This window comes from Varroa jacobsoni, unplaced genomic scaffold (assembly GCF_002532875.2).
Source record: "Varroa jacobsoni isolate VJ856 unplaced genomic scaffold, vjacob_1.0 contig00490, whole genome shotgun sequence".
Taxonomy (NCBI): domain Eukaryota; kingdom Metazoa; phylum Arthropoda; class Arachnida; order Mesostigmata; family Varroidae; genus Varroa; species Varroa jacobsoni.
Window position 1 is genome coordinate 86,425 of NW_019214474.1, and position 62,225 is coordinate 148,649.

The window sequence follows — 62,225 nt, forward strand, 5'->3', positions numbered from 1 at the left end:
GCAAATACCCTGCGCTATAGGCCCAGTTGCGAAACTCTCCTCAAAATCTAACGATGCGAAACCGCCTTCGATTGGCCTGTTTAGTTCAGGTCATTGAAGATGCTGTGACTATAGGCTGACTTTGCAGCCAAATCATATAACTCCACCGGTATAGAGATAGAGCTATACGATAAGCCGCAAGAGCCATGGCTGACGTAGCTGTTTGAATTATTCAGCGGAATAAATGTTCCTAATACATGAGAAACGCGTGCGTATTATTTTCGTCGAAGTTTTTCTATAAAGTTTTAAGTTCACAAACATAGAAGTCCTGCATTCAGAAAGATTCATTTAGTTAGTTCGTGGAGCGCCGCAGTACTTTTCGTACGCACATATATACACACATATATATAACACTAAGACCTATACACTTATGATGCGTTCTTCCTGCAGTTCGGATAATAAACCTTCAAAGGTTATAGCTGTGCTGCTCTGTCTCTACACTCCGATATTCATTATAATTGGTCTCAGCTGAAATTGAATTACTAGTACCGACATCATGTGTTCGGTGATGTGTTTCCTCGGTCACACGAGATCCCTGAGTCTAAAAGAAGCCAGGTGAAGCTAGGAACTGACAGATCTACTTGTCGAAATCGAACGCTGTAGCCTTCAACGGCATGAAGAGCGTTGATTAGAAAAATTACCCTTTAACTTTGGCTAAACTAGCATGCGAGGGCCGGGTCAACGTCAGGTCCTATACTGCGATGTAAAATGGGATGCGCTTCGTGTGGCCTATTTCATGCACAATATGGTCACATTCGTATCATATTTATTAGTGTGTGTTACCCGTGTAGCGGTTGGGTTGCAGTTCGACTGTGAAGTTGCTGGAATGATTAACGACCTTTCGAGAAAGTGCGGTAAAGGCGCCATTCTCTACTGATTCAAAGAATATCCTCGTGCTTGGTATGGCAGATTCTACAGCAAACTACGTTTACACGTTTCTCTGTGCCCAGCTCTTTGATTTTATACAGCACCATTTGAAAAAACCTGACAGTCGCCAGTTAGTACCCGCAAATTTGCGTGAAGACCTACATTTTGAGATACATTCTAGGTCTACATCACATAGCAAAAAATCTACTGGCTAATGGCCTCTTTTGCACCCCGCTACTGCTCGAACGTATGAGTTTACGTTTTTGATTCATCGACTTCAAAGCCTTCTCTGAGCATCATCAAAAATGGAAATAGACGTTTGCTGAGGTCAATATGAAAGCGATAAAAGGTCACGTATGGAAGGACTTAAGTTGAAGCGTCACGTTGCCACTTATTTTGCTATTCATTAAAATTTCCTCAAAAAAATGTTGTGCAGTCGCGAGCTTACATAAGCCCAGTTGAGAATGTGTTTGTAATGGATGTTGAAAATGAGGCATTGAGATTTATATATTATATTATTTCTGCCAGAGAGCCTACCGCATTGAAACAAGCTTCGCCATAATCTGTATATATGTTGGTTGTGAATATGAATCTTTTTTAAATTTGAAATGGTTTTACAACATCAACCTGGCGAGTGAACAATCGTTGTAATCCAGTGGCATATTGCGCAGAAGACAACGATCATACTTTGTTGTCTTATATAGTTTAATCGACTACCAGTAAAAATAAATAAATGGCAATCGTAAGTAGATATTTAGAGATTATTTTGCAAAAAGGGTATTTCAAACCTTTTTTCCCCGGCTAGTTCCTTAATTAATTGATGATAAATTCCTGCCACCTGAAAAACGGAAGTCCTTGTTTTCTCGCGCTAATCATCTAAGCAATAAAAATATTCACCTCATAACCTGCTTTTTTTTATGAAAGAGTCCTTTTTTCCTAGTTGTGTCCATCTCGTAAAATCTAACGAAGTTGCATGGTCGAAAAACAAAAAAATAAACTAAAGAGAGCTCTCTTTGGACTAAGTTATTAATATGAAATAGCGATATTAATACGATGCACGAAAAGGGGACATTTCAGAGTTAAAAATGCTTGTTTTTGCGGTTGTTCTTAAAGAAAAATTTAAATACTAGATATACATGACACAAAAGTTTAAATCATTTTATTAAAAAAGCAATCTTCTTTATAGATAGTGAAAAACTTAATAGGCCAGTGAAGAAAAACATATTTAAATGGCCAGGTCATTAGGCTATGTCAACTGGTATTCTCTACTGTGTGATACCGAATCTTAAAGCACAAACAGAAAATATTTCTCATATTCTCCAATTGTACCTGCTCTTTCAGGCCAAACATAACCTTAGCAATTTCGTTGTATGAACAAACATTTTAGATTTTGCACACAAAAAGAATCTGTACTGTTCAGACTTACCCGATATGCGCTACGATTCTGGTTTAAAAGTTCTGCCCAATAACATATGGCTACTATTGGTGTGATAAAAATTCCTGTAGAAGTAGTTATTCGCAAAAATTCTGTCTCTACGAATATAATCTTAATGTAAGTGTCAACCAATATTTCGAAATCCAGCAATGATATTCTAGTCTAACCATTTTCAATAAATATTTAGCTCAATCAAATATCCTTGGGGTAATTCGCTTTGAGTATTTGACCCATTAACTTTCGCATTAGACTTCACATTCAATTACGCAATATTGCGCAAACACTTAAGTTTAAACCCTTTATTTATCTATCGATTTGATTATTGTACAGTTTTTAGTATTTATTTTAACTCGCGTCCTTTTTACCGTCACTGGCGATGGCAATTGCTTTACCTACGAGCATTTTTTTTGTTGGTCGTTACCTGTGGTAGTAATAGTATTAGTAATAATCGTCGTTGTAAGAGTACGAACCGTGGTAATCTACTACCTGCCCCCAATACCGTCTGCATCAATCGCCTCTACCGCAAGGGCTCTTCCGCGCACAACGGTCAGTTTCGCCACCGCCGCTCATCGAAGTAGCGTGCAGCCGGCGGAGAACTGCGCTAAGCGACAGTTTCTACTGAGCGCGAAACGTTGTCGACCGGCTTCAACAAACGCCATGGGACTGGCGTTGTGAACAGCTCATCCAATGCGTGCCTCATAGCTGAGCTCGCTGCTGATACAGAAACAGAAAAAAAAAAGGGAAAAGATCGTTTCCCATCGCTACGCATACAAATGCCCTGCCCGACAAAACAATGTTTGTTTTTGAAGGAGAGGTGCACATTAGTAACAGAACGATCACAGTTCTGTTTTAGCAGGCTCGTTTGACTCGCGCTATCTTTGACCAGCTTACCCCGAACTGCCCTCTCTTACCGTGTAAAAGTTGCCAACAACCGTGCTCCCCTAACAACGCAAGAGAAAATAGAGAGCATAACTTTCGCCAATAAATTAGAGTAGTTTAAGGTGTCAATCTAACCTACTTTACTGAGGTGACTTCGTGCGCGAACAGTGCATTTAAGTAAATATTCGTCATTCTCTGTGTGCTACCATAAGTGCTACACGTGTTTGTAGTTTTTCCAGTTATTGGTATTGGTAAGTTTGTACGGATTTCAGATCGTTGCTTTGTTCATCTGACCATTACAACAGCAGAACAGACCGGATTTTTCTACTTCTGATTTGTTGGAATCAGTGTCTTGACGCCAGGTAAGAAGCGTCTATTTTTTTCGTCAGAAAGCATTAAAAGCTATGGAATGTCCATGTTTTTAGATGTGTGTGTGTGCGTAAAGGCGAAATTACCAGGTCCGTTCATTCTCTGTGTAATTCCTACTTGCTCCTAAGAGAGTGGGCAAGGTCACGTACAAATAGAACAGGATCGTCGTTGAGAAATTTGCCGCGATCACTAAATTTACGTCGACCTGTCAATGCAAGACCGGCCACTGGTGGCCAACAACTGTACAGGGAGGCCTAATGCTTCTGAGTACAAACTGGCACAGCAAACATGTAACATGGTTGTACGGCAAAGAAAGCCAGTTTAGTGGTCGGCCAGTGATAACTTCGAGAGACGAACAGATTTCACTCGCAAAGAACACCTACACAGCTTGCAGTTGTTGACGGAATTTCAAACGAAAGATATGTTGGCAATTATTATCTTGCCTCGTTGTATGTATCCACTAGCCCGATGTCAACATTAGCTAAGGGCATACGCTTCATTACCAAGGTGATTCTTTTAATGTTACTGTTCTGTGCAGATTTTGTTTGATGGTCTTAAACGTATGAAAACTTCATAATGTTTGATTTCCAAGAAGGCCTATACACATCTGCTTCTCTCTACTGATTACCTATCATAACTAAATAAAAGTCAATCTCCTAGTGAAGCTATGGTGAGGTCGTAATTAGTCAGAACACTGAAACTACGGACCGCGTAAATCTCACATCAGTGCTAAACGGAAAGTGACTTACTCGTCCGGTATATTTTACTTTTGATATTAAATTATTAAGCAGCGAAAAGTTCTTCTAAAGGAAAAACCTCAAATGAAGTGTTTGGCTTTTTCGCATCGTATCTTAAATAACCTAGCAAACAGTTCTCTACGTTATCCAAGCCCCAAACTTACTCTGCTCACTTTACCAACTAAGGGGTTACCGCTTAATTTCTAGAGGGCAGCTGGACGTATGACAACATAATGAAGACCCTGCATCTAGTGCTATCAATCATTGTTGAAGAGTGTAATCAACAAACATTTGCCGGTTATCGGACTTATTCTATTTCAATAGTTTCTATTGAAATAAGCTTTAATAGAAGTATCGTTGTCTTCTACCTTTATTGGATTCACATACAGTTTCACGAACAAAGGTCACAAAATAAGATAGAATGGAGGGAGGCTAATGCGTATAACTAGGATGAAAATGTTAAGCATGAGGTATGCAGAACACTAATCGAACAATATTGTAGTAAGTATTCTTCTCAACACATTTTGACAAAGTGTCTACATTGATCATAAAGTATGTTTATAGATTCAAGGTCTATACAAGCGTTCTCTTCTCACTGATGGTACAGTGTCTCGTCACGGCTAACGCGGGGAAACCTTTTCCATTTGTACCGGGGATGTCGTATAGGTATAGTACACTGTTCTAGTGTGGTGTCCTTGTACTAGAACGGTAACTAAAAACAAAAAGATATTTATTTTACAAATATTTTAATTGACTAGCAGTTCTTTTTATACATTTTTTGTTGTTGCCGAGCGCTAGCTGTGACCTTTCCTTCCATCGATAAAAACATACACATGACGTCTATCACTCAGTATAACTATATGCAACAGAGCAAAAGCGAAAAGGCTATTGTTCAACAACAAAGATACTTCATATTCACGTATGGTAAATCTAAAACGATATGCTGATACTATCTATTTCACTAGAATCTGCAATACAATAGATGGATAGTAAAAATTGACGTTAATGCGTTCCTCTGTCCTTCTGTTGAAGATATCATCACTGCCCCCACCGATCACGTCTAGAAGAAGCCAGCTACGCGGAAGGGTTCTGTGTATTACACGGAAATAATTATTGTTCACGCTACCATCCGCTTCTCAGACTAAACCCACAGAAAACATACATAAGCGATGCTGAAATACTCACGGCCTTTCAGGCTGACACATATCATCTTCGAACGGGACAGGAAAGCAACTGCTAGTTCCTGGAGATCAGGAATCCCCCAGAGATGGGGCTACGGTGAACTGTATTAGAGGATCTGAAAAGTTTCATAATAAGGCGAACATAAGAAGTAACAAATACTTTCTATAAACGCATCGCTATATAGCTGCAGACATCCGGTTCAACAATTTGACACAGAAAAGAACGGAGATCGACTGAATGATGTGGGAGCCAGTTAGGTTTTACCGCATCAAGCAGTTTTTGCTTAGGTCAAAAGGTAAACGGTTTCTGAATGATCACGTCATTAACTTGTAATATACGCCGAATTCAATATATAGTTTAAATGAATAGGAGAATTGAGCTTATTATTATTATATTCACTTCATTTAAACTTAACTTTATGTCTTCAATATAAAAGCCATGGGGTAAATGCTTACGGGACTCGAACCGAAGCCTCTCAGCTTCGTAGCCGGACATTAAACCGTCCCAGAAACCGTGCAAATAGAATTTTTGGTTGACCTCTTCTGATATATATATATATATATATCAAATGGGGGTTAAGTTTAATTAGCCTACAGTGTCGAGACGTTCCACGGGTAAAATAAACTTAAGATATCTGTCACTAAACGCTTTCAAATAAAAGTGATAACTTCGTTGTCGTCACGTTTGCGTTCTCGTTTTTGTTATGTCATATTTATGTACATATATTGAAACCGGCTACATTCGAATAACCCATACAGTGAGGTGGGTATATATGGGCTGTGCCACGAACGGGGTAGTCGTAGCTAAGCCTCTCATTAGAGATGATGTTTAAGGTTTTGCCGATGACACATAGCTGTTACACCATTTATAGGAACAATAAACAGAGGTATTACTTCATGTCATTACACTGGTCAGCATCACAGGATTCAACAGAATTTTAAGGATCTAGGGGAGATGGTATGGACATCAACGGTCCAGCTGCTCGAATGCCAAAAAGAACAATTGTTAAAAATCTTTGTTGTTCCGTTTAATTGACTTCTTTCTCATCATTAAGGCTAATCTGCCAGAAGAATTATTCAGGTACTATCTTATTTTCACTATATTATACTATAGTGATTTCGAAGACGATACGTCTATCTGATAGCTGATCGCGTAAGATTATCGCTGTAAAACTTCATAATTGTATGCGTCAAATTCAACAGTTTATCCTGTGTAGTACTCGACAGCATAATATATGCTTCATGTTTGGTGTGGTCACTGAAGGATGGCCTGCGCCAACACTTAATATAGGGTGTACGCTCAGGCCCAATTTAATCTTTCGAACACCTTAGGAATCTTTCTGTTTCAATAGGCAAACACGTTGCTACTACACTATCACAGGGACATCAATCGATAACCTAGTCACACTTCAGTTTTACAACTTCGATAGCAAAATAATTCGCTTCTCAGCACACACAAAGATACTGCACATTTTACGCGAATGAAGAAAAGTACTAATTAGGTGTTTTAAATGAGAAATAAATCGTAAGTATTTCCCATAGATACAAGAAATCGTTCGAAAGACATACAAATTACCAGTTAAAAACTTCAAGGATCTATCACAGAATGATCGACATAATGGAATTTCTATTGCATTCAATATCCTGCACTACATCTAGTAAGAAGTTTACGAACAATTGTTTATCTCGTGGTATACTACAAATAATATTAAGGGATATTTTGAGTTTTGTCGAACAAGCTACTTCGTCCTGGGTATCCATAACATTGTGAGTATGCTGCTTTCTGCTGTTGACCTTTTATTTAGGTACTTTGAAGTTGTAATAAGAAACAGTTGTCTAATTATCCAATCTTTCGAACATGCCTCCCCGTGAAACTACTGGAAACCTGACTAGAGAAAAATCGTAATGGGCATACGCATTCCGTTTGAGGACGTAGTTTATCCTTAATGTTGGCTAATTCTAATGAACGCTCTAATATGCTACCGTTAAGTGCACGTTACTCTACGTTTCAGATCCAGAAACAACGACTCTGTTCTGTGTCCATTTAATAGCCAGACTTCGAAACAGAGATTGGTCCTATGTTAGAAGCGCAAACTTGCGCTAAACCACACTATGAATGGAAATTTCTGGACGATTTGATATATTCTTCCAAGAAATTAAGTACCGGGCTACGGAATTGAAAGCATATATAAAATAACTGTAAAATTTGTGCGCATTCGAAGCGTATGCTAAAGTCCGGTTCACAACCGCGGATCATTGGCCCGTGCATATGAAGCAGACTACGAGAAATTGCAAGTTAACGCTTCATTAGAATCGAATTCTTATTGATAAAACAAAATACACTGCATGAGTATTTTAATAGAGTTTTTACTGACAAACAAAAAGTGAATTTCTGTAATAAACTGCCAGATTAAACAATAAGTCTGAGGTGTCCAAAACAAGAATTTAAAGTAAAGAAATTCACTAATTTTTCCCACTCATTTCTGAGATTGTCGTTACTTTTTGGCCCGAGTCGAGAGACTAGTCACGTTGACAGTGCGTCTTCATCCTCAATTGGAGCGATTGATCCTTCGCATTTTAATTAAAGAATTTGCATATCTCTGTTTGCTTTCTTAGAAAAAAGTATCAACTACCAATACAATAATTACCTGCAACATCGTATCATAGTAATCCGCTTGAAGCAGAAACTTCCCCTAAGCTGCGCACTTGTTTGCTTCTTCCATTCCAAACCATTCTAGATGGGGAATGCTGGTAAAAAAGCAAACTCCGGGCGCATTTTGTCCGGTAAGTCCATCCTTACTTCGGGTTCGAACCCAATGACCACCTATCGCATCCTCCGAGCACTACCTGGCCGGCCTCAAGGCATTCAAACTACGGCGCCGCTGATCGGATGGTGCTCTTTACCGAGCTGCATCTAGGCGCCAGTTTGGGCGGGCGCGAAGGCCTCGGACTCTAGGCTACCCCGCCATTGCAGCTGCTCTCGAGTCCGAATGTACACACAGCAGCAGACATCATCGCCTGCTCAGTTATAGCTACAGAGACGCGGTAGCAGCTGCCTTGTTCTTGGGAAGGGTGATTTAGTTCACCAGCAAATATCTACACAACTATAGCGGTACGATAGAGGCAGATACAGTGCTAGTGAGTCAAAGCAAACAACGAGTGGGTCTGCAAGAAAGACAAGCGCAGCGCCAGCCGCGGCACACAGTGAGCGCCGCGTAGCTCCGGGTGCCTGTCATAGGCCTCCTCCCTATCGGAAAACAAGCACAGCAATGTTTCGGAGTCGAGCAAATAGTATGCTTTTCGAAGGTTCTGAGAAACACTAGTGAACTTGATCTTTCATTTGGTCGCCGTCTGATCCTGTCAACTTTCGTTTGTGATGTTATGACTGCGAGAACTGTTCAAAGTTCCCGATCGACCCTGGCGTAGAATAAACGCGCTAAGCGGTGAAATCTCTCAGGGATGTTGAATCGTTTTGTACGGACCGAACAATGTGGGTATCCTTAGTGATCATTTCGGCGAATTGGATGGCAGTTGCACAAGAGTAGTCAGAGACGCTAAAGACGCCGCTACGGTCGTGTCACGATGTGTATCTGTGGAATTTACAATAGAAGTCAATTGCAGCTGCTATTGATGTGAAATCTACCGGTAATATAGGAATATATTCTGTAGGATTGAATCACTGTGGCGGATATTGATATGCGCTAGTGTTTTCCGCTATCATTTTGCGTCGCACCGCTATAAGAAACAAAAGTAGAGTGGACCGAATTTAATAAGCGAGCAGATCGTATGCTCTGCTCACACATCTACTGCGCAAACATTACTGGCTCTTTGTACGAACCACCGTCTATACTGAAAGCTGCAAATACGTAACGGACGACTACCAGCGCTACTTCTACTCTTAATAAAGATAACTTCGTAAAGAATAGCAGCCAATAGCTAAGCTAGGACTTCGATGGGCATACATGAATATCGGGAGTACCGGCAGTTTGTCACCTAAACCTGCCACTGTCCCAGATGACCGTTGTCGCTGGTGAGGTTCTAAACAAAACTGGATCAATCTAAGTACCATTTACTGCTGGTGATATGATGACAGGCCGTTGTTTTTCTTAGTTCAAATCTGCTAAGTTCCTCATGCACACCAAATGACATTAGCTTGGTTTGAGTGTAGCGTGAGAACTGTATAGGGAATACAGTTGTACCCTTAGCTGTTTACAACAGAGCGCGCAAACTGACAACCAAAATATCGGCGACCTATCATAGAGCCGCACGCGAACCCACCGACGCAGTGAAGCAGGAATGAAACATTGTCCATCCGCTAGAAAACTTGCAACATACACATATATCAACGTGAGCAATTGCATTTTCGACTCTTATTAGGTTAACTAACTAGTAAATAGCATTAAGTCTACAAATGATGTGACACCGAGCAGGGTAACACAGCATCTTGAAATGCGGGCGGGAAGTCGATCGATCCGTACGATCGAATCCCGCAAGAACAGAAAAGATCGGTTCTCGTTATGAAAAAAGGTGCACATAGCGCCTGTTTTATAATCACGATCTGCTAAAGGATTCTCTTTTCTTTTTAACATGAACAGGCACGGAATATTCTGGGCAGTGGTGCTTTTCTATTAACCGAAGTTACCACAAGAAACAGAACACAAGAAGGTAACGCGTCTGCCTCCGAACCTTAGTTAAAACACACGTGAGTCGCATGTCATATACTGGGAATAGACGTAATGCTAGTCCTACTGAAAGGCAAGATGTCTGATGTAATCTGAGGGTCCGATTCGAACGCATAAAGGGCAGACTTCGTCCACGAGACCAGTCGTCCGTTATTGTGATGCTATTAGTAAAAGCAGGCTAAATCAGGCATGCTAGTTACTTTATGAGATGCTCTACTTTATTGGGGTGTATTATAGAACATATCGGAAACATAACACTATTAATAACGCTAGTCTTTTGTTCCGTTTCACATACATAGGCACATATATTTCGTTACATAACTTGAGGGATTTTTGATAAACCAAACGAGAAGCCTTCTCATTGTTGCCACCACTGCTTCAAACAGTGACGTTTATCGCTAAACGTTGGCGTTTCGCTAAATGTATCTAACACTGTTTCTGGTTAAGTGGAATAAATACTATGTGTTCAAGGCAGAGCCAATATGGTGTAGGCGTTATACAAATGAATCGTGAAGCTCAAAAGTGTTCCAAGAGTTCAAAAAACTTTTTAAAAAAACGTTAGCTGCCGAGAGACCCCATTTCAAACAGTCAAAAAATGTTTGGAACACCTAGTATAATGCTACTTTAAGTATTCATGTCTTGTCCTTACGCTTTCGCTATGTGTCCATCTAGAAAAGGTAAATAGGACAAAAACCATTCATATTTGGCGCCTCTATATGTTATAATCGCCTGGGTGAAACACTGTCCTTTATTGTGCCGTTTGTCCAAAATATCCAAGTTCCTTATGTTGGGAAGAAGATTGCTTTAGATGGATAGCTTTGTTACTTGTGGTCATGCGGTCCTTTGCGCTTCATCGACTGCGTTTATCGGACAGCTGAACACACAAGCACCAGTCTTTCTGCCTACACACATTCACTGTGACCAGGCGTAGAATAATCTATTAAACAAAAACGGCCAAAACGCTAAATAGGCTTATTATCCAGTTGTATTATACTATATAAGAGGTGTAATATTTAGATTCAATAAGAAACAATGAATTTTTTTCAGAGATAGCTATGCATGGGGCCAACAAGTCTATTTACTATCTTAGAGAGCATATTGAAAGCGTAAAGATTACAGTGTATATATACGAAATTTGTTTACATATTGTAGCGCCGCCGTACTATATATTTTTTATAGTTGTGGTTTTATTTGGAATCTCTAAATCTCATTATTAGGGTTGACTTTTCTGAGGCCACAGACGGCGGGCAGAATTCGTCGGTTAAACCTTATATTTAAATAAACTCATTCCACAATACATTCGTCAGTGATTTCCAAAACGGACCATATTTTCATACTAAAAAACAATTTGAAAGTCGAAACAAAGCGAGCTTAATACCGGTTACCTCTAGATAAACTAGCAAATGACTTTTTCAGCACCTCTATGTAATTTGTAGCCATTCAACTTTATGATGTACTCTGCGGTGATGATGCGGCTTTGGCCATAAACCACTCTATCTTATGTGAAGGTCAGTCTCTATTTCCCCTATTAGCAGTATACTAATGATGAATTTTTCATTGTCACCATTACTCTACCCAGGGCCATCAACCCAAGCCATTACGTATAACGAAAAAGCTTTTGAATACAAGTTTCCGATACCAAATCTTTAGCGTATTCGAAAGCTTGCTAGACCTCTAATATTGATTAGCTTCAAATCGACTGCCCGTTATTTAAAATACTTGTGGCAATGTCTTATGGCGTCGGTTTGCCCGCCCACGTCCGCTAGGGTCATTGTTATTCTCCAGAGGACAATTAGAGGCCCTTGTTACAGTTTGAAATTCAGAGTAAATCACGGTCTTGAGTCTTGGATAAAGTTGAAATTGATAGGCAAAAAAAAGATGAGAGTATCGTTGACAGAGTCAAATGATGGATGAAATTGTTCTCGTTGGCGGTGGAATAATGACCAGTATTGAGTTAAGTTGCGAATCATTTCAATGAAACAGGCGCCTGCAATACATGTGCTTTTTTCTCGCTCAGTTTCAAAGGAAGCTGGGTGCCCATATCAAAGATATGACAAATAACTAACTACTAGATGAAGTAGTTAAAGAAAGTGAAGAATTAAACTACATAGAGATATACTAATTTCAAGCTGCACACATGTTGAATCGGTCGTTAACTCCGCCAGATAATTTTTTTACAAATAGCTGATAAACAACAATATTATAAGCGATATTTCATATGGCCATCACCTACTACTTACATCATCTAGCGATACCACCCACACAAATAGCAGATCGCAGACTATTGGTCTCTGGTCAACGATTTGCTATGATCAGCTTTTCTCGCAATGGAGGAAAAGGCAATCTTTAAGATGGTGACTTCGTATGATCGCGTCGTGGTCCATTAAATATTCCTAGAACAGTACGTCCGTTTTAAGCCTTCATCGAGAGCTTCAGCTTGTTATCCGGTTGTGTTCCTGCTTTAAGTATAGCGATTACTTCTTTTGCCTTGTGTTTCAATGAGAGAAATCTGGATCGGTCTTGTAGGTAAAGTAGCCATTTTAGGGCGTCTGCTTCTATTTTACAAAGATTTCAGTACGAGCCGCTGTACCATATTTTTATAGGGGTAAGAGGCACAACAACGACAATTTAATTACAACGTCCTTTCTATTGGATTTTAATGTCAGCTGACATTCCGTAAATGTGTTTAGGTGGACAGGCATTACACAGGGGACAACTGTGCTGAGACGATAGATACCTTAAGCCAAGATGCATTTTCTGATTACTGACCAACGTCAAGTTTAGGTTAACAATATATTCGTATTGGAGTGTAGACCTTGTGTTAAAGGAAAGTGTTCGTGGAAGGTACGAAAAAGTAACAAAATAAATACAAAGAAAAAAATGGGAACAACGAAAAATCAACTGAAAAAATAGAAGCAGTTCACACGATCGCTACCGTTCATAAATTTATCGCTAAATATGTTGATAAAAAAAAGTGATGTGAAAATAAACAAACGTTCATCAAAAATGCCGACGCTTACCATTAGAAGCAAGCCAGCTAAATGTGCGAATTTGTTTTACGAAATTTTATGTCAGAGTAAAAATACGTTAAATATATTTTTGTTAATGGACGAAGTTGATTTAAATCATTTTCTCCAAAGAAAAAAGAAATTCATTGGATTTTAGTACCAAGATACTCCGCGCGGACAACATTCACATAATCATTGAATATTTTTCACTATCTGCTGAATGCGAGTTCACGCTTAATTTTCTTAAAAGCAAAAGTACAGGAAATCGACCGCGGATGTTTACATACGGAAAGTCTATATGATTTGGTGTAAATAGAGCGGTTCTTTTTTATCCTAATGTGATCAAGTAAAGAGAACGAACTAGAATACCGAGCATTCCTTCGTGGCATTTGCGCGCCATAAATAGAAAGACTAGCAAGGAAAGTAATGTTTCTGCTTCGTAATCGCTCAACGCTGGTAAGCCTCGTATTAATTCAAGGTATTTTTGACTCTTTTAATATTTGTAGCTGTGTTTGTTTCAAGTTTTTAGAAAAAAATGGCGTTAAGAATGGAGGCATATCTTACATCGCTGTGCAACTTGGACGCTATTGCGGTCGCGTCACTCAAATTTGACATAATGACAACAAAGTCCAATAGAAGCTAATAATTGGCTTTGCGTGGGTATTTCGAGCGATACAATCTACATTGTTTTTTTGCCCTACATTCTCGAACTAACGCTAGTGGCACCGTCTGCACAAACGAATATTAGTTATTAGTGAAAAGTTCGCGCACGATGGAATATTAGACGAGTGCAAATGCGGGTGTAATTATTATTAAATAAGTTTACTTTTTATCTTTTGATAATGTCATTACCAAAGTACTTTGCTTTTAGTAATATCATTTTCACATTTTTGCTTCATTAACCAGAAATGTAATTCTTCTTTTTCATATCTATCGAAGCAACCGTAACTAAAAATAATAATTAGAAATTTACTTTTGGTGAATGAAACTTCCTTTGTTGATCAACCGAATTACGGGTATTACCCTTACGATATGGCTTTTAGCTGATAATGCAGCAAATGTTAAAAAAAGCACACGAAATATCATCTACTGTGCGAAATGTTATTGGCTTCTACCATGGCGATGCCCTGTATTAAGAGCCAAAACCATAAGAAAACATACTACTTCGGTAATTTGAATTTCAACTTATAATTTTGCCATAGGCAAATACTAATGCCCATCTACCAAACACATACAAAAGTTAGTCTTGGCCATCCAGATGAAAATGCAAAAGATCGTATCGGAAATTAACGTATTATCGTAACGGAAATTTGACGTAAAACTAGTAACAGATAGGCACCCATATGTAAACATAATGCAGACATTTAGATAAATATAATAAAGATTCGAAGCAGAGATTATCTACATAAATACATGTAATCTTCGTTCATTGATATGTCTACGAGACCTGTGCGTAATTCAACGTGACGATAGGCGATGTTTAGCATAGCTGATGCTACAGCCCATTGTCGTACTGATCAATATAATCCTGCGATGCAGATGCTCTCAGCTGAAGTGCGGAGCAAAACGAGCATTGTAGCTTATAAGAGTCGACTTTCTTCTAGAAGTTGTAAATATTAGAATAATTAGTACTATTATTCGCAGCCAAGGATATGAGAAGAAAAAAGGCAGTGATATTTATCAATCACACAGTACTGAGCGATACAGTTGTTCATCAAAGGCCAGATATCAGTCGGAAGAATTAATCAGAAATACAGATTTTTTTTGCTTGCTTGCCCATCGAAAATGCAAACTTCTGAAGCACTTATCAACAATCTGATAAAGACGATCAGCTGGTTTCATTTGAAGTTGGTAGACTGAAACACATTGAACGCGTGTGCAACATACGTTAGAGCGACATGTTGTCTTTTTTGAAAGCGTTTGTACTGCACCAGCAATCGGCCATATTGTCTCTTCATCTATCATTACCACTAATCCAGCAAGCGTTAATATATGACGCAGATTTGACTGCGTATGAGTCGTGTGAATTTGTGATATATGTATATACGTATAATTAAAGTATAAAGATCTGTGTCGATAATGTTTTAAATTATATTTCCTGTATAAAAGGACTTCTAAGGAAAATGTTAGGTGGTTGTAGCAGGAATATTTGTTTAATTTGCTAGCTCGTAAAGCCACCATAAGAGAGTTAACAAATCGGAAAAAAAACGAGACAAGCAGTGAAACGTCATTTGTGAACTGTCGTCTAGAACTAGGAGAACCACTGGAAAATCTTGCATTGAACGTCATACTCGATATAGTTAATGGGTGCGGAATCGCAGCTTTGTCGTTAATTGCCACATTAAACATTGGAGTTTTTTTTTATTCATATATGTAACCGGTCGTATCATTAGATGGTAGGATTACCACACACATTCTAAATGCAAAGAAGCCTCCGTTTAGGTCTGCAGATTATCTTGAATACAATTGCTCGACAGTTGTACATCAAAGAAGTCTCGAACCTGCATCTGCAGCTGGATTCGAGCTTAACGTTTTATGTATGCTACTGTTTAGTTATGCTTCCGGCGGGTAGTCGTCAAATTTTGGTCGTCGTCAAAATATTTCAAATACTTCAAAGGTGCGAAGTCGCTCGAGTCATAAATGCGATTTCATCGCCATTGACATTCTGCTCAACACTCGTAGACGTTAGGATTTTCTGGTCGAAAAATTTATTCTGATAAGTATTCATACACAGGCTATAAACAAAAGTATCTTGATGGGGTGAGAATCTTCGTTCTACATCTGCACTATATAAACATATATATACTTTTTTGAAGTTACGCTACGTCGAAATCGTTGTTGTAATGATATGGCATTCTAGCTCGATTATCCCTAGGTTTGTTAGCATTTACATCTATCCGCCACTAATGATGCTCAAAAATACGTACATATGCGCGTGCATGAATTTGATTGGGCTCTCTACTTCAATAGGTACGCTCCACTTTAAATTGCAATGGTTCGTTAATCTCAGTGGGAACAAAACACACATAGCCTCATCTAGAATATCTGCTATAGAATATAACACAAAACGAACGAAGCTACACCTTAATTTGTAATATTATCATTTCAGATGCATGTTTGGTTCGCCGTGATCGTTGTCAGTGCTGTTTAATTCGATTCGCTTTTATGTGGCGGCATTGTTGAAATCAACAGATCTTGTTTTTTGTAGATATGACATATAGTCGAAGGCTGTGCATTTATCTTTGGTAGCGGCGACACTCAGTCAGTCACACTTTACCCGCTCATTTATGAAAATCAATTTTGGATGGATGTTAGCTGCTTAAGGATAATTCTGCTATTCTGGTACATACAGTCCATCTACAATCCATTACGAAGCTATTTTTAAGATGTGACAATGATAGGAATCATGAAACCCTAGCCTTTTCGAACAAGAAAGCCGATGACTTTCAAGCCATGTTTCGTTAAAAAATTAACGAATCCAATACCAGAAAAACCGAGCAAGTTGGATGCGATAACTATTCCTTTATTCACGTTTTTGCTGGAAGTTGAAGCAACAGTCTTATTCTCTTTAAGGCAGACTGAAGTAGTGATTTGACAAATTCGTAAACGAAAGACAAGGAATACTCTAAGCGTAAGGGACGATAAAGTTGGTAGAATACGTAATGCGATGGATATTAATTGAGGTTAACAGCTTTCAAACCAATTAACTTCAATAAAAGCTAATTTTTTTCAGATCTTAGCAGAATCGACGCTAGGTTATTACTTCCTCAATAAAATTTCCTGATGTCCAAACACGATTTTACAGAACCATTGTTTTCATTTGCCCGAGTAATGTCGCAGATGTTTGCACGTACAGTTCGTTTCATTGAAACTGCTTTAGAAGTGCGTATTGTTTACTTTAAAAAGACACCGTCCGTTGACGTTTGCGCGGGAACTCTATTTCAGGTTAGTAGTGATCTCAAGAAGTGTCAACCTTTCGACGTAAGTTTTTTTCACACGTAGCTTAGCACGACAGTGAATAATCCATAAATTCAGTAGAACGAGACGCAATTCACCTGACACTATCGCAGTTATCTTCAGCAATTATATTAAATTACCTAAGCATAAGTAACCCGCCGCCTTCAAATACGTTTTATCCTTGGCAATACGTAGTACACAACCCGATACGGTTAAGTCGAAAGCGGCTTCGCCACTGCTCTGTTATGCCCGAAAGCACTTATTTTTGGTATCGTCAGTCACTCCATATAACGTTTAAATATAATTGACTTTATTTATTCACACAAGTTGTGTGCTATGTGTCGTTGGTGTAATATGAAGCAGCATATCTATATAAAAGAGAATGTAAAACCCTAAAAGTCACCCCGTTTCTCTAGCAAGGAGACGTTGATTTAAAACTGTAATCCTATTTTAAGAATTTTTCAGATCTACACAGATTAAAAATGCGGCTCGCGTTACTAGATATTTTTTTAGGGCCAGGTTTTGAAAGGCCGAGTTGTTTGCGACAATTGGGCATTTTTTCGCATCCTATATCTTATTTTGCTTCTGATTTTGGTCTCTTTTCGGACAAAATGTAATTCTTAGATGTGTGGGTACCTCATACATTTAAAAGCTGATTTCATACTGCGTACGAGAACTTTATGTGAAGTTGTGGTAGACGACTAATAAACTTCTGTTTGTTTAATCTAGCAATGAGTGATTAAAAGGCATTATGTTCTCTAGCCATGCTCACAGCCTTTTTCAGCCAGAAAAGCATTTTCCCTTTAGCTTTGTTGAATGATTCACTTCCACACGCGAAGGTATCAGTACTTCATATAGCTCTATCTTTGACCCCAACTCCATTTGATGATGCTATACAAAACAACCACGTAAGTGTCTTCAAGCGGTTTTTTCCCGAAAATTGACGATTTGTAGTAAACTCATTTGGGTCACACAATTGAACAGTCTGTCACAGCTTGACTGCTTTAATACCAGCTTGTTGTTTTTATGAACGAAATAATCGCTTCTACACTAACTTGTATGAAAAGGAGAAGATGGATATTGACAGGCTATAGCTTGGAAGAGCTATTACGTGTCAGTGACTCGTCCCACGAGACGACCACTCGTTTACGGCTTGTCGACATCACTGCTGCTACTTCGAAGTAAGGGTTAACTAAGCACTACTCCCTATGCAGCAGCCTGACGAATGAACACATTACTCGATTAAAAATGTTGCTTATAGTCTTGTCAACTGCAATATACCTACGACTATCCTCACGTTTGCTGTCACTTATCCTCGTCATAAGATCAGTATTATTGTCTCTTTCCAGCTCTAATTTGGATAATTTTTTAAGTAACTTAGTTACATTTAAATGCTCAGTTATATATACAATTAGCGACCGATTTTCGCTATACCGTCATGTCTATAGACCCTGATGCCCTGTCAGCAGCGCGTTGAGAAATGGGAAATTTCACTGATGCCATTCGGCTACTCTGGACGTCGCTTCGTGCACGGTTGTTTAAAAGAGAGTCGAAGACGTAACGTTTGAAGAGTAAACATTTGGCTGAAAAACAGCAAGCGAGTCTGGAAGATAACGAGAGTCGCAACAAAGGAGATAGATTTCGGGTGTACTGGCTTTCCGGTTTCGGGCAATAACAATGTAATAATATACGAAGACAATTACATGAGTGAACAGCCTGTACAACACAATCACTTGATACAAACACTTGATCTGGTACAGTAACTGCTTCCTCTCGACAAATTTCGATCTTTTAGTGAAAATTTTCTCTTGCGTTGACAAGGCATCCGTCGTGTACGGAAAGCATAGAGGATGTGCTTATATAAAATACGTGCCAGTGAATCTTGTGTCCGACACACGCACCTACCTACGTACACCGAGACACTACAAAAAGAATATTGCGCAGTAAACTGATGGTGCATTACCTGTTGCCGCACTCCGAACCCGGTTATGTGTATGTTGGCCTATGCTTTAACCATTGGGTTGGCGAACTGCGAGGACGCCCGCTTGTCCCTTGGGCGTTCACAAATACGTAACCTAATAAAAAAAAGCACAGGACATTTGTGTAAATCATACACTCTCAAGGTTTTAGCTCGCATGCTAATTATGTAGAAACTACGTTCATCATTCAACTATGCTTTTCATACTTAACAAAAAGTAATTCCAATTTATTTTGGAAGTGATAAACCGTTACCGTGATATAAGCTGCTCTTTGTAGAGGTTCCATTGCTGCTTAGTAAACAGTGCTTTCGAAATTTTTTGGTGCGCACTGATTGAACGATCACGTGAGAGGCGGGTGGCTTCGGTCTCGCAAAAGACAGAAATGCCTAGGTCGTAAATCATTTAGAATCTGTAGTGTTTAGCAATTTTTTCCCGAAGTTATTTAATTCATTTTTTTGGTTTTTGGATTAAGTGTTCCGGAAAGCTGTAGAGTATGGTTAATTAAACAATTTTGATTTCTTTGGCTCGAATTCTACAGGTCTCATTTTAAGTGTATATACTTATACTACTATGGCAATACGATATTTGTACCGTTACGTATGTTGCATACGTACCATCATAAAGGATATGACCAAAAATAAATGTGGAAAATACTTTTCAGCATGAAAAACACTTTAGCAGGCTCTGCGGCGTTTTCGCTATGATATTTAGTAAATAATACGCATACGTTGAAATTAACCAAACTCTAAACTACAAGTGATGTCCTCCATAGTAAAATTGCTCCCTTCAACGATTACAGTGTTTCTTGTATGCATTTAGAACTAATGGATATTTTGCAATTTCGACCGTTCGCACCTGTTTACAATGCAACATAAACTTGGTTCGAGTCTGTTTAAGTTGTATTTGATCGACTTCCGCGGTAGAAACTTGAGTTTCTGGTCCAATAGATACCTTAGCTCAGTAACAGTGAGGTTGCCAGAGTTAACAGGATATGTTTGCTCGTTATCTTATATTTAGAGTATTCATAACGGCCAAGGTCGACCTGGAATACCGATCGATTGTAACAGATCTTCAGACCTATGCGACGACGTAAGCGCATTGTATGAACTTGCCCTTAACCATCTAACGACTAAGGTGCCTGTGTCGAATATGCGCGGAATTATTATTACTATCATACGTTTAGAAATATATACAATATCAAACGAACCATTATCATTTTATGAAATTTTAAAAGTTGTCGTAGCTTATCACTGTACTACTTAAAAAGGTAACATTAGCACTTAGCACTACGCAAGTTGCTTAGTGAATTCGAGTACAGTAGAGCGGACGTTTATCTACAGGAGACTTGGTTGTTCCAATCATCGGGCACTATCACTTGCATAGAATTAAGGCCGATTGGCGAGTTATTTGCGCCTAAACATAAGTAAGACGTGGTGCACACCTGTCATAGGACATCAAAATTTCGCATATCTAATACCGTAAATTATAGCTGTAGTATTGTACAAGAATATTTGTCAATTCCTTCCTAATGTTATTGTTTTTCTGTTACTTTCAGAGCGACCAGAAACCGTCAAAAAAATCGTAGACCGTATACCGTTCCCGAGCTCGTTCTTAAACTAAAGCCATTTTTTGGGTGAGATTGCAGTGATCGATTGATTCAAGGGCTCTTCATGCTTAGTTCAATCGATTGATAGCTATGTATAAGCATTTAGTTTGTCCGCAGCTAAAACCTTACAAATCTTTGTAGCTGGTATTAGAAAGCAGTAAACCAAGCATCGAAATCAGATGAGTTGCTTGTGCGGGGGAGAAGAAATGCAGTAGCAGTTTTTTTTTTTTGAGAGTTATATTGCAGTGTCCCATTGTTTCTTCTGCAGATCAGTTCCACGAAACCAGGGCTCCGTTCCGCGGTGATTATGGTGAAGTCTCGAGATATTTCGGTATCGTTGACGAAGGGTGATATCTCACCGGAACCTCAACCACATCTTCAGGATAGTGACGACAATGGACAAGAACAGCAAAGGCCTTCCATGCACGAGTCTACCATAGAACAAGGTACACTGGCTCTTTGATGAACAGCCGTCAGTTGTCCATTAATGTTTCCTAGATATCGAGTTATTTAATCAATAACGTCCCGTGAGAATTATAACATTGTTTTCTCAAAGCTATAATAACTGTATTTAGCTTTGATATCATAAAGCCAACCATTTGTATGATGCTTGCGTTTATTTCAGTATATCTATTCTTAAGATCTATCTAGTGTAGCTATGATTAAAACAAATAACAACCAATAATGGTAATTTAAGAAACCCAATTTTCGACCCTATCCCGTAGACTCTTCACATATTTATTCCGTTTAACCCATGTCAACAAGCTATTATCTTATTGGGCTTGACCCACGCAAGCTGACACGACTACCTTACTTTCTATACAAGGACTACTAAAAAGTGTACATAGCCGCTACGTTCCATTAGGTACGCAACGACAACTATACAAATTTCTGGTCTCTAGCCCACCTTACGATACAGATCATCAGCTATGCACATAGAAATGTTTATACTAACATAATCTTAATTAAGTACTACCTAATAGCGGAATAACGACAAATAAATAAAAACAATAACAATAATAAATTAAACGTGAACAATTTGTGCGTGCCATAGGATTTGCATTTTAACATACATGTTTTCTGTATATATAGCCAGGATAGATATATTTTCTAGAATTCTAGTAATTAGAAACCTTTCGTGTTTCCAGTGATAGATGCGTGTCATATCCCATATCCCCAATATCTTGGCCTCAGATGTCAGCTAACGGAACCAAGTCATGCATCTTTCCAATTTCTCAGTGTCATATTGCGTACAGATTTGAAACTTCGGTAACGCTGTATGGCTAACTTATATTGCGACAAAGCCTGTCTAGTGTCATGCTTCAGTTTGGCAATAAATGAATCCAAAGGCGACCCCTTAACCTGCGCGCATTTTGGACACTGACAACAGAGCGAGGTTCCAGCAATACAAGGCATTCACCCATGTAGCAAAGAAAATAGCATTTTTATGTAAGTACCATGATAGGAAGCTGCAAAATAAAGAGAGGCTGCAGCCTCAGCAGAAACTTACCTATGCCCTACGCTGCTTTAGTTCTGCAACTCCAAAACAAATAGGGCCCATGCGCATTACGTGTCTGTGTGTGACTCACAGTATTAATTTTTGCCCTCGTCCGTTCCTTGTCTGTTTCATTGCCTACTGCGTGCGCTGCTTATTGTTCGTTAGCATCGTATCGGGCCAACGGACTAGGTAAATATCAACTTATTTGATACGATTCTGAAAATTTTACGGTAATGGACAACATTACAATAATTGGTGACTGGTCTCGCCGTAGTAGACGCGGCATTCCACCTGGCTTTTGGACAGTACGTCTCGAAACATTACAGCAGGAAACAGATAGATAACATACCTGTACCTCTGTGATTGGCGTATACCTCTATGATTGGCGTACCAGCAGTTGTTAGATCTGTCGACGGTTTTGATTCGAACGTTCGTGCGTCGAGCTCTTCGTGCGTTTGACGCACAGTGGTTCTACACGTACATCTATCTTACCCACTTATTATGCTTAAGTGTGCCTTTTGCTTGAATAGCTATTTGTCAGTTAATGCTTGCTAACCATTTCTAAATGACAACCTCAGCTTTTTATACACATTAAAACCTTTTCTACGCAATAACCCATGATGGTTATGTACTTGTATATATATATATATATATATATATATATATATATATATATATAAGGCCCGAAACTGTGTGATCAAGCAAATAAATCAGATGAATGTTTATTTGCGTAACGATATGTATACGTCGCTACTCCAACACCGAAGGAACGCAAGATAATTTCTACATTCATGACAATATACGACCTGACGGAATCTAGTATCCGAATAGATTGTCAGCCTATGTGACTGCTCACTTGATAGGATCAGCGATGGCGGATAGCTATTTTAATTATTTAGATTTATTATTTAGTAATTAGACATACATTTTCAATTTTTGTTGGGATCTATTGATAGTGAGAAGGAGATGAATACTTTGGTGCCAGCAAGGTGGTATCCAATCAGTTATGCGCGTTTAGTTATGGACTATGTTGAATAGATCGAAGTCGTTTATCAGCATGCACAAAAACACTATTAGTTGAGTTTACTCTATGTTATGTCTGTTCTTGGGAAGTCTCGTTGTTAAATGCTTTCCCTATCCACAAGGACACATTACGCATCAATAAGACAACAAATAGATCTGACCTCAACCACACTCGTCGCTAAGTCAATTGCACACGTGCCCGAGTTCGCGTAATTTATACCATAGTTATTGTTAGACTGGAAGCTTTTCTCAGCTTGACATGGGATCGGGATGTTCTTCAGCGTTACCCAATGCCTCCTTATTTTTGCCCATTCGATTGCTCCTCACCCAACAAAGACCATTAGATAATCGAACAATGGCGTTTTACAAATTCGCAGTTGAAAAAGATAACTTATACACCGGATATCATTGTACAGTCGGGATAGCCTGTGTCAGTGTTTTATTTTAAAGAGAACATTTTAGTAAACGTCAAAGGAAAGCCCATGGTCCAACCCTTATGCATTATTAAGATCACCGCTTATGGCTGCGGTGCGAGTCAACCACAAGCAGCAGCCCAGACAGTCGAGCGATCGTACGAAACACTGTAATTACTCCCACAGAAGAAGCTCCAATCTCAGTAAGACAATCATGTGCTCGCGCGTACCTCATATAGTTAAAAGACATGGTCTTAGTCGGTGTCCTATTGTGATCCAAATAGATTGTAAAATTCAAATTGGAATTTGTAATAATACGTTCGTATAGTTAAGTAACTTTATTTTTTAACTCATAAAAGCCTCACAATATTCGCATCAACGCAATGTCAACGAAAGCATCAAGTTATGACCTATGGAACATCTTGAGTCGAAGGTCAATGTTACCATCGACGTTTCATATCCGGACAGATCCCCTGCTTTGCCTCAGACCGCAGTTCTGTCAGTGACCAACGAAGCTATATTAGAACGCCCGTTTTGCTCCACCAGTAATAGTAACTGGATGACGAAGGTTTGTCATCATTGAAAACCACGACTCATTGTTTTGGATTGATCTCTCCTCATATTCATGTTATGATACGTGTCATTGTATCAGTACGACGATGAAGGTCGTTGCTGAATTGTTTATCGATCAAATTTAGTACGGCAGAGATAATTACATTTAGAGACAAAAACGCAATTTTCCTAAAAAGCTCTCAACTTAAAAGATGTAAAACATTGAACATTCGGTCAAAATTACCTTGAGTCTACAATGATTGCCATTCGTTCTGCCAAATTCGCTAGAGTTTGCCTAGCTCTTTTTTTTGTTTAGTTTGTCTAGGGCAATTGAATAAACACAACATATTGAACAGTACCGCTGAAGGCAACCAGCTCTCCATACCGAGAGATCAACATGGCATACGTTGTAATCAATACTAGACGCACTGGGGGCAGTTAATGTTGGGATACCGTCAGATGAAGCAATAAGGGCAGTTCAATTGCTATATTGAACTGATTAGTGATAGGAAGATGGCCGATCAAAATTTTCTATAACTTAAAAGCGTCATCATTTAATTATACGGCGCACGTAATCGTTTAGCTTCTGGTGCAAGGATTCCTATTGAATTGAAATGCATTAAACTTATCGTTAGTACGGCATCAGAAGACGCACAACAATGATATTAAACTAGTTAAAACTATGTCGTATCATAGAAGGTACAATGCATTGCAAACCCCCAGATGATGTAAGCGTAGGTGTAGCGGATAGAAATTGGTAGCAGTACATTCGAGTAGCTTTTTTTAGGGTTTTTCGTACTCTCGCTACTAAATACGCTTTGTATACGCTTGTGCATTACTTAGAAGCTCATATTCATTCTTAGAGAATAGATCTTCTATGTGGACTATTCTTGAAACGAGGCCCCTCTTTGCACAGAACGAACCGAGAGACAAGGCCGGATTTCCGTAATTGCAAATCATTGATTCTTCTTCTCCCGCTAACGATTTTAGCCACAATTGATAGACGAGCTGTTTTCAAATTATGCTCTCGCGCAGGCAGACATAGACTAATACATAGTCGTATATTCATGACACGATGTGACGTTTGGCAAACTGTACTTCGTTCGTGACTAAGCAGCCATGTTTGCACCGACCAAACAACGTTAATTTGAGAAGAAATCGAACATGAGTGTTTACACAAACCTCCTAAGCCAATGTTGCAAACACTGTAATTCAATAATAATGGCGTTTACGTATGTAAAAAAATGCAAACTAACATTAAAGAAAAAAACAAAAGTTAGAGTGCGCTTGAAGCGCTGGACCTTTTGTAGCAAGTATAGTGACAACATTGTTCGTGTTTGCAAAAAATTTTCGTGAGCGACTGTTATGCATCAAGGACCTTTTTTCTTACTAAATTTTATCTTACCCAATAAGAAATTTAGTTGACAAGATCTAACCGTAGCAAACCGCGCGTCACATGTATGACCAATTTGATTCATGTAGATGTTGATTTTCACAGTGCTCGACTGATCGACTAGACTGAGGTGGTGCCAACAACGATTTCCGTCGAGATTTCAAACTGCTTCAAAAATATACCCGTCGAATTCGTGAACAGTACGTATCATCAAAGAAGGGTAGTGTTTGTAATGCGGACTTACAAACCTTATACCTGAGGACCCTCTCAAAGCGTCCGAAATGTATTGTGGAGTAGATGACTCTTCACGCGAGGCCCTGTTCCTACCCGGCCTAAAACGCAAAGGTAAACAACAGCTGCAACAACCGCAACCGTATTCGCAGCCGGAGATGGCGATGCCCGAATGCGAAAACGAGCAAATAGACCAGTACTACGTTGTGTCCAGTACTAACGTTGGGACTAGCTCGCTACTATACCCGGGTGGTACGTCTTGTATTCCTTCAACTTTTGATAACAGTTGCCTTCATAATCGGCCCTGGACACCAACAACCCTAAAGCACGACGAGAACGGTGATGACTCAGTCGCAGAAGGCCACAAGGGTAGGAGGCCATGGATGGTGCACTTCAAAGGCGGAAGACATTTCACAGCCGTGTGTGGTGCGTGTGGGTTTCTTGTTGCTAGTTAAAAAATGCTTCGCCTTTTTAGGGTAATGGGCCGAGAATGCGACGCTCGGTTACTAGTCTGACCATGCTTTGATAAAAGAACACTGCTGCTGTATTGTCTTCCTCGCACACAATTTGAGAGACCACATTGCGAGATGAACTAATTAATAGGGTGATCACAACAAGTCGTTGTGTGACTAGGAAGCCTACGCTGGCAGTTATTAACAGGTACCCGCCAATAGGCCACTATCAAATTGTTCCAGTTGCACAGCGAGGATGAGATCGCCTGTTATCTGTGCTGCAGGTGAGCAGCCAGCCTCATTGCCCATCGTTAGTCGACTTCTACCTTTTGACGGGAAGGACCACAGAACTGCTGATGCTATACTCACCCTTTTTGGCACATCCCTGTTAAAGACGCACGATTTTGTCTCTTTTTTCGAAACGAGTTGCTGATTGAGTGTTCTATCTTTGCAATGGATGGGTGCTTGATTAGATTAGCTTGCTAATTTATAATCTAAGAGTGTTAACGCGTGTGAAATATAGATTGGTTCGTCGGATCGACCGCGAGAGTCCCAGTATGCATCAGCTAAAAATGTATCATGTGGTAATCTTTTATTTATTTATTGTGGAGGTGATATTACTTTAATATCTCGTTATTATGGTAGCATGATGTTTGCTTTCGAGTAACTACTTTAATGTTGCCGATGCTACGTAACAAGTAAGAATTTGTTCTTAGTAGCCATTGAAATCTCCGCAAGTTGCTATTTTGGAACTATCCGCTGTTCTGAACCTTTGTTAAGGCATTGGGTCTGTGTTTGACTGCGGCTTGGATTTACCTGATGTCGTAACCGATTCGCTAAGTCAAGATTAAAAGTTTCTATCGCACAGCCTTAACTTTCAATATATTTAATTTTCCATTTCCTACGCGAATATCGTATACAATCCCTATGTTCAAATCGTTGATTCAACACCTGTTCTAATCACACTCAGTCCGAAATTCCGCGATCTTTCCCTAAGCAAACATTAGTGACCTAATTGGACCGATCTCTGTTGTGGAGCTGGAAATTAAACTTTACACAGGTTAACACCTGTTCAGCGTTATAACATGACGTTGCTCGAATCTGTTCCTGACGTCTGCGGTGATGGTATGTCAGTGGTAAATTGGTGTGGCCGGTCAGTCATTGTTTTAACGTTATACATTGTTTTAGACGCAGCGGTACCTATAAGACACGACTGTGAAAGCTTCTGTAGTCTGCGAGCTGCTGGTCTCAAGTTGCTTTTAGATGATAATATGATCTAACAGGTATGTGTATTTCTTTGTCTTTGCTACTTTTGCAATGAAAATTGCGTCCATTTGTTCGGGCCTATGTGTGCCTGTGTGCAGTCTGTTAGTTGATGTCTAGTTAGAGCACGCGTCTCCGTTACCAAACTGGTCGTCTATGGATGACAAAGAGCGACACAGTAGATAAGAGCATTCTTTAAGATGCAAGTCCATTTTCAAGGGAAGAGCTGCGAGCTTTTGGTGTGAAGAGACGATGTGTTATCTCGCGAGAAACACGCTTCTGGAAGGCGATTGCTACCGACGAACCCGTAAGGGTAATAGTATTCATGATGAATGTTTACTGTCTTCTAATTTCCTATCCAGCAATCTTTGTCCCGAACGCAGATAACGGACGCATGCTAGTAGAGTGCTTTCAACTCTGTGTCTGTGATATTGTAGCATTAGTAAATTTCTTGTCGGAGTGTAATGTTGAAACTGTGGCTGCACGGTACAGAGAAAAATGACAGTGTGGCTAATAGCGGCGCCGTTTCTGTTCAGCGTTTGCTGCGGCACTACCCTGCTTATTTACTGTGTTAAGATCAACCGCTTGCTTGACGGTAGGATATGTAACTGACAATGTTTTGTGAATTAAGTTTAGTTAAATTGTTGTCATTAAGAGCAGGAAAGGTTGATAAGTAGACTTAGCAGATAGGAAGCATGGTATGTTAATATCAAATCTGATCGTAAAATGTAGGCCCGGCTGAGTACGCAATACAACTTCAAAATCGTGTCGCGGATAGGTTATCTTTCCTAAAGATTTACTGCGCGTTTGTCATTGGCCCAAAAATTAATACGAGCCCACGCTTTTAAAGTATTTACGGTTAGTAGAAAACGTCAGGAGATTAAGATTCAATTCATATGTAAAGATTAGCCATCATGGTAGAAACAGGTAAACTCGACTAGGGTAGATTCTGGCCATTTTACCAATTTGCTTTGTTAGATTCACCTCGTGTTCGGTTTTATAGGAAGCTTACGGCGTAATGTAATGGCTACTGCTTTTACTAGTGTGTATGAGTTACGCATGATAAATAGATGTAAACATGAATAGATGCAGCTTTTAAGACGACTGTAAATGTAAGATGTCCAATAGAAATATAGGATACGTTTTGTCCGTACTATTCCCGTTTGCTTAACTATTTTGTGCCAGCTTACAAGTTGCCGCACGTTTTCAAGTTCCAACAATCGGCGTGAAACGCGACACTAGGTTGCATTATAACCTAGCACCTATGTCCAACATATTTATGCTCTCTGCGAAATACTTTAGTTGACTTAATTCATGTTGATAAGCGAGATTTAGCGTCTACTATTTACGCCTCCGTGGACTCCATATCATCAGGTACTGGATACGTACGACGCAAATGAAAATATCCAATGTTAAGCAGACAGCTGAACGATGGCCGGCTAAAGATGAGCGATACACGCCTCATTTGAATCTGACGAACTAATGGAGCACTTCTTGTATATTGCTTTGTGTTTCGTGTGTCCTCCTTACGCAACGAATACGCAAGTTCTCTCGAATTTATTTAAGTTGAACGTGACAAGTCACATCATGATAGTTTAATTTGAACGACAACGGAGGCTGCTGAATTTCGTCTGGCCATTCCCTTTTCTCGACTGTTACTGATAGTTTGGAGCAACAACGAATGTGAGCCAGTTGAAGGTATCTCATGATCTTCCATTAAGAGACGACTAAGGAAGAAGATCTGTTTTAGAATCTTCTGTCACCTGTCTTACATATGTTAACTGCTAATAGGATGATTTTTCATTACTTTGTTCATAACGTGTAATTATGTTAAGCTGGGAAGTAACGAGTACGAAACAGGATAACCAAGTCGACTTTTCAGATCCGGAACTTCTAATTAAGGTATCGTTTCGTTCGAAAAGCATGCTTCATCAAAACCACATTAATGAAGATTGTCAAAACATTGCACGTGGCATTGAGAGCTTCTGATTAACGAACACACAAGTTACAGGGGCATCGATAAAAATGAAGAGAGTACGATTGTATAGTCATGAACCATACAGAAATCACCAGTGTAATAGCATCTTTGAGCACGCGTCTAGTCGACACATGAGCTAAATGCACAGTTGTCCACATTTAACCGAAAAAGTAAATCGCTGCTATACGTTCTGATAACATTTAGCAAACAACAAAAGAAGAAATAGCCATGCATATGTTGAATGACGCTAAAGTTATAGTCTAATGCAATAGCGCCCATCCCAACTGGCTGGCCATTGCGTTACGCCGGTAATATCGGCCTGTTTCGTGTTAACTATTTTCAGATGATTCAAAGACTACCGGTTCCCTGCCGGTCACAGGAATCACTGAAAAGCAGCAAGTACGACACCTGAGGAGCGCTAGCTCTTCGGACGCGTCGGATTTTAGCAATGGATCAGAATTTATCCCGCCCAAAGTACCCAACCCCTTCTACTTCCGGGTACATTTAACGGCGGCCGACAAGATAAAGGTAAAAGGTTTAATGAGAATCCTTTAACATGAACGTGAACTCATATATTTTGTATACTACATCTTGGTTCGCAGTACAGGTGAGGGTTGTTTGAGAACGGCACTTAGATGGTGCAAAGCATTCATCTATGCCAAAATAGGATGTAGGCAGACAAATAAATCTGGTTTAATTTTTCCGGCTTGCTTAAAGGCAGCTCAGATCGCAGCATATACGTACGCGTCTTGATTTTTAGCTGTTATCACTCAGACGTTGGCTGACGAGGGATGATGCATTCGAGTTTCGGCTTATTCTTTTTTTACTGCGGAGCTAGTTTCGGGCCCCTAGAAAGGGAACAAACGCTACCATTGTACCCCAGAAATTAACCAGAGTAGCAAAGCAGCTCCTTTCGACACCAGGTTACCAATATACGCAGAGTCGAGCTGCTTTCAATAATTCTAGTTAGCTCATGTTTTTAATTAAGATAAAATATAGCAATATGGCAGCGGTTCCAAGTTTTGCGCATGCCGTAAATATTTCGCGGGATGCGAAAGTATTTTAAATTATGAAGAAATAATTGATACTCTAGATAAAAGTATACCTGAAAGTTAGGTAACATTTTATTTGGACAAGCTTTTTCCGACATTTTAACAGGGTTACACATTCTGTGAAAACCATACGTGGAAGCGCATGTAATTATCACTCATAGTTATTATCTCAAACTTTCAATGAAACTAATTTTTAAGTGTTTTAGGCTTCACAGTAAAAATAAGCTAAACCATACTAAACTACAAGGTCTGAATTGAATTCAGCAAAAATTGAAACACATTTAAATAGAATATAATTCTATTTATGGCGTGTTTGATATCAAAAACAACGCGGAGCAATAGTCAGCATTTCGGCAGTACTCACACTGCCTTAGCGAAGTGATGAGATTTGCTGAAGGAACTGGTTCATGAAATTAGGCCGCTAACTTTATGGGCCAGACATTATTTTACGTATAAATATAAATAGCGAAAAAAGGCCACCAAGTAGCAAACGCTTATAAACTCCTCCATTAGATAACAAGACGGAAGATCAATTTCAGTGGGTTTATGACATTTGAGTAGTTGCATCATGATCTGCTAATTCAATTCTGCGTTTACATTACAGACTGTAACTATGTGTCATCTAGGATGTTTAGCGTCAGAAGGCTAAGGGGAAAAGTCATAAAGGGTGGAAAAGCCAATGACATTAGAAGTTCTATGACCCGGTAGACATCTAGTATGTGTATGAAAACGTGCGCTTTACAGTGCTTGTGGTCTATTTCTTGTTTGTATGTATTTGTTGACCTGCAATGTTGGGGCGATCGATTTCTAAATTATCTGCTCGTCTGCAGGGCTGATAAGTTAAATTCAGATTCGACTAAGCTTGCTTTTTCTTCCACCCGAAATCACGAATATCCACCCTTGCTCAGACGCATCTAAGTCATTCGGCCTTGAGTCGCTCTTTGTTTCTTCGTTTCATTATACATAACCCTGCATTGATCTTAATAAATAATATATCGAGAAGTATTTTTAAATCCGTTAGAAGTCGGATAGGTAAACTAAGGTTTCTCGACGTTGTCTCTAATTTTTCTTTCTCTGGCTTTAGGTGGCGTTTATGACGGTGCTGATATTCCCACTCAGAGTGCTCCTTGTGTTGTTCTTCCTTTTCCTTACTTGGCTGGGCTGCTTCGTGGGACTGTTGGGATACTCGGAACAGGAACTCGAGTCCAAGCCCATTCAAGGCTGGCGTAGGCAAGTGTTGTAGAACTGTCACTATGGCTAGATTAATCAGAGTCGATGAGCATACCATACTTATTCCTGAATCTTACATAAAACATATATCCATCTCACGAGTTATTTTTGATAGCTGGGATATTTGTTATTTACAAGGTAATATTTTTAAAGTAGAGTTCAAATCACTTCATTTTTGCTAAAAGACCATAAAGCTTCAATGTTTTACTTTATCACATAAATACAGAAAGATGACTTGCGAAAAGATGCAATTAACATAATTTCGTATTGTTAAAAATATTCTTATTTATGTCATGTATTGCTAACAAGGTTAAACTTGTACTATGATTTTTAGCGCAATAGGTAATTAGGCATTTTTCAAAGATATTATTAGTCGTAGTCAAGCACGTGTCGTTGAAACAGGGAGTGAAATAACGAATCATAACTATACGTCGCATTTTTATTTCGAATAGTAAGTGCTTAACTTTAGATTAGATCTAGTGTACAGTGTAGATCTTTCCTGCATAATATTATTATCTGTATTTTATATCAACCATTTATTTGTTGGTTCGTTTGGTATAGCCAAATTTCGTAACCAATTCTGTTAATTTAGCTTTTCGTAGTACCTTTGTACGTAGAACTAAAATCGACTTTGCCGGTAGAACTCGAACGCGTGACAGATTTATGATCTGCTGTTTTTCCCAAAATTCTATAGAAGCCTGCCGAAGCCCCAGTTCCCTTGTTTTTCGTTTTCTGTTTCTTATACTGTTTCGCCTCAAAATTTGTCCACTTATTTTCTTTTCATTGATACTGCACTGCCAATGAGTACACCCTATAGCATTTTAGAGTAAACAATGTATCAGTACGACTATTTTATCTGTGCCATGAATACATTTCGCATGGGTTTTGCTATCATATAATAAAAATACTGCATTTTGATGCATTTCGCTACATAATTTTAATGTGAAGATTTTCCCTATCCTTATTTGTGCATCCTAGTTTGGCAATTAAATTAAGCGTACCATTAAAAGCCTTATTGATCACCTATATAATATTTCTTTTCGTTTAAGTTTTTTCGAGCCTAAAATTAAGCCTGTCCATATGCTTATTTCTTCTCTCGTCGCCCTCCTCGGTTTGTCACCTTCGGAATGCTGTTGCGGACTATCCTTGGCCTACTTATCCCGTTGATCCAACCGGTGGCACCATCCCGATAACTGCGTTTTACAACGGAAATACTCTCACCCCCGCCACTACCCCTCGTGACTGACCATATTCGCCGGATCACTTTTCGCAATTCGCAATGGGCAACGCCCGCAATCGTCATTGCGCACTGAAAATTAAACATGATAATGTTCCACACGCAAAAAACACACATCGATACGCATAACGTTTCACTTATATCACATGTCTACAATGCCCTTTTTAATTGCCCCAATTCTATTATTTCTTTGCAAATACTTCTCTATTTACGTCGATACCGAAATCTACTTTTTCTACTATTTCATCCTTCTCGGGCCAAACTGTATCAACCTACCTTTAACCGTCTTTGTCTGCAACCATGTTGTTGCGGTTGGCGTTGTTGTCCGGGGTGGCAACCAATGTTGCATTGTTCTCTTCGTCTTACGCTCCTGGTTGTTGCCTCATTTTTGCCGGTCGCCATGCAGAAGGTATTGGCATCCACTCTTTGCAGGGGTGATGCGTCAGATGTTTGTGTGGGGTGGCCTCGTGTGGGAATTCAAGGGGAAAAGAGCCCCCCGGTCCCAAGCTCCCCTTCTGGTATGTGGCCCGCATCACTCATTCCTTGATGGGGTCATCGTTCTGCTTTCCGGAGGGCAGGCTCCCTGTACGAAACTCGAGTCGAAGTATATCCCGCTACTCGGAAGTAAGTGGCTTCCTTTATATGTATATTAAACTGTTGGAGTATATTAAGTCGCGCTGCATTCTTTTTCCTGCATGCTTTCGATACCAATAAGGGCAGCTCACAACCAGATATGTCTGACCCAAACTACGTTAAGGGAAACGAAGAAATAGGCAATGAGAGCAGGGAACGGTTGTGATTGCTATTGTCCAATGTTTTCTTTTCACAGAGATCTCAAAGGTACAACTCGGACATTTGCAAAGAATCTCTATACACCCTAATAACCTTTACTAAGATGTAAAAAGATTTCACTGAGCAGTTTGTTAGATCTAATGGTAAAATTACATGGGTGACGAAATTTAGAAGCTTACAAACACATATACGATAGGTAATTTGTAGTTTACCGAAGTGGGCCGAGGTACGTCTGAAGCATGATTTGGCTCATTTAATGTTACAAACTTCTCGACTCTGCCTTTGAAGCGTTGTCGAGAAGGTTACCTTGATTTTTTCTGCACGCGAAAACACATAACTTGCATGGTTTATTTTATTACGATTTATTGCACTCGGTCGACGTGTGGTATGCCAGTCGCCTTAAGTGGCTTGACTACCCAAAATCTGTATTTGTTAGCATACTCCGGTTGTTTGACGATGGTTGAAACGACGATGCTACTTGGAATTCTATCGCCACCAAAACGAATCTGTTTAGTGCACGACGTGTGTTGGCGTTTAATGCATTGTCAGACGTATGTCAGATGTGGTCAGGAGAGCCTATCTTTTGCTATTTCAGCCCGTAGCATTGCATCTTTCAAACTGATTTCGCCTGCCGCAGTCTCCGATTTGGTTCTCTCCATGGGTTTTCTAGCCACTTTTTTTTGATAGATTTTTTTTCATCCCATATATTAAACGTCAGATAGTTCAGCTAACTCGATTTAAGCAGTTGACGATCTGTTAAATAACGAGTATCCTTGTACGGCTGAGATAATAGGCTAACACTATTAACTTGATCTAACGGCACGATCCATCTCTCCGTGTTTGTTATTTGCGGTCACCATAACACCTTCCACTATGGAACCGTCGCTGTTCTGCATATCCAACGTTTAAAACGTCGCAAATCATGGAATGTTTTCTGCTGATAAATCATTATTTCTCCTCGCTTACTGTTGTTCGGTTTTCGCTCACGTCCGTTTTGACAACTGTCCATCTCCGTAATCCTGCATATCCTTTCTCGACGCGTTGCTCCGCGCAGAGAATGGCGCGAGAAAGTTCGCACGATGGTATTCTGGGCGTTCCGCACATTTCTTCTACGGGTAGAGCTTCGTGGAGAGCGGGCACGTCCGACCGAAGCGCCTATCCTCGTAGCTGGACCGCATTCATCGTTCTACGATTTCGTGACAGTAATCGCCAATAGTCCCGTGCCATCGGCCGTTATTCGAGATGAGACAGGAACCGTCGTTATCTCCAGTAAGCGTCGTTAGGTTTATCTCGTTTTAGTCGATCAGACAGAGAAACGAATTGGTGGCGTGCGCTTCTCACAAAGATCATTTTTATTTTTCACTTCTTAACAGCTGACTTGACTTCAGCTTTCATTTATAATTGGCGAATAAAATTCGAACATAAATCTTGTCCAAGGGAGGTTTATCAGACAGGCTTATAGGCAGCAGGTGTCGGGTTGAAAACAATTTTTGTTTATCACTAACCGTTAAAAGTAGGGCTTCTCAGAGCAGATAGGTGTCCTACGATGTACCATAATATTCGGGTTAGTGGACACTAGCGTTGCAACAGAATTTATTTTTGATACTTTATAGTAGCAATATCACTACTCTTTCCATTGTACAATAATGTCGATGTGCATTAAGAAACGGTGAACATTACTCTAAAATGCCTCTACCTTGAAATCCAATGAACCTCTTAAATGACTATTACATCTTCAGTTTTTTTCTTTGTGTGTGTCCACACACACACACACACAACATGTAAGTCCACTTATGCTCAGTTGCTTTGTACAGACCGAATAACGTTTGAGGTATCTCATGAACAATTGAGTTACACTTAGAGGAGGGTACAGCAGACATTGACCACACCAACATGCTAGGAAAAAAATCAAGGGAAGTCAAATGATTTTTGCTTCTAATAGGACATTTACTAGCTGCATAGAAAAAGCTGATTACAGATGCTTTTTGAGTCTTTAACGGGATTTTGTGTTGGCTATTTCTAGCAATTCTACGTTTCATTCAGCCAGTGTTTGTGAAGCGAAGCAGCAAGGAATCGCGACAGACGACATTGTCCGAGATAAAAAATCGCGCCACTTCACAAGAGCCGTGGTCGCAGATTGTTATCTTTCCAGAGGGCACTTGCTCCAATGGTAGTGTCCTGCTCAAATTTAAGCAGGGTGCATTTAGCGCCGGGGTCCCGGTACAACCCGTGCTTATCCGATATCCCAACAAATTGGTAAGATCACTACTGAACAAACCCACAAGAACGACAAAGTTGCACAAAAACGCATTTTTGGTATTACTTTTTTGTTTTTACTGTTTTGATTATAACACTCCGATGGACGGCTCTTAGCCGCGACATGAATTCTGCTTGGAGAAATTCAGTTATAATCTGTAGTAACACAGTTAGTTTACACACATACTGTTAGATAATAAATTTCCTTTTGAGTTTGTGATATAGTCCTCTCAAAAATTATTATAAGTTGTACCAATGGAAAGATAATTAATGAAAGGCTTCAACTGCCATGAATCATTATAAACTTAAAATATCCACTGCAGTCTTTTTTACGAAAACACGCACTGCTTCTCTGTTTGCTGACGACGGGTGTATTTTTAAAATTCCTAAAACTTTCTTTTATTTTGCTCTGGTAGCAAATACCGAATATTACTTAAAGCTCTTCGTGTTACCTAATACGTTAATTAAGGCAATTATTTCTAGGTACGCTAATGAATTTAGGCGTTTCATCCTTCCAGAACACTTTAACATGGACTTGGGATGGGCCAAGCGCTTTGAAGACGATGTGGCTGACTACATGCCAATGGCAAACCCGAATGGTTATCGAGTACCTGCCCGTCTACAGACCGTCAGCAGCCGAATGCAAGGATCCTGGTCTGTTTGCCTACAACGTGCGTCAGTTAATGGCTGCAGCGCTGGGAGTTGGTACGACCGAATTTGGTTACGATGACCTTCGATTTCTTGATACAGGGGATGTACGTCAGCCACATCATACGCTAGCTATAGTAAAACTGCTCAAGTTCAGAGCCAAGAGCGGGTAAGACAATGTGTCTTTTGCTTTTCATATTATCGAACATTTTAAGAATAGGCCAGGCAGGCAAAGATTCAAAAGGAAAAGCGCATTAATCAAAGCATAAGAGATAGTTACTTGTAGTTTTCTTAATACAGGAATTAAGAAGTCAGTACTTTTGGGCAGTCCACGTCGTAAATTCCAAGTAAAGGGAAATTGATAATCAGCGTCGCCTTTCTAAAACTGACACCTATAACTTGAAATTGGCAATAAACTATTCCTTCCGAAACTCGAAGGACTTACATTCAAGAACTTATGACTAATGTATAGCAGTTGCTGGCTTCTCGAAATATTAAGAATGACACTGAAAATCTTAACCGAAACCGACCTAGGGCGCCATGTCTGTTTGCATTCTATTTGATTTGCTTGATTGATTTTTCGATTTAGCCTGATACCTGACCAGATTTCATTGGACATTGCAAAAGTGAGCTCCTTAATTACTGAAACGGAAAGAGCCGGACGTCCATCAGGACGGCTGACGCGTTCTGAACTGTTAGCCGCATTGGGCGTACGTCCGTCTGAAGTGGCCAAGGAATTTTTTGACATCCTCGAAATGGAGGAGGACGTCTATAGGGTTGACGAGCACCACAAAGATAATGGCACTGATCAAGAGACGGCCCAACAAGTTCAAGTCGATCCACGAGTTCTGCTGGCAGCATTGCATCTCGCAAACCGGGACGGCGAATCTGCATTCAGGGTTGGTAACCGCATTTTGAGGTAAAGCCACCCCGTAGTGCCCAAATATGCGACTAATATAAATCGACTGAAGTGGCATCGGCCTGTTAATTTGGTGGCCTCTTTCCTGCTAATCTGTAGTACTATTGAAAAAAAGTCCAAGTTGGTTTGGGGAGGGATATAAATGGAAAATAGCAATTCCGATGAAGCTAGTAACTCGACGAAGTGAAGTTCAAGTATCGGGACTGAACTCCACATTCGGCCCACATAAAATAGATTTTACCTTGGTGGTAGTCGGCAATACGCGAATAGTATTACTCAAATGATTTTAACATAAAGAACATACGTGAATAAATTAATACTCTAACAGTGATATGCTTTCTGAGTAAGGATGTTTCGCATCCAACCACTGTCAGATCGTTCCTTTCTTGTCTAAGTTCTTTTAAATTTACTGTAAATCCAGTATATAGGCCTAACACCTGAACGAGAGCAAACATCAATCTTGACTGTTTCTAACGCCAACCATCTTTTCATGGTTTCCATATGTCTGCAGTGTCTCAGCGGTGAGCCCGTCGTCATCACTAACCATACGACAAGTAGTCTAGCTACTTCTACAGCTTCTCCTTCAATTAATATTAATGGTATCATAGCCAATAGCAATGATGACGTCGTCGGTCGTGAGCCTGGAGCTACGGACGACGGAAGCGTCAAAGCGTCAGCCGTCCCTGTGCTCACGCAGAAAGCTTTCTACCGCTTGTGTTGGCTGGCTATGCAGATGCCGAGACGTGATGCTGAACAACTGTTCGAGCATTTCCGACCATCACCCTTAACACTGCCTGTGTTCCGAGAGCTCCTCGCAAAGCACGCCAATCGTTGTAAGGGTATTGTATATTTTGACAGCGCCCGCCGACTTAACCTCGACGATGGCGATCAAGCGCCGCTCGAATCGACCCCAAAGATACAACGGGACAAAGAGGACGATGTGGAATCAATTAAAGCGAGTCAAAAATCCTCTGCGCGAAAGATATTCGTCCGAAAGGTCGATTCGAATGGCCGCAGCGACGAGAAGATCACAGCAGCGCCAGCATTAAGTGCAGCAGTCGTGACTAGCCAAAGCAAGCGACAGAAGGCTGAATAGTGAGATACGTTATTATAAGCATGCTACAAAGATATAACAAGCAAAGCCGCGGCAGTAGCAGTGATAGCTGGAATCATAGAGTCCACATTAGCGTTGGCGGAAAGGCAACTGAAGAGAGGAAACTGGAAAGCAACAAGTTACTAAGTGATATAAAGCTAGAGAGGAACCCCTCGACAGAGAAGTCAACTAGTGAAGACGGTTTAATGTACGGTTTGACTGGACTCAGTGGCCGAAACCGACTTGTACCGCTAGAGATAAAACCGATCTGACTTAGAACTGGGGGGTTAAAGGTAAGCAGAGGCAGGCAACGAAAATGGAGATGGCACAAACAAGAACTATTATAGATTATAAGATTACGTGGGCTACGTCTTTAGTATGTAAATTCACTTGAAGAGTAGCTACCGTAGTAGTGATTGAGGCGATTTTTTTGTAAGTTCAACTCATTTGACTGGCTTATAACGAAACGGAAAAAACTTTCCAAAAAATTCCAGAACCTCAGAATAAGAAGGTTAACATGTCCCAGTATGTTACTAACTATTACGTGTTGTGATATAAGGGAAAACGACGTACTTCCAAATGTGTAAAATTGGGGGTCAAACTAAATATGTACAATACAACGAAGGCTCAGTTTTTGATTGCTAATTCTCCCAATAGTGACGAGTTACTCAAGATGAGAAGAATACTACATATAGACGTATTGATCCGCGAAATCAAGACTACTGGAAGCGCGTGCAGATATTTTTATAAACTAGGATTGTCAATCTCTGCTGTTATGTTGAAACTAGAGCTGGGCGACAAGTGCGCTGTTTCTTACTTAGGCTTAGCAGCATAGTTCATTCTGGGTAGTTTTATTGCAAAAACATTCTGACGCTAAAGCGTGTTATATTCGCGTTAGGACAACAACAGCGAGTCTTGCAAAAACTGCCTTTCTTAATTATATACATATATACGTGCTTTTTAGAATTGAAGGCTTTAGTCTCTACTGATTTGTTTTTTTCAATAGTAAATTATTATTTTCGATGTTTAAGCTGCCGGGTCTGTTGACTGCATCCTAACCAGCAATATCTGATACTGAATATAGATATTGTTAAGTGAGGTTTTGTCACCCGTTTGATTGATGGACATGTCTAAGTGCGTAGTTAACAGTCGTTTACTATTTCGTAGTTGGATGAAAATGTAAAACCTTTTTCGCTCTTGGTAGGTATATAGTATGTCTTTATGGTTTGGAGTAAAATGATTGAAAATTGTTTTGTATTAAACCAATGAAATCAACATATAAACTACCTGAATTGAGTCTTATAAATATCATAATTGAACTATTTGTCCCTGTCATTATTACCATTAACTCACTTTGATAGCTGCAATTACTATATCTAAACATGTTCACTGTAACATGAACTCAGAAATACGCGAGAGAATATTAAGCACAAGATATTTTATATGTACGTACACCAAACGGACTGAAGAACACGAATCGAAAGATATAAGTAGAGGGTCAATATTCTTTGTCACGTTAACAACCTTTGACTAAGAGCAGCATAAATTGTAACATAATAAAACATTATTAGAAAAAATTAGAAGAGGATCAGGACAGCCTCACCTATTACGAAGAAGATACGCTTCGTAATATATAGGTTTCAGAAAAAAGACGTTCCAATGTATAATCAAAATACTTAAATGTTTTTTTATGAGTGAAAAACGTAACAAACGACATGTTGCCCAATTACACGAATCGCCCGCTTGGAATAATCAGGTGACAACTGAACTTACGGCGAACAGTGGAAGTCTATGTCAACCGCAGAATTTTGTACCAGAAAAAAAGAATTTCTGCGAATCTAGCCTGCTATCAGCTGTGGACTTTGCAGCTACCTTGACTTTTTTAATTTGTGGATATTTCATTATTTGGAACTTAAGTCAATTAAAGGGATAAAAGGTTTATATAACAGTCAGCAAATAATTTCATGGTGATCCCATTTTGTAATGAAGACGAAAATAAAGTTTCTCGGTCGATACCGCCTGGAAAATTGGTCGGAAAAGTGGCTGTTATGCAAACGCAAATGTATATATTTATATAAAAAGAAATCTAATAAGATACATCTATCTAGGTGTAGAATGGGGGCAAAATGGCGAAGAACAACACTCACACGAAGGATATCGAAAAACAAACGTTTCTTCAACCGACGAATCTACATCATAATCTATGCGAGCAATGATTACGGGGATAATGTTGATCATGATACTGATAATAGTGGAGGAGACTAGTAGAAATTGCTGTAGTATTATTACTATGATCATTGGAAAGTCGTTAAAACGAGAATGATGTCAAATTGTCTCGAAAATAAACGATGTGAATGTGTGTGTGGCGAAAAAAAGTAAATTGTGCGTAAGTATTTTCATTATTTTGAACCATTGATTTGGCTTAGCTGTTTGCCAGTTTGTCAGAAGCAAACAAGGTGGGACGTCAGCGGCCCGAAAACGACTTGACTCCTTAGTTTCATGCGACATATTTGTCTGTCACATGCATTGCTCGGTAGTGTCAATCGAAAGTTTATTTATAGACGATTCAAGTTACACGGCCTTTAGGATGATTCTTTATTGCCTTTGTTTACTTTTATCAATCTACTCATTTTAAAGTTGACGCATATTGGGTTATTTTGAGATTTTTAGCCCGCATTTTAGAAGTCCTATTTTAGATTATGTTTCTAATACGCTTTTCTCCGACCTCGACACCTAACAGCTCCTAGGAGACCAATAGGAAAAGCTATGTTTGAATATCTAAGGGTAAAATGTTTATTTTTACAAATTTATATCCTTTTTTTAATGAAGAACGTCTAAATTAATTTATCTTTCAGTTAGTATTCGCATGTTTTGCGACAATGGTAGACGGATTTTCGTTACGAGAAAGTTAGAGAAAACTTCCGGAATTAGTTCCGGAGTTAGAAAAAAAAGATTCTCAAAAGTCTTGGGAATATCTCTTGAATTCTAGTCACCGTACACACATAGTAAACGAGGAATGATGATTATCCTAGAATCCGAGATAAGTCAATTTTGTCCGGTAACGTTGACTCTGTAACGCTCGGCAATAGAGAATCAGTGTTGTCGTATTGTTCTAAAAGAACGGCAACTTTGTGAGCATTCTGAATTTATTATCCGGTCGATAAAGCCCTCATATATGAGATAGTTGAATTTACCAAATGTTCAATAAAAATTCAGAAAATATATACCAAAAGATGATTGTAATGAGAAAATGAAAATAGCTCTACAGTTCGACAGCCTTGTCGTACGTATGCTGTCAGGGTACTTCGCTTTGCACTAAACGTAATGAAATAATGTCGAATCGAACAGTGCTTGTTGAGTTATTGCAACAGACTATAGATCTGAAGAACGCCGTTTGCCAATGCTGGCAGTAAACTTATGTACTCGAATCAGTCGAAGGTAGGCCGCAAATGTGGGCATCTGCAAATACAAAACCGTCGTAGGTGTAGGAGAACGTGACAAAACGAGCAATGAGCAACTATTTTATGTTTTATTTGGCTAACCTCAGCCCACCCTCAGGTATGATGATTTATGTATGGAAGTTTAAGACTTCTAGCGCGTTGAAAGGACATACGAGTTTTTATGATTATAACTGTCCAGCAGAATACGAAAAGACAATACTAGTTTTGGCGCACAGGAGAACTCAAGGTGTTTATTAATCGTATCTCGAAACTCGAGAAAAATATGCAATTATCGTCAATATGCATTTTTTATTTCACGCTTTTATTTATAAAATGGTGAGTTAGCCGTGCTCCGGTTCGCCTTTATTCTTCAAACAAAATCCATTATTCTAGGTTTCGAACATACACAAAAATAAAGATGTAACAGAGCAGAAGAAGCTTCCTAAAATCTGTTCTGGTACCTCACTTAATTTTCAAAAATGTATTTATTAGTGTACAGTATTTCTAGCTCATGTTTACATTCTGTACTACGAGTTACGTAATTTTTCATCAGGCAATAGAATGTTGCTCTGAACAACCGATTTAAAATCTCTCAATAAATAAGACACATCCTGTGATTTTTATGCTCAGCCCTTACATGCACTTCATTACTCAAAGTTGGACAGCTTCCAACTGGCTAAGCTTGCCTCCACCCGGTTCTTAGTCCAGTATCCTGTTAGAATTAATTTAGGTAACCGTTAAATGTATGTACATTATTCGTGTAGCACTACACCGAAACCACCAACTGTAGGCTGTAGTCACCTGCTGAAGTACGTAACGAGTTATAAATCTAATTTTTAAATTGTCAAACTAATCATTCTACATAACGCTTTGGTCAACAACAAACATCGTTAGGTGCACTGGATATCAGATGCATCAAATGAAGACCCTGCTACACTCATTGAAATCTGCGTAAGTAAAATTTGTTATATCGACTTCGCGATTAAGTTGCCCCGGTAAGGAAGCCAATCCAGTAAAAAATGTTTTGTACAAGTATATATAAACACGGTCTACGAAAGTCCAAGTTGTTCAACGGTCTTCTGAAAGTGTTTGGGCGGATTGACACGAGCTACTAGATTGCGGCCGCCTGCCAGAATCCCGGGAACGACAAGGCTTCTACTGTGCAAATGCAACGGGATTTCGCGAACCTGCAGTTTGGAAAAAATATAAATGAATAAGGTATTTCAGTATTGCATGGTTCGAATACCGTGTATAGATTTAGCGACACAACACAACTGAGATCCGGCTCCGATGGCACGTATTTAGCTTTAAACAATCTATTCTGGTTAATCTATTGTCCTCTATATTATATTGGTAAAAATAAATAACCGACTTAGAACTCATTATGTTTCACCTTCACGAACTCTGGTTCCTTATTCTCCACTTCATGATTAACATTTGTACTCTTTGGATATATGTAATATGACCGATCATGTTAGTGGTGATACAATAACCGCAAGGCTCGATATGTGCCAAAGGAAATTCGGACGAATAATATGTCTGTCTGTACTATAAGCCGTAGCAAGCCTAAGTAATGGTGAAACGCTGTCATCATTGAAAACGAATCCTCGCTCGGAATAGTTGTTAAATTTGTTGGTGCTATAGATCTCCGTACTTTTTGCTGTCGCACATGGAGTTTGGCAAGGATGTCTCCTGGAAGTTTTTGTGGAACAAGTTTCTTGATATGTGAATATTTGTGGTCACCGATAATTGGACACCGCAAGCCGAAACCCAGATGAACACGAAGCTGGTGTTTGTACCCGGTTAGCGGTCTTAGCTTCCAGTAGGCGGCACTGTTATGCCATGAAATAATTTCGTACTCAGTTCGTGCCTCAAAAATTTGCGAAAATTTCGGAATACTTTTCTTAGATCCCGGAGGTGGCCTGAAAAAGAAGATGAAAAAAATGGTGTCTAATAAATCGCAATTGATGATTATCTGGAGGAAAAATGCATTGTTACCGTGATTAAAGCAAATCCTTTCCGTTTTTTACACCAAATTATCTATCAGTCTCTACTACAGTACGTCATTTACCATACCTTGGCACTATAACCATGCGTTCCTTCCCTCCTATATGACCAACGGCAATAGGTAGCTCGATGGTACCTTGTCGCTCCTTGACAAGGCCCTTTGTAACAGCCAAATATTCTTTCTTTACTTGATGTGCCTTAAATAATGTCTCGATAACGTTCGCCATGTGCCGGTTTTTCGCTAGACACAATACACCTACGACCATGTGCATGTATATGACGAATGTTCGGTTAATAAAGTGTAATTTTTCATGAATTTTTATGATTATGATAATATAGTTTATCCTTTGTACAAATGAAGCAAAATAAGCAACGGATAAATAGAGTTAGAATCATACCAGTAACCTCCTTGTCTAACCGATGTACGGTGTAGAGTTTTTCCGCTTGGAAGAACGTGGCAAGTTCCTGCAGGTACGAGGTGAGAGCAAATTTGGAACTGCTACTAATGTTACCCCCACTGTGCATTGACATACCGTAAGGCTTATTTATAACTAGAACCTCCCGAGTGTCGACAATAACGCGTCGACGAAGTGACTGGAATACGACAATCATATTGAAGTGCGTCTAATAGAATCACAACTGACAGAGATCTTCGTCGCTATTATTACTGATTTATGGAAGAAATCTTGCAATTACGAAAGCTAAATAGTACTCCAACGTAAAGACGACATCGGAATAAAACAAAAAAAAGCCAAATATCCTATTTAATGTATTTGTTGGTTCATTTTTTAGATGATGAGGTATACGCTAGAATGTGCGAATTGCACCAGATAACCTTATCAATGTATAACTTCATAACAATTCATCTATACAACTGGTAAGCGTAAGGAAATCAGGAGTTGCCGAATCTACATAGACCTTACCAGATTCGATGCACCTCACAGGCCATTTTCAATTTAGCTCTTTTATATCTGCTTAACTTTAGCTAATGCATTACGTTTGTATAAAAATTGATGAGCTATGGCATACAAATGATGAAAGTTACATTGCATAATTCGTGCGATATACACATTGTTCAGCACCTGACGGCTGGTTATGGTATAGTCACATACCTGTAGAATCTGTTCATGGTTCATAAGGTTCAACGGTGGCTCGATCTCGGTTTTAATAAGACGGAATCCTTGTGAGTCGACTAATCGGATCTGGGCCTTGGCTAATTTTGCCTCTTCGGAGTCGAGGTTCGCTCGAATTTTGTTGACGGCTTCAAAGGCGGATTTAGGCTCTGCCTCAGTTGGGCTAACTGGTTGTGCTTTTTTCACGGTTCGAATATCGGCTTTGGATATTTCTCTTTCCAATCGAGGTCTTCCCCGCTTTTTTTTAATTTTATCTTGAGACTCGTTCTGGAACTTCTTGGAGTTTGTTTCTTGATCTTTCAAGTCTCCATGTTCGTTTGTGAAGGGAAGTTTGGTTACGGTTTTTTCTATAATTCCCTCGGTATCTACTCGAGGCTCAGCGGCATCCGAATCCGCGAGGTGATGTTTAGGTTTGATCTCATACTCGCCATGTTTTAGTGGAACGTTATTCCTGTCTAATCTGGTGGGAGGGACATGAATATGTGTTTCATTATAATGTCGAATAGCTGGATCGGTGACGTGTATGCATATTATGTGGGTTTTCAGAACGTTAATTTTGTCCTCACTCACTGCGAAAAAGTCAAACAAACAAGCCTACCAGATACCCTCCCCAAAAATACAACCTAGAAACAACGATTGCGGAAAGGAATTGTCTATACAAATTCAGATTTAGCTTAAACGATAATATTTACAACCAGTTTAAATTATTTTACAGTTTTATTATATAATTCAAAAACGAATTTTACTCTACCGTCAAGTCAGTTCCATTACACAGTTAGTATGCATTGATCGAAGCCTTTCATATGGTACATAAATTAAAAAAAAATGTATATCCATCACGTTATTTTGCCGACGTCAGTCATAGCTTACAGCACTTTAAGCTGTTTACGAGGCGTCCATAGCAAATATACGTTTCTAACAACTAGACAACATCATACGGGCTACGCTCACCTGACTGCACCAAATTCAGTTGGCGTGAAGAAGGTGTTAGACGAATAAACGTCACTGTACCGCTCATCAAATGTAGATCCTACACGCGGTCCTCGGGGTGATCTTAACATTCGAGTGGGCATTAATCCAAAGCGTGTGGGACATCGAAAAGCCCCTAAACATGTTAACCACGCATTTCCGCGCAACATCACCATGTTTGCACACTGTTCGTCTGCTCAATGTTGTTGTTGACTTATCGGCACCAGCCTCTATGCGGATACCAGGCTGGCCATGGCATTGAGGAGTAATAGAAGGTTTGCTTCACATCCAGCTTAAGCCGACCGATCGAGGGGGTCTATGGCAAAGGAAAACGCTGCAAATATCAGTAGTAAGACATTTTTAAAAGATTTTTTTGGATATAAAATGAAAAACATATGCATTTCCAACATTATTATTTTACAAGTGTATGTAAATGACACAAACAAAGGGTATTATGTATCTGGACAGTTTTAATATCTTTTTTTTTTTCACAAATGTAGATGTACGTAGATTTAATGCCGCCTCTCAAAATGGTCGATTGCAGTAAAACTTATCTCTATTAAATGACGTTACGATTAATCGTTCCAGAAATCCAGAAATGTAATATGTCAATGGTTATACATAATTCCCTTAACTATATTCGAAAATTTACCGCAAATCTGAAAGTAAACTTGCGTGCAATTTTGAAATTAGAAACGTACTCGAAACAAATACAATAAATAACAGAGCTTCGCATTGTCACTGCAAGCATAGTCAAATTTGTAAGTCGAAACCCGCGATATGCGTATTTCATTCAAATTACAGTGTAGCTCTAGAACATTTATGTACGACTCAGACAAAATACTTTTGCACAAGTTCATTGGTTGTTCACCTGTCTGAAACTACGTAAGTTATAGGTTATAAAACATTTCCTAAATGAGACGAATAGAAAATTGAACCTGATAGGGCTCTCATCTTCCGTCACTGAGGACAAAACCACTGATGATACTATACCCGTAGATGGAATGGGGATTCTTTTTGGCCGGATGATTTTCTAGTTTACGCTATAATCAATATTATGTTCTCAATGTCTTTTCTCTATGAAGAAGCTGATGCTATTCTGTACATCTATGATAAGAGCTCAAAATTTCTCATAGATAGCTATGTAGTTGTTTGAAAAACTTCAACTTAACATAACGCTATTTCAATGAAATTTTCTATTATTAGCGAGTTTATGTGCGAGAAACTCAGTGCTTCTTACCTTGTTACATATGAATGACAATTACGATAGCTAACACCGTCACGATCCATGCACAGGCGGATAACTTTTAGCCTCGCTATGGCTAAGTACGGGTTCTATCCAGAAATTCACTTATACTCACTCTGCTTTCAGCACTTACCGGAGGCATGCGAATGAAGCTCTTCGAAGTATTTGAGAATGAGTTACATCGATATATTTCAAGCGCATACTAAGGAAATGTTAGAGGAATACAAAAAAAGCATGAGCTGCTATATCGAAACACATTTGATTTCACTGAAGAAGAAGGCGGATCGCATTAACAATCAAAATGTTAGTTAGTGACATAGATACAAAGTCACTTTGTGAGAATCTTCATAAATAGTATTCCGTGAGAGAACCGCGAGCCTATCGGGGTCGCGTGTGGGAAAACAAGCTTATATAAGTTAGGGGGCAACGCTTACGCTCATGGTGATGATGAGACGCCGGTTGTTGACTCATCCGTTACACATAGCTGATCATGCACACGAAAATCAAAGCAACGATTCGGAAATGATTCGAAACTGAGGACTAATTGAATAGAAAAAACATCAACAGAGATACACCTTTTTCTAACTAATGTAATTGGCTTTTGATTTGAAAACATACGTAATAGGCGCGTTAGTTGCTGTGAAAAATGTAATGGCATCAACGAAGTACCACAAAAAAAATATATCAAATATTAACCTAGCAAAGCATTTGTATCTGTGGGATACAAGGAAATATTCAGTCAGCAAGTGCTATTGGAATTGTAGAATTTAGTCCGTCTATCTGTTTCATACGAATTGGATGCTTGATCTGAAGAGTACTCATGCTTGAATTAAAGGAAAATGAATCGGATTATCTAAAGCCCACTAGGCGACTAGATAGAATGCAGTCAAAATCTATCAATAATCTATAATTATTTTGCCTTATTTAAGGAAGACTGTCGGCGAGCCGTGAAGACCGAAGAAGATGCAATCCATTTGACCATGCTTAATAAGCTTATTAATCGCTTAGATGAGTCCACAATATCCCTAGCAGCAAATGTCGTCAAACTTCGGAGTTTTCAACAATATCAAATTAACGCGGCAGATCTAGCGGTAAGAGAGACAATTTATTATGGTTTATTAATTTTTCTGTAAAAGCTTGCTGTCGACCTATAGCGTAGTCATTGGATATCTCTTAAAATTTTCCCAATTAATGCATATTTCGTACATGTATACGCTTTGGATTCAGAAAAGTATTCTGCCGTACAACTTAAATTGGGACTTTCAGTAGTAAATTAAAGAACGTGGTCAGTTGTTTTACTAAAGGGCAAAAGGCAATCCCCACAGGCACCAGATTAAAGACAGAAACTTGTTGCAAATATTATGATTCCTTTTAGGGCCAGCAATAAAAGCTATATATGTGTATATATATATGCCGTTCTGCAGGCACAGCACGGACCGATGTACAGTTGATTATACCATTAGCATGTCTGATATCTAAAATATACTCTGAGCTTTTTCCGAAACAAAATATTCAACGACTCTTAAGTAGAGCTAGTGTTTCTATCGCATCAGACATCTTGCCTTTTATACAAATACTTTAGCTAAAACCAAAGGCGCGGTCATTTGATAAGAAAAAGGATTTGATTTGTACTATGAAGAACCTCCGATGCAGGTCTTCGTCATTTAAAGAATTGTAAAAGCGCCAGTGCAACCACTACAATCACTGCCATGCAAAGCACCTGCCTCGAACGTACTTATCTGCTTAAACAATCTTTCTGTCGAGTTTTACGTCCGGTATCATCTTTAGCCATTTCACCACGAAACGAAGACTTTCTATACTCGAGTTCGAGCCTAGACCACAGTGCCCCTCAGATTAGCACGCAAATACTTCAGCTACTAAGCTATCACCGGGACTAGGCAAACGCTCTAAGGAATTTAAATAGGTCATCTAGATTCTTATAACTACCATTTCTTCTTTTCTGATAATTAAGAATGTTCCCCTCGGTTCCCCTAAGAAAAAGGACATTGAATATAATTTCCGATTCAACAACGCAGATCTAGGACAGATTGGCTGGCACCCACTCATACGCATGTCAAATAGTTACGTGGCAACTACATACTACCATGGAACCGTCATTTCGAATGTGAATAGACACACTGAGACACTGTCGCCCTCATTATAATGTACCTATTTAGTAAATTCATTGTCATATAAGAAAAGGCAAGTTTGGGATGTGTGATTTGGCAAAAACCTATAGATTAGAGCGATTCGGACGCTAAAGCGACGATGTCCAATGCATACGACGGGACAAAAAACAGAATAAACTAAAAGTGCTTGGTTTAGCAGTTCCAAAGCATAAAATCATAGCACGAATTAAAAAGTGTCTTTTAAAAAAAAGTAAAAATTTACTTTGAAAACATATAGAGATATTTAGCACGGCAAGCTCCAAAATGAATTAACGAGGCAAGAGTATTTACAGGGCACAAATGATACCATGATCTTTTGTTCTAGAGGACTCTCAAGACACTTGTTATGCCTCATAGAAACTCCTCTATTCCCAAATACATCTGGCTTTACTAGTCCAAATATTTCGGATATCTTCGCCTAGTAGGATTCTAACCTTTTTGAGATCGAGAAATCGCTTGACTTTTGCGTTGTCCTATAAGGATTGAGATATTTTTTTAAATTATTTTCGGTCTACAAAAAAAATGAAAACTGCTATGAACTGAATTTCTGAATAATCACGTCGACGAGTGCCTGTGAGGCGCTGATACTCATTCATGTTAATTTGCTCTTTTTAGAGGCTCGGTATGTCGTCACGTGGGCATTTGAAAAGCTATTAGATGGAAGCCGTTCCTTAGGCTGAGTCGCCTCCTTATTATTATTATGTACAGCGATGGATGTTTTAAGTGATATTGCTTGTTAAGCGACATTAATGGGTATATACTGGTGTAGTTTGCGCTGAGGAACATAGTTGCTATTGAAAGACATCCGCTGATTCGGATGGACTGATGCTTTCAGCCCCCAAAAGCACATGGACAATTTGAAAGGGCACCTAACTAAACCGAGGTTACCGAGTTTGTGCCATCGACTTTGCATAGCTGATAGTCTTACAAATAGGCTTTAGAGCCTTTTACTGCATTAAGTTATAGGGAAACAGGAAAACTCAACGGAGAGGTTATTGCATAGTTATTCTGTTTTAAGGAGATGGCGACACCAGTCGCAACAACTTCATTCCACGCTGCCTGGGAAAAAGTTATCTTTTTTTAACTTTTGTGCGTTAAAAAGTTGGAATTCCTGGTAAAAATTACAGCGTTATCGTCCCATATGTTTGTGTTTAATGTAACTGTTAATAAATCGCTTTCAGGATAAACATTAGAGAACTTGACAAGTGTGTTTGAACGATCGTTGGAATGCTTGTCCATATATATGTATATATGTTATATATATGTGCTATATATGTGTGTAGCTTATAGTTTTATATGTAAGATGTGGTAGAGATCTTTCCTAACGTCTTCCATCGTAGTTTTTTGGTTTAATAAATTTTTACACGTTTATATGAGAGCAAGTATTGTTCTTTGGTTTATCTTAACTGACAACAATAATAGCATCGAAGAGATTATTATTATGCCCTTAATACCCGCTTCAAACAGAGTTAATTTTTGCATTAGACGTGATGAGTCAACTCTTTTATACAGAATGTCCGCGCTAATGTGGAAGACTCCAACCTGAATCAGAGTGCAAAAAATGCTGCAGCGTCGTTAGAGAGACATATTGAAAACCTTCGTAAACGGCAAGCAACGTTAGAAAATGATCTCGTCAACGTGAAACGGCGAAGAACGGACTTCGCGACGGCTTTTAAGGGCTCTTCACGGCGACTGGATGCTGAAGATGCTGGTACGTGTAGAATCATAAGCAGTCATTAGGAGCATAATGTAAAAGCCTTATTGGCGTGCCAATGCTCAAAGGCCGTGCTCAAACTAAACAGATAATTTTTCACTATTACTACTCATTTGTACCTATTTTTGGCCAGTGTAGCTGCTCTTACATTTGTTGTTTTCGCAAAAACATTTCAAGAGAGCTCGGCGGTTCCATTGACCAAAAAACTCATTCATAGAATATAAACGCGTTATGCCTTCAAGGTGCAGTAATGAAATTATTAGCAACGTTTTGCGAAATAGCGCGAGAGTATCTTTGATTTACTTTTAAATCGTTTTTTAGATTTCCCGTGGCCTTGACACATTGGCTTGGTAATTGATTGCTACAGGTAGTTAACAGACCGCGGTGTTCTCGATAATTCGCTAGAGCTTTACCCTCTATATGAATTTTGCTTTAAGTAGTTTTTTTCCTGTTGTTTACATGTTGACGAAACTCTAACGCGTGTATCTGTGCACGAATGAGCTAATGCCACGCTTACAGCAAAAGAGTAGTGGGCAATATCCACGGTACATAGCTTTTAAGGCGTCGAATTTAAGATCGTTGAAGGAACCCGATCGATCTGCACATACACCCATTCCACGAATAAATAATGTTAAAATAACGTATACGATTCTTCTATTCAGATATACGTTGAGCTGCGGGAAAGGTCTTTGATCCCAAAATTTACGAATGTGTTTTAGAAAAAATCCTTGTTACGGTTGCTAAGATTTTACTCCGAGTGTACTATTTTAGGGTACATTAATGGCCTTCTTACAGCCGAGTTGCAAATGTGTCGAGCTTCAGCTGAAAAGGAGATCCGCCAGTTTCGAGGTGAACTTGCCCTTGCAATTGCGGAAAGACGACGTGAAATCGCATCGATTGAAGCTGAAGCCAAGCGACATCATAGGGTTCATGCAGAGTGCGATAAACTCCTCAAACAGGAAGACCGACGTTTCAATAAACTAGAGGCCGCAGCGAACAAACGACTTGCCATGGCGCAGAAGACTTATGGTTCGGTGTATACTAACTACATATATACATAATTTCTAGACGTAGTACCCACAAAGTTTGGACCTACTGTGACTGAATAAATATAACCTATCTGCCTAGAATTAGTAGCTAAGTAAGTCGTATTTAGGCCAAGGGAGCAAAGACCGGTAACTTCAAAAGTCGAACTCGACGTTTTGTTAGGTTTAGGATCAAACTTTTCGAGCTGTACGTGCGAGAGCACCATAAGCATTCGATCGGACCGAACTTTAGCACCTGAGAGGAAATTACGTCTAGCTTATAGTGTGTGCTCGGTAAACATTTGCATTTTGAAAGGAGGGGAGATATGTATGATTCGGTAGAAAAAAACAACCGAATTTTTTGTAAGCATTGGAGACTATTCTGTCAAACCAGACATAATCTATAAATTGATAAAATCACTGACAAATTAAAGCGACTAGATAATATTCATGAAGGCTGTAACATCAGCTTACAGGCAAAGCCCAGGAATCGCTAGTTTACTGAACGATATATAGCACACGATAACTAATAGGATCCAAAGAAACACGCTATATTATCTTACGTGCAGCCATGCGAGGTAAATACGTCCATGCTGTCACAGTATATTCACAGTATACTCACAGTATATCCAGCGCGTCATAGACGAAAAAGCAATTAACCATAAACGGCACGCCGCTATCTTACCATACCGACTGCTTTCGATATGTTGCAGTAAGGGATAGCATGCTAGAAACGAACATTGTCAAGGTGCAGCTTTCAGCTGTTTAGGTATACCACTTTTTTGGGTTCTACAATCTGTCGAGTGAACGTCGAGGTATTAGACATACCTTCCTCGCAAATGAAAAAGTCATTTTGTAACTTTGATTAATGCTTACTATGAGACTAGGCGCATGGCGATGTTTTTTTCAACGTTTGATCGCTAATTATCATTCACATGGTTGCTTAGCATCCGCTTTGTGTTTCAGAGGAGCTATCACATGAATTTGATAAGCTACAAAAAAAATGGTGATGATCGGCCATCATTCGAAGATCGGTCCGGACCACCGATGAGATAAGGGATTGTGCGAAACTGCGTATCGGACCCTACCAACGAAAGCTTCACTGCATGTGAATAATGTGTCGATATGTGAAAATTACCTGTAGCAAAAAAAAAAAAGAAACTGTGTTAAGCGCTAATATTTTTTATGTTATTAAAAAACAATTGTTCGATGAGACATACAATGCGTGGTCCGTACGTTCTCCACACGTTTGCTTCACAGTTGTTTGATTTCTACCCACCCAGGTGAAATACGTTCTGTTTACATAAAATTCATTTTTGAACTTCACCTAAGGTAGCTTTATTCTCTTTGTCAATGTTTTTTTCCTTATATGTGTGGGGTTCACCCAGTTATGTATCTGATAAGAGATTCCCCTTACAACAAAGGCCACCTGTAGCGTAAGAGGCACTATCGTATATCGATTCTAAAATAAATCTATGTCTCTGTTCCACAAATTAATAGTAGGATTGTTCGACATTTGCGTAAACATGACGTCTTGATTCTGCGAATCGTTAGATACTCCAATAACGCCAACCGTCGAACTGTGATGTTTCAAAGCGCTCTAATATTGATGAAATGCGTGAATAAATTAAAGCTAGTTCTGATTTGTGATCCAGTCACTATCGAATTATATCTTTTACTCTTTACGGAAATAGATACATGACCTAGATAACACTTGCGAACGAGATGTCTGCGATACGTTCGAGTTCTTCAAAGGATATTAAGTGCTTCATAACTGGTCCATTTCTTTTTTGATGTCTTGAAATACTCAAGAAGATGTTCACACAAAAACACAAGTTCTTAGCGAAATAATCCGTGTGAGTATGAGTCGAAACGAGAAGTAAGCTATGGAATTTCAGATGATAAGTTAACAACGCTGCGCCGCAGCTGAGTGTAAGCACCACTGTTTAGACGCCAAATGCATAGCCTTGCGTGTGAGACGAGTGTATAGGAAATTCCCTATGCTAAGGACGCCCTAATGTACAGGTACTATATTTTCCGCCAAGCTCATCTAACATTTAGTTGATCGATTCGGAATTATGGCGTGTTTGCTAAATGTCCTAAAGGTCGTACTTAGAAGCAACAATTTCCCCGCATCTGGAGCAACCACATGTACCTTCGGACCTCGTTTCCCGCAGAGTTTATAGTGGAATCTATGCACAGCAATGGAGATGGACCACATGCCTGTCTAGCCATCGACACTGTCAACCCGTGCTTCCCCGTTGCGGACGAAGTAAAAAATCTCCATCAATTCCTGCGAATTTTTCCTCGCATTTTCGAGGTTTGTGTTCCGTTAACGGAAGCTCAAAGTGACCACGTAGGTCGTTGGCCAACAGTGGGTGGTGGGCTAGACAATACGTGGGACCATTTCAGGTGCTGTGTTAAGCTCTAATACTTTTTGAGGATGAGGGCTTTGAAGTCTTAGGCTTAGAAGAATATAATCCTACTGCAACTATAATTATAATCATTCTTCGATCAAATTGTCGTCCTATTGGTTTACCTTGCATAATGGCAAATATGTGAGTTGAGTTAAAAAAGACTTCAGCAAAGATTCTCTCCGCAAATGTCCACCTGTCGCGGACGCATAGCACGCTCAGCTATCATTGTTTGGCAGCTACTGCATAGGAGATCTGTCGAATGAGGTTAAGATATCTCTCGTTTTACTACATAGGTGCACTGGAACTTATTTAGTTCAAGTAAAGCGTCTTAGATATTGCGGAGCTCGATAAATATTGCACAGGATATCCGGTAACCGTATTACTACAATGGAAGACACATAGACCCGTATCAACCGATCGTTGTACGGCAGTTGTAGAGCTTAACCTAAAGATGTGTCATTTATCTAAATTCTAATTGAACAAGCTTCTGCTTACGATGATCAGTACCCTTACTAGCATTACTGGCGACCGAACCCGTTTCTGATAACTGCTGTCCTGAGAAACTTTTTCGGAATTGTCTCTAATATTTAACACCCTAATTATGAACAGCGTCAAGACCAACAGTGATTTCTATTACGTAGCATAGAAATGGCAAAACAACTAACATACGAAAACAATGTAAATGAATACAGATGTAAATAGAGCCTACTTGATATTGTCGGCCTTAGTAGCCTGGACAATCCCATCAATACAAGTATTCTCTATTCATTTGCCAAACAGAGCGACTTTATCAATATATTGGTTCTGACGATAGTTGCCGCTTATGATTCATTTACACTGGAACTTAAGCATAGCAGAACAAGTTTAATTCATTTAGGGACAGTGTCAGCCTGTCAAATCTGACAGCGTTTGCTGGGGCATCGTAGAAAGAAACGCTGTGATACATTTCGAAGTGCGAATTCAAGACGACTTTGTTGAGGGCAGACAACGCGTTATTGTCGAGGTTGGTCACCGGCGGCACAGAGATGCAAATTTGCTTTCGAGAAAATGGCATGAGAAAGGGAGTGGTAAAGCTTCGTAGAAATGATTAAAAACGTCATAGTGTAACGGTATACGGACTCGATTATAGTAGCACGCAGTCACTCGTATCGCAACGTCAAGCACGGTAAGTCAGACCAGACGATGCTTAGCTTAGCGTTCAACCCGGTTGCCGAACGGAGTTCGACTATCCATGATGTCCTCTAAATCGTGAACACAGTAGGTTTCCTGTAGAGTACGTTTATTTAATCGAACCATTTTACATATGATCAAGTAATAATGCTTCGTATAGCGTAAAAATATAAACGTGTTCGATTGTAAAACGTGGTGTGTTTATGCCAGTCTGGTTTCTGTTCTCATCGAAATAGGTAAAAATAGTAATAATAATAGTGTTGGCTACTAAGTTCCCGCGATTTTTTTCAAAAGCTTCATGTCCACACAGCCTATCATCACCTACGAATAGCTTCTGGTGTGCCGTTGAAAAATACCTTTCGTTCCCGATCAGTGTGACGCAACGATATGCTGTTTTATGTATGTTCAATTTCAACTCAAAAAAGCACTTCGAAGATCAACGTTTCAAACGGAATAGAGGTACATTCTCAACATCTTCTTTACTGTGCATTTCGTCATAGCTAAGACGCTACCGGGACAGCCAGCTAAAAGGTCTGCTCAAGAAGAGTTTTCTTGCTTTGAAAAGAATATCCAGGGTCTAAATAAAGTTCGTCGCCGCGAGTTCACACAAAAACGTGGAATTGTGTGACGGTTTAAAGCGGTGTCGGGCGTTACGTGACCATAACAATTGATTTTCGCACAGAATTGTCAGCGGTGATCAGAAATGGTGTTTGCGTTTCACCGTAGATCAGATACCGAAATGAAAATAAAAAATTGCAACAACACCTGTATTTTGTATGGTAAATGTAACAGAAGCGCTTAACGCAGGTACTGCGTCAGTAATGTAGATGAACCTCGAACTATAATGGCCTCGTATGTGTAGCAGATTGCAAAGGTTGAGCGCCTCCGTAGATATTAAAACAGACTCAGTTGATTCAGAAAAAGACATCGATCCATAGTTTTGAGCAACGATTAGGATCGTCCGACCTTAGATATTAATTTCAACCATTTAGTGTGTGAATAACGGTAGGACACAGTTGTTTTTTTTTGTTCCTTAGGATTTTCAGAGCTGATTCACAAGTCACAGCACAGAATTCACGATGAGGTCAGTGCCGGCCTTCATTCTACTCCTGCTCGCGATTGCCGCCGCTAAGACGATAGGGTTGACTGCATCTAACCGCTATTTAAACAAAGACTACGATGGCTTAATACTCAGCCTGAGATTGAGAGCTGGGTTTTGTGCTTCTCCAAAACAGAGGTGTAGATGCTCGTGTGACTCAGCTAACTCTCCGAAGTGGACCATAGCTGGCCTTTGGCCAAACTTAAAAGACGGTGCGTAACAGGAGTCATTAAAATCTGACAGTTGCCGCGTGCTATTAATGGTGACGTTACATGTCCACATCTGTCCTGGTCTAGCGAGATGGATTTTGTTGTTAAGCTAACATAGAACCTACCTATTCGTGGTGTAATAGTATGTTCAATTATTAGAACAACAACGATACCATCCTCTATTGACCATATGTTAACTAATAATAGGGTCTTAGCATACATACCGACGCGTGTTACTTGTGTTTCTTCTGCCAGGAAATGTAAAAACTCGTTGATTTCGCCACTATCTAACTCTTGGCCCTTTTGCTACAACATTTACTGATAGAAGCATTACGGCGTTCACAGAAGAATTAATTGTCAAGTCTTAGCATATAAGTGGTTCAATAACCATCACTGCAGTACTAGCACGTTATCTTACTATATAAGCATACCATATAGGCACAAATGTTATTATCTGACAAATATACCTCTCACGGTGCGGTAGGTTTATCTTAAAACATGTTATCTCGGTATGCCTGGTAGATATGGGACGTAATAACTAAAATAGAACTCATCATTTCTTCACAGGCGTTAAAGCACCCACGAATTGTTTCAACACGTCAAGACATATCGCTATTGACAGTAATACGCAAGGCTTGCTATACCAATACTGGCCATGTTATAATTGTACGAACTCCCCGCATAGTATGTGGGAACATGAATTTGTCACGCACGGAGCATGTCTTGCACGCGAAGCAGACGATTATTCGAATGCGAACCTTTATTTTTCTACGGCAATCTCCCTGTATAATCGTCAAGACATTTACAAGCTGCTGGAAGCGGAGCATATTGCGCCTTCTAATGGGATTCCGGTCCGTACGAAAGACATTGAAGACGCTCTGAAGAAAGCTTTCGCCTATGGCAAGTTTGAGTTGCATTGTGAAGGTCGACTCTATCACACAGATATTCTTCAGGAGATTCGGATTTGTTTTGACATGAAAGGGTTTGAGCGATCTACGCATTGTAGACTGCCGAAAAGTTCTTGCACAGATCTAGAAGTCTGGTATCTCGAATCTGGCGCGTCCAGAATACCCCAAATGTGCCAACTGCTAGCGCTCGTGGCCATAGTCGTCGCCTCATACTGGCGCATATAAAGAAATAATCAATTTATCGCGATCACTCCTACTAATAGAATGAAACAATGTAAATATACAGCATCATAACTATGCATATGTTAGCATGAGAAACATAAGGAGTTTATCTTAAGGACCCCTTGTGATTGTCGCTTATACTTACCTAAAGCGCGCACGCAAAAACCTAGATTATGCCCCCATGCAAAGCTTCGATGAACCCTGTTTTACTGTCAAATAGAGCAGATCAACGGTGAATTTGGTCCTGTGTTTGACGGAGCACTTCTGCAGGCGCAAGATAAAGTTTCAGGCTCAATGGTTTTATTATCGTTTTGTTGATAAAGCAAATACTGAGGCGGCGTGGTGTTCAAAGGTATCATGAAATGAACAACCTCGAAAATAACAATGTTTATTAAATTATCATTAGTTCTAACAAGCATGATCAAATCGCCGTGTTAACAGTCTGCATGCAACTCTCGAGCAATGCATGTAAAGCTATAATTATATCTTTAGCTTTTGCGTTCCTCGCATTTTTTTTAACAATATTCCTTAGAAATACAGTAGTTTTTTAATTAAAACTGTTTTTTACTATGAATGATTTGAAATAGAACATATTTCATAGTTAGAAAACTGTGAAAATAAACTACGTCTGTTCTTTTTGATGAAATGTATACGTTTAACTTATTATTAGTCGTCACGAACGATGGCAGTTACTGGGAAATTTGGAAGGACTTTGGCCGCTGTCTCTCTGTCATTACGGCGGCACAGATTATTCCGGGTTTAAAATAGTGAATATTTAAACTATAAGATTCATAGATAAAACTTTTCTGTCTTAAAAACTCGTGGCATTCCCGCCGATAGAACTAATCAACGTATCCCTCTCGCAGTGATTTCGCTGCAAGAAGGAACTATATGAATAAACTTTGCTCATTAACCTAAAGATAAAAGTATTTTAAACAGGTCAGTTTGAAACCTTTTTCTCTAAGCTGAAACTCATGGAGTGGACCACTAAAATAACGCGTATAAATTCGAAGATCGGAATCAAACGACAGAAGACGTTAGCTATTTAAAGATACTATTTAAAGATACAATACATACTTCCGTATAAAATATAATATAGATACAAAAAAAATAGATCCTGCGGACTATTAGATTGAGTAACTTTTGGAACTACGCGCTAGTTCTCTAGAGATCTGCAAGTGAAAACCAGTTGAGGAAAAATGAGTTTCGAAAATAAATTTCGAAGACCAACGCTCGACGGTCAAATTTGTGTTTCTCGAAGATCTGTAGCGTTGCGGAAATTCAGATTGGTGAAACCATTATGTAAGGAAGTTTCAGCCGAAAATGTTAAACGTCAATGGTACAACATGTAAGAAACGGAGATTGAAGGCTAGCGCCGAGAGGACCATATGTCGGGATTCGAAGGACAATAGCGCTTTGCCGCTTTTGAGGAGGCTTTTATCGAAAGTAGAACTCAAAATTTAACGGGTCCGTCGGCCAAAACTAAAAACATTTGACATGTAACCCAAATAGTAAAAATGGGTTCTCCATCAATTGACTGCAGGCCTTCGGACCAGTTGGAAGTGCGTATGGGGTATTCTGCGTGCAATTTGCAAAAATTCAATTGACAAAAACCCGCCTGGAGCATATCGTCGAAATAGATGAAGAAGTATGCGATCTTCACAGCCAGTTCGAAAAGGAGCAGGGCACAGAGTAGCGGCGCTCTAGAGAGAAATCGAGTTCGATAATAATGACGATTAGGTACATACCCATCACTATGCTTCAATTACTTCCTGTGTTGAGCGAAGAAATATCCAACGCTGTCTTCAATCCGCTTGTTCTCCCGATCTAAGTCCGTGTGATTACGAGACTTTCCAGCTCCTGAAACGGGCGACTGGTAGGCAAACATATATAAGATTTACCTCGATAAGTCATTATATAGAAATTGCAGACGGAAACACGGATCGTATGCACATGGTTGGCCAGAAGCTGCCGGAGCATCGGGATAAATGTGTAAAGGGAGAGCATTTTGAGCACATATAAAAGATCATCATTCTAACCAATTTAGTTCGTAAATTATTCGATTTCAAAGCTCGCTGGATTTATCGGCAACAAAAACCCGTTTCGGTATTTAAACACACCCACCGGAATGACCAGGTTTGAACCGGCAATTCGTCTTTTTCACCGATCCTCCATGAACACACTGCTATCGATAACGGTCATATCAGAAATGAGCTAGTTTATGTCATGGAAGATACTTGTGACACCAGGGACTCCGCTATTCGAAAAGCTGTTGACTTCTATGTCGCTTACTTTTTTCGATCATAAGAATTTAGCCTTTATGTCAATTTATGATGCGAATTCTGCTCGTATAAACACTGCGACTATAGTTATCGAAGCTCATTTTGGATGTTCTAGGAGCCACTTTCTATGACCGCCATAATGTAATTATAACAATGGTAATAAAGATAAAATTAAGAAGATACATATATATATGTATAGTTCCTACCACTCCATATAGTTCGGTTGTAGAGCACGCTAGTGGCTTACACGTATATTCTGTTCGAAGAAATTTGTATTGCCCGACACGTAATTACCATGTTGCCCGAATACTGGGACACCATTTGTTGTTCACTTGAATTCATCGGTTATTTAAAGTTGGTTGGCTAAATCCAAATATGGCACCCTCAGTTTTCGGAGGAAGACTGATCCCGCTCGGGAAAAGGCCATCGAAAGCTGTCAAATAAGCCTAGGACATTTCTATCAAAAATATTAGCACCTTACTTCTGGTTATTCAGTAATTAGTTACATTTTAAAAGGCCTAGCTGTAAGGTAGCCGGATGTACCCGGGTGCAGACTTAGTTCTCCATAATATTTGATGTCTACCTTCCTTCGGATTAATACTAGACGACATTAGCGCGCTATGGACTGCTTTCGTCTGCCAACGAGAACCTCTCTTGTGTCTTGAACGAACGATTGCGTCTTTAAGGAATCGCGTGGGGTTAACATTTTATCACATTCTAAGCTAATTATTTATGTTTAATACAAATCATGAGATCATACGGATTCTATCATTATATACATTCATTAATATGCATCGCAACGTGTAAATAAACCCGTTGTAAAGATACTACAATTGTATTTCCAATAGTCTACGATGGCAACGTTCGAAAAAATCAAAAGATTTTATGTTTTTTTGTGTCGTACTGTGTATAATAAAATTACAAAAAAAAAAGCGTATAATGGAAACATTTGTTCATTCAGTGAATTTTTTCGTAAGAAGCAGAAAAATCCCCAAGTCCCGTTGGACGGTTTGCTGCGGTTGACAAAACACCGTAGTAGCAAACGTATTCTTAAGCGTGAGGTTTAGCAAATGGGCCAGGCATTTTGGTTGAATTAGGTCTATGCCTTGTGCCGTATTTAGTGCCACAATGGACATCAATGATATGCCGTGGTGGTAACCCACAGGAATCCTAGTCGCTTTCGATTGATCGTCTTTTTTGTTGGTAGTTTTTTTAAAGTCGTGGCTGAATTTTTTTTGTTCTCGTTGAAAATGCTGGGATTAGCAGCCCGGAGCGGATCTTGTGAGGTTTAGTACAAATCAAGTTATCCATTCAATTGTTGGCTTGATTTCGTGGCGATGACTAACTATATCGACAACATGGATTTAAATTAGTGCTACCGTTAACGCCAATAGTAAATCTATCGGCAATTTAATTAATGGCAAAGAAACAACAATGATACGAAGAG

The 62,225-nt window shown here is 39.4% G+C and overlaps 4 protein-coding genes and 1 long non-coding RNA gene across 29 annotated transcripts; 3 read left to right on the forward strand and 2 right to left on the reverse strand.

The window, feature by feature from the left end:
* The first annotated feature begins 3,079 nt into the window (after window positions 1–3,079).
* LOC111271280 (lysophosphatidylcholine acyltransferase 1) lies at window positions 3,080–41,149 on the forward strand. 7 transcript variants are annotated; one of them, XM_022851981.2, is made up of 11 exons: window positions 3,080–3,582; window positions 20,689–20,766; window positions 21,008–21,185; window positions 29,886–30,070; window positions 31,679–31,824; window positions 33,468–33,685; window positions 35,877–36,109; window positions 36,628–36,926; window positions 37,347–37,656; window positions 38,188–39,062; window positions 40,878–41,149. In XM_022851981.2, exons 3-10 carry the CDS (start codon window positions 21,047–21,049, stop codon window positions 38,770–38,772), a joined length of 2,115 nt encoding a protein of 704 aa, XP_022707716.1. In that variant the 5' UTR covers window positions 3,080–3,582; window positions 20,689–20,766; window positions 21,008–21,046; the 3' UTR covers window positions 38,773–39,062; window positions 40,878–41,149. The 7 variants fall into 7 exon arrangements, with proteins under 7 accessions (XP_022707716.1, XP_022707725.1, XP_022707718.1 ...); XM_022851990.1 differs by having other exon boundaries at window positions 3,478–3,582; window positions 21,013–21,185; XM_022851983.2 differs by lacking the exons at window positions 3,080–3,582; window positions 33,468–33,685 and adding an exon at window positions 34,908–35,122 and having other exon boundaries at window positions 20,683–20,766.
* LOC111271285 (uncharacterized) lies at window positions 4,679–25,955 on the reverse strand. Of its 7 annotated transcripts, none has more exons than XR_002686786.2 (5): window positions 25,867–25,955; window positions 19,118–19,229; window positions 18,589–18,737; window positions 5,512–5,623; window positions 4,679–5,038 (listed from the first exon to the last, which is right to left on the reverse strand). It is a non-coding gene; the product is annotated as an uncharacterized LOC111271285 (long non-coding RNA). The 7 variants fall into 7 exon arrangements; XR_002686784.2 differs by having other exon boundaries at window positions 18,589–18,757; XR_015315258.1 differs by lacking the exon at window positions 18,589–18,737 and adding an exon at window positions 22,250–22,453 and having other exon boundaries at window positions 25,867–25,933.
* Window positions 41,150–42,432: 1,283 nt separating the features above from the next.
* LOC111271282 (pseudouridylate synthase RPUSD4, mitochondrial) lies at window positions 42,433–46,538 on the reverse strand. Of its 3 annotated transcripts, none has more exons than XM_022851993.2 (6): window positions 46,301–46,538; window positions 45,329–45,809; window positions 44,615–44,681; window positions 44,286–44,472; window positions 43,864–44,131; window positions 42,433–43,396 (listed from the first exon to the last, which is right to left on the reverse strand). In XM_022851993.2, exons 1-6 carry the CDS (start codon window positions 46,492–46,494, stop codon window positions 43,259–43,261), a joined length of 1,335 nt encoding a protein of 444 aa, XP_022707728.1. In that variant the 5' UTR covers window positions 46,495–46,538; the 3' UTR covers window positions 42,433–43,258. The 3 variants fall into 3 exon arrangements, with proteins under 3 accessions (XP_022707728.1, XP_022707726.1, XP_022707729.1); XM_022851991.2 differs by having other exon boundaries at window positions 44,615–44,810; window positions 46,301–46,537; XM_022851994.2 differs by having other exon boundaries at window positions 44,615–44,810; window positions 45,329–45,804; window positions 46,301–46,512.
* A 4-nt stretch (window positions 46,539–46,542) lies between these two features.
* On the forward strand, window positions 46,543–54,129 carry LOC111271283 (uncharacterized). Of its 10 annotated transcripts, none has more exons than XM_022851995.2 (6): window positions 46,576–46,667; window positions 47,691–47,867; window positions 48,494–48,655; window positions 51,245–51,443; window positions 52,242–52,475; window positions 53,438–54,129. In XM_022851995.2, exons 2-6 carry the CDS (start codon window positions 47,736–47,738, stop codon window positions 53,479–53,481), a joined length of 771 nt encoding a protein of 256 aa, XP_022707730.1. In that variant the 5' UTR covers window positions 46,576–46,667; window positions 47,691–47,735; the 3' UTR covers window positions 53,482–54,129. The 10 variants fall into 10 exon arrangements, with proteins under 10 accessions (XP_022707734.1, XP_022707735.1, XP_022707730.1 ...); XM_022851997.2 differs by lacking the exon at window positions 46,576–46,667 and adding an exon at window positions 46,944–47,079; XM_022851996.2 differs by lacking the exon at window positions 46,576–46,667 and adding an exon at window positions 47,090–47,203.
* Window positions 54,130–55,947: 1,818 nt separating this feature from the next.
* Window positions 55,948–59,146, forward strand: LOC111271279 (uncharacterized). 2 transcript variants are annotated; one of them, XM_022851979.2, is made up of 3 exons: window positions 55,948–56,053; window positions 57,096–57,369; window positions 57,934–59,146. In XM_022851979.2, exons 2-3 carry the CDS (start codon window positions 57,138–57,140, stop codon window positions 58,497–58,499), a joined length of 798 nt encoding a protein of 265 aa, XP_022707714.1. In that variant the 5' UTR covers window positions 55,948–56,053; window positions 57,096–57,137; the 3' UTR covers window positions 58,500–59,146. The 2 variants fall into 2 exon arrangements, with proteins under 2 accessions (XP_022707714.1, XP_022707713.1); XM_022851978.1 differs by lacking the exon at window positions 55,948–56,053 and adding an exon at window positions 56,060–56,145.
* The last annotated feature ends 3,079 nt before the right edge of the window (window positions 59,147–62,225 follow it).

What these genes read in the sequence shown, in the direction of transcription:
- LOC111271280 (XM_022851981.2), top strand. Translation starts at nt 21,047, where the DNA reads ATGGTGAAGTCTCGAGATATTTCGGTATCGTTGACGAAGGGTGATATC. An exon ending in TCCGATATCCCAACAAATTG is followed by an intron (nt 36,110 to 36,627) that starts GTAAGATCACTA and finishes TCATCCTTCCAG; the next exon opens with AACACTTTAACATGGACTTG. An exon ending in AAGTTCAGAGCCAAGAGCGG is followed by an intron (nt 36,927 to 37,346) that starts GTAAGACAATGT and finishes TTTTCGATTTAG; the next exon opens with CCTGATACCTGACCAGATTT.
- LOC111271282 (XM_022851991.2), bottom strand. Translation starts at nt 46,494, where the DNA reads ATGGTGATGTTGCGCGGAAATGCGTGGTTAACATGTTTAGGGGCTTTT. An exon ending in GTTAGACAAGGAGGTTACTG is followed by an intron (nt 44,473 to 44,614) that starts GTATGATTCTAA and finishes ACATGGTCGTAG; the next exon opens with GTGTATTGTGTCTAGCGAAA. An exon ending in TCCATGTGCGACAGCAAAAA is followed by an intron (nt 43,397 to 43,863) that starts GTACGGAGATCT and finishes TCCAAACTGCAG; the next exon opens with GTTCGCGAAATCCCGTTGCA.
- LOC111271283 (XM_022851995.2), top strand. Translation starts at nt 47,736, where the DNA reads ATGAGTTACATCGATATATTTCAAGCGCATACTAAGGAAATGTTAGAG. An exon ending in ATCGCATTAACAATCAAAAT is followed by an intron (nt 47,868 to 48,493) that starts GTTAGTTAGTGA and finishes GCCTTATTTAAG; the next exon opens with GAAGACTGTCGGCGAGCCGT. An exon ending in CATGGCGCAGAAGACTTATG is followed by an intron (nt 52,476 to 53,437) that starts GTTCGGTGTATA and finishes TTTGTGTTTCAG; the next exon opens with AGGAGCTATCACATGAATTT.
- LOC111271279 (XM_022851979.2), top strand. Translation starts at nt 57,138, where the DNA reads ATGAGGTCAGTGCCGGCCTTCATTCTACTCCTGCTCGCGATTGCCGCC. An exon ending in TTGGCCAAACTTAAAAGACG is followed by an intron (nt 57,370 to 57,933) that starts GTGCGTAACAGG and finishes ATTTCTTCACAG; the next exon opens with GCGTTAAAGCACCCACGAAT.